The sequence below is a fragment of the Halyomorpha halys genome, unplaced genomic scaffold (assembly GCF_000696795.3).
Source record: "Halyomorpha halys isolate HHAL.00 unplaced genomic scaffold, Hhal_1.1 Scaffold390.1, whole genome shotgun sequence".
Classification (NCBI taxonomy): Eukaryota; Metazoa; Arthropoda; class Insecta; order Hemiptera; family Pentatomidae; genus Halyomorpha; species Halyomorpha halys.
This window is the reverse complement of record NW_027112043.1, coordinates 1257369-1313630: the sequence shown is the minus strand read 5'-3', so window position 1 is coordinate 1313630 and position 56262 is coordinate 1257369. Positions and strand designations below refer to the sequence as shown.

At 31.7% G+C, this 56262-nt stretch overlaps 3 protein-coding genes across 4 annotated transcripts; 2 read left to right on the top strand and 1 right to left on the bottom strand.

Annotated features, from left to right (window-relative positions):
• Positions 1–1697: 1697 nt before the first annotated feature.
• On the top strand, positions 1698–4641 carry Roc1a (Regulator of cullins 1a). Its single transcript, XM_014422816.3, has 4 exons — positions 1698–1881; positions 2077–2226; positions 2308–2393; positions 4374–4641. The coding sequence occupies exons 1-4, from the start codon at positions 1789–1791 to the stop codon at positions 4384–4386; spliced, it is 342 nt and encodes a 113-aa protein (XP_014278302.1). The 5' UTR covers positions 1698–1788; the 3' UTR covers positions 4387–4641.
• A 1145-nt stretch (positions 4642–5786) lies between these two features.
• LOC106682124 (proton channel OtopLc) lies at positions 5787–14983 on the bottom strand. Its single transcript, XM_014422815.3, has 12 exons — positions 14828–14983; positions 14589–14729; positions 14396–14515; positions 14191–14305; positions 13241–13457; positions 11700–11860; positions 9673–9817; positions 9459–9579; positions 9175–9382; positions 7564–7814; positions 7259–7481; positions 5787–6157 (listed from the first exon to the last, which is right to left on the bottom strand). Exons 2-12 carry the CDS (start codon positions 14699–14701, stop codon positions 5891–5893), a joined length of 1941 nt encoding a protein of 646 aa, XP_014278301.1. The 5' UTR covers positions 14702–14729; positions 14828–14983; the 3' UTR covers positions 5787–5890.
• A 2573-nt stretch (positions 14984–17556) lies between these two features.
• LOC106682150 (eukaryotic translation initiation factor 5B) lies at positions 17557–27798 on the top strand. 2 transcript variants are annotated; one of them, XM_014422853.2, is made up of 4 exons: positions 17557–17787; positions 20503–20621; positions 23500–23579; positions 26390–27798. In XM_014422853.2, exons 1-4 carry the CDS (start codon positions 17695–17697, stop codon positions 27778–27780), a joined length of 1683 nt encoding a protein of 560 aa, XP_014278339.1. In that variant the 5' UTR covers positions 17557–17694; the 3' UTR covers positions 27781–27798. The 2 variants fall into 2 exon arrangements, with proteins under 2 accessions (XP_014278339.1, XP_066906060.1); XM_067049959.1 differs by lacking the exon at positions 23500–23579 and having other exon boundaries at positions 17559–17787.
• Positions 27799–56262: the final 28464 nt, after the last annotated feature.

Below are 56262 nucleotides of genomic sequence, written 5' to 3'. Positions count from 1 at the left end.
TATTATTTTGTAACTATATATAAAAATAAAGAGGTTTGAAAATAAAAAAATGGGTTTGTTATGGAGTGGAGGGGAGGATAGGGTGGAGGTGCGCGAGTACACTCTCTCCTACACGCAAACTCATCTCAGATGTACTATACCAGTCAATCCAAATAACGTTTCCACACGCTTACGGTTGCGCAAATTTGCCACTGTTTGGCAAACGAATAGACACCTTAACAGCAGTAATTGGTAAGCGAAAAAAAAGAAAAGGTTTTTACGAGCTTATACAGAGTTTCTCGAACACAGATGTCACCTTGGTTTCATGCAATTTTCTCTGGGACATGCAGAAATATAAAATATAAATAGACGGGCAGTAATGAGAAAATTTGCAGTAACAAACTTTTTAATAAGTTATTGATTTTCCTGATTAATTTAAACCAATTAATAAACTATAAGTGTACTATGGACCTTTTATTTTTACAAGGTTTTCTCATACAAAGAATATATCCCGAGTACACAGATGAGAAGTTTAAACCGAAACTGATTTAATTACAAGGGGTTTTAGTCATAATTGATGGTTTTGAGACAATCAAAAGGAAATCTCATTGAAGGAAATGAATATTATTAACAGAAATGAGAAGAGCATGATATAAACTTTTGATAGATAAGACAGAAGGGTCGGCAAGGATTTCGGAGAACTTTGAGCGAGGATTGAGAAACCGCCCAATGTTTAGGAGACGATATGGAAGGAAAGACATTATTGACGAACAGTCCTGGATCACTACCACAAAAGGGGCTATCCCATAGAAGTAAATTCCCACCGTTTAGCCTCGACTAGCTACCGTATTATTTATTAGATTCTAACCTCCTACCTGATTACTGGATCTTTTATTACTCCTAAAGCAGTAAGCATAAAAATAGTTGCACAGCTTTGGAGAGGATATCAACTCCCCATGTGCTAGTTCTGAAAATTACCTGCAGTATGGTAACGACGTTTATTTTTTGAGTTACACTCTGTTTGAGGCCCCGATGGCCAATATGACCCACATTATTAACGAAAATGATTTTTCTTCTCGTCACAGACGGGAACTTAATACCCGAACTACGAAGCCTAGTGTACTGGTGACAGGAAATAGAAGACTTATCCCATCACAACACGAGAATTACACGAAGAAGGCAGAAACGCGCTGTTGAAAATGTTCCTGAGGAATCACTGGGCAGATTTAAAAACATTTTGGGGCCGTGTTTCTTTTTCACAAATTAACGTTAATTGATTAAATAATTTGAAGGAGACCTGGATTCAGTATGACTTGAAGCTTTTAAAATTATGCTTCGTATGTACACCCAAATATATGCTGAGTCATTAGTATCACAATTAAGTACAACTTCGATGGCATTAATTTCTTCAAATTTAAAAATTATAGAAGTTCATATACTTACGTAGATTCTCATAGGAGGAAGAAACAAAACCTTTGTTTATTAAATAGTAAGAATGGTTCATGAACTTACTGGTATTGGCATAATACATATCTTCTTGAACCTTTTTCTTTTCGATGATTTTTAACTGACTTGTTATTTTTATAAACATATAATTTTTCTAAAATTAAGTTGATAATTACCTTTTTTATTCGCTGTACGATAAAAAAGTTGTTTATGCTTGTTTATACATTAATCTAATTCAATTAATTGTTTAATATTTTACATCTTAACCTTAACGTATATTTTTATCTATTATCAGATTAAAAATCGGACACAAATTGTTTACACAATTTTCGATTTATTGTAACAGTCAAATCATCTTCAGAAATGGCTTCAGCAATGGACGTTGACGATGAGGAGAACGAGGTTCCAACCTCCAGCAGTGGAAAAGGTGAAAAAAAGAGGTTCGAAGTTAAAAAAGTAAGAATATTATTATTAACACTTCTTATTATCAGTTCAAAACTTTTCCTTTATCATATTTTCGGTAAAATGATTTAATTTCTTATCTTTTAGTCTTACCTTGAATGAATTATGGTTTTCATGTAGAGATGTTGTTACTAGTTAAATTTTGCTAATTCATTTTGTTTCTGATTATTTATTTGCGTTTACTTTCAGTGGAATGCTGTTGCCTTATGGGCCTGGGACATAGTTGTTGATAACTGCGCTATTTGTCGAAACCATATTATGGATTTGTGTATTGAATGCCAAGCAAACCAAGCCTCTGCTACAAGTGAGGAATGTACAGTAGCATGGGGAGTTTGCAATGTAATCATTAAATTTATTATCTTTAAATGTTATTTTTAATAAAAAGTACATTGTATATCTACATTATCTTTTGTTTTCTAGCATGCATTTCATTTTCATTGTATATCAAGGTGGTTGAAAACCAGGCAAGTTTGCCCATTAGACAATCGTGAATGGGAATTTCAAAAGTAAGTTGTTTTATTAAGTATTAAATTATATATAGCCATAAATCAAGAAATGTTAAATCAGCCCCTAAAATTCTGCTTATTTTAAAACAACTTGGGCATTTCCTTATTGTTCTTTTGATTTTGTTAGGGCTAATGACTTTCCTAGTTGATTTAGAATATTATATCTTTGTATACTTAAAGTTTTGATTTGCCTTTATCACTGTAACCATAGATGTGTTAGGTGATAATGTGAGTTGGATAATGACAAGAGAGATACAGTTGTTTGGTTTTGTTGTTGTTAGAGGATTAAAGGATATTTTAAAATATATTTATCATAAGAAATTCTATTTAGTGAAATATTTTTAATCCTTATAAATGTTATAAGTATATTTAGGTTAAAGATAATCCACCTGGTCCCTGTTTCATAATTAAAGCAAATAGTATTAGTTCATAAATACAGTTTACAAGCTTCAGCACTAATGCTTTATGATTAATGATGAATATATTCTTATTAATATACTAATTAATATCTTCTACTGGAAGAATTTTCTTTTAAACTAATTAGAAATGTTGAATGAATACTATTGTTGACTATTATTGTCACTTATTAAATTTTTTTTAATAATTAAACTATTACATTTTATAAATAAGGAGATAATTCCCTTCCTGAAAGGTTATCTTTAATTAAAATATATATGAAACAAGGAAGAGTCCTTATCATTCAACATTTCTAATTATTAATATATTATTATTAGAGATTATAGATATAAGAAAGAACAAGTGGGCACAGTACTAGTAATTTAGATTATACTAAGTACAAGATTAATGGTATTTCTTTGTACTTCATTATGAAACAGGGTCCAGCCTTTAGTTAAATAATCTTCTGTATAAGTTCTTTGTGACCTTTGTTACTGTTCAAAAGTTGACCTTGAGATTTTTGCAGTTTGGACTAAACTAAAAATGAATCATTAAGTGTGTATGATTTAAGTTAACGTATTAGCTTAAAAATTAACCTTTCATTTTTGTTTATGAAATTGTATGGAGCACTCCTTGAAGAAATATAGGGTCCATAATTAAACCTCTTGGATGTTGAGAAAAGAATGACAGCTCATTTATTTTGTGTAATAAGTTCTTTCTGTTTGTTATTAACACAAACAACAATTGATTCACTTTTACTCTCAACTATTTATTTCAAAAAGAGTAAACGTGGATTAATTGTTGTTTGTGTTAATAATAAAATAAACCACTCTCAAACAATCAGTATAATATAAGAGGAGAAGATGGTTGGGGGGTGTCGTCAAAATAAAATACAAATTAGTTGAAGTAACTTATTTAATTGTGCCAAAGTTTCGGCCAGAATTTCTAGACTTCAACAGGGCTAAGAACAGAACAAGATAGCAACCAATAAATACAAAAAATAAAATATAAACAGAATGAAATAAAGTAAATAATTGTACAGAATGGAATTAATAAAATAAAGTGATGAAAGAAGTGGAAAATAAAATGTATACATTGGTAATTGAATAAGTAGATAAAATAACATAATGAAGGGAATAAAATCAAATAATAAAATATAATTATTAATATAAAATTAATGAAATAAAATAAATATTTACTTAATTATGTTATTTTACCTACTTATTCAATTACCTATGTATACATTTTATTTTCCACTTCTTTACTTTTTTTTTTGTAGATGATAAAACGTTTTAGATCTACTTTTTAACTTACACTATACGTGGATAGGTGTTCACTATAGTAAATGTAAACTTAGACTGAGTTGTCTAATCAATCAACCATTGTCTAGATCTTTTTTTATAATAGTCTAGATTGTTGGGTTCACAATCCGAATATTTGTTGTATTACTTTTTTTTTTTTTGGAACATATTTATTGATTCAAGTTGTCAGGACTTTATTCATTCCTTGTTTTTTTAAAATGTGATCTTAGGTAACCTAGCCTAAATAAAATTTTTATTATTAATGCATTCTTATTTATTCTAGGTATGGGCATTAAAGAGGTCATTTATCTGAAGATCAAGTTATTTTCAGTATCATCAACAACACACAAGAAAAGGAATATTAAATTATAATGTATTACATTTAATCTACATAAAGTTCTTGATTTGATTGTAATTAAGTAAATCCATTTATCAATTTTCATTTTTTATTTTATGTGTATTTTGTCTTTTTAACAACTTTGTATTTTAAATTTAACGGCTTCAGCAAGATGGAAGATTTTATATATTACAAATAAACATTTCTTTCTACACTTGTTTAATATTAAAAATTCCTTCCTGTATTAATCAAACAGTTTACTAATTCTAAATTAGTACAAATCAGGCATAATGAGTTCTTCATGGTAAAGTAATACATCAAAACCTAAACAAATTTATTTTGAGACTTATGTCCTCTATTGAAAAGGACTTGTGTCTTTGAGGCTGAACCGTCAACCTTTTTTTAACTTATCAAAACAAGTTGTTCATAAATGTATGGTTTAGCTTGAAAGATACATAAATTAGTGATATTTCAGTGTTTTATATTTACACTGCAGTTTCTTAGTAGTAGTAGCCCTATTCGTTGGAGTGGAGGACCATCATGGATTTTTCTGCTGATCTCTTGTTAGTTGCCACGTTTTCATTTCTCTCCATTGTGGCCCGACTGGTTTATCTCCCTCATAACTAATCTCTTTCACGTCTTCCTGGGTCGCCCTTGCTCACCCTGAAGTGGGTATTTCTCTGTTACAATGTTGTGCTTCCCTAGGGTGTGGACATCCACTTCCATTTTATTTTATCGATTGGATCATCTATTGGCACGAGTTTAGTCTTCTGCCTTGATCCTGCATTGAAAATGATTTAGGGACATTAAATATGCCAAGTGTTTTCAAGCAGCTATGAACAAATACTTTTTATATATTTTGGTGATTACAGTTTTTTAATTATTCATTAAATAACAACATTATTATTTTTTATGATTTACTTATATTTTTAATCTTACTATTTAAATAAACTATTGGTGGTTCTTGTACACCATGGTTTGGAGACTCCTGGTTTATAAATACAAATAGAAGTAATTTTTCAATAATTCATTTACATACTCAATAGGATTTCTTAATAAACCTTAAGTTTTGTATAAAAATCAGCTTTTCTTTTCTTCAAGTTTATTATTTTATTTTGATTTAATTTTTTCTAATTTATTTAAAATCAGATTATTTTTTTTATCTTAAAAACATTTTTACTGCATTAAAATATTTTATTATTTGTTAGGGGTTACTTCTACTTCAAACTAATATAATTTTTTGTAGTAACTTGGTTAATTAGTGAAAATTAGAAGAATAATATGTGAAAAATTTGTTTCATTGAATGCAAAATAAAATGTTTAGTGTTTGCCATGAAATGGAAAAAAAAAAAAAAAAAATTATGACAATAATTGAGAATATCATTTATTTGTATATAACATAACAGTGACACTGAAGTGAGTTATGTAAAAAAAAAACTAATCATTTAAGGATATTTTTATTATTAAACTTTTATCTGTTCATTTTGAAGTCTCATTTTGTATGTGCCCTTCCATATCTCGCAGAGGCATACAGTAGAATGAAACCTATAGAATACTGCTAGGGGCATTGACAAATGGGTTATTATTGTCCAAGCCCAGACACCGTAAAATCTTAATTCTATCGGGTGGAAATCAGCCCGAGCATTTTCCAAGTGATTGATAGCCCACATTGCTAGGTTTGCTATTAGTAGGAATGTCACTAATTGTCTTGCTGGTTTTTTTCTTGCTGACTGAAAAAAAAAAATGAATAACATTAAAATTGTAAAAGTACCTAATAGTAACAATTTGTTTTGAATATTTTATGCCATTACTTTTATTTTATTATTAACTTTGTTACTGCTTGGTTCAATAGTAGGCATTACAGAACAATATAATTATGTTTGACGAGGATCATAGCTTTTTCTGTTAAAAACTCTGAAGGTTATGAGATATGAGTTGAGGCTTCAGGGTTCGAATAACAATAGAGCTATAAGGATTAGATCTTAAAGCATCAAGCCCTAGTGTGTGCATTTTTAGTTCCTACTAGATTGAGGAAATACTTTTCTCAGCTTAATGATTTCCTTTATAATTTGGATTTTTTGTACTAACATTAATTTTTTACTACAATTGCTGAATATGAAAAGGGTGTTCTTAGTATACAATTTATTTTTTTTTAGAAAACGGTTGGTTTTTATTGTTAAGGTGTCCATATAAAAGTTTCTACATGTTTATTCGCCTACAAATCCAATGTTTCAGCCATTATCAAGGATATCTTAATTATAATATCACAGCTTCAAATAAACTTGTTAAAAGTTTGCAAGCCATTCTGCCTTTGTCTAAAATATAAGTTAGTCCTTTTAACCTATTTTTATCCAATATTTTACTTATTCTAATTTTTTTTTTTATGCAATATCTATTACACTACTATCAATCACCTTTGTAATAATACATTCTTATTGCTGACTATGAAAAGGGTATTCTATTTCACATAGCTATTGACATTAAGAGCCCTTACATGAAATTGTGTATTTCCAACTCATTCTTTACTCATTTTGATAAACAAAAAATGGTTTAATTATGTAAAAGTAAAAGAAAATGCACTTAGGTGAGCCTATACCTTGAAGGTTTTCCCTAAAGTTGTACCTTTGTGGAAGGTATCATCAGGGACTTAACACAAGTTTTTGATAATTTATTTTAAGTGGACGTGAAGATTAAAAAAACTTCTTCAAAAATATTTCTTGAAAAAGTTTTTTCCTCCTGAAGTGATTTCATGTTCTAATGCTAGTTGTAGATAGCTTTTTAGTGTACTATAAATTGTTAATAAAAGAATTGTTTAAAGATAATATTCTTACAGTAGCTGTCATGCACCTTCTCCACCAAGCATCAATTATAAATAATGTTTGCATCGATGACTGAATGATTCCAAATACTGCTGTTATAAATATATTAGGCCTTGTGAAAATTTCTCTGGTGAATAAACCAGCGATTAGTGAAAACATGAAGTATATATAAAGCCCAGTTTGGGCCATTACAAGGAGTATAGTATCCAATTCTAAGTGGTTGTTTTTTTCATACCTAAAATCATTAATCATTATGGGTATTTTTATGTTATATAATGTATTAGTGGAACATTATCTTGCATAAGGTTTATTCTTACGGTAAGTATTTGATTTTATACATAGCGAAAATGGTCGCCAGGGTACTTATAACATACAGACTAAGTTCGCATAAATTAACTTGGAAAACTGCTGTTGTAGCATAGGATTCTTCTTTGATTAGAGCAAAGAACATGATGAGGCTGATTATTGTAAATACTAGAACTACGAAGCTAGCGAAGAGCCCTTTGTGAGCATTAGCACAATCAACAGTAAAATACTGTGAGGTGTTTGTTGTGACAGGCTTTAGTATCTGAAAAAGAAAATATTACAATTATAAATAATTCTGCTACTGTTAAAGGGATCAGAAATTAATAAACTGAATATATTTTTTGTTTGTACATGTATAAGTTGCTGAATGGGATATATTACATATCTATTCAGCATCTTAGTAATTAAAAAAAAATTTGGTGCAGTGTGTGCATCACATAAGTTTCTCTTATTCCTACATATGTCCTACTAGCCTTGATTAGTGGGCTCTTGTTGAAGTTATTTCAAGTTCTGTGATTTTCACGAAAAAAAAAAAATTTTTTTCTTTAAAAATATATATTAGTATATAAATATTAGTATTTAAGAGTATCTTGATGTGGGAATAATGAATATAAAAGAGTACAACAGTTCAACAAAAGATAATGAAGCCATAATGCAATTGGGAAAGATTGGGCGGTCTCGGTTTTTCCCCATTTGAATTGAATGTTTCTATTTTTCTCCTTTAGTTATTTATAAATTTCTTTAATATTTTGTATTTATCCATTGTTTATTATTTCCAACAACAAGAACTGTTAATTTTTTTCTAATATCCAAAATTAAAGGTAGAGGAAGATTTTTCAAACATTCAACATTTATGTCCTGTCTAACTATTTCAATTAGAAAATCTAGAAGAGCTTTTGCTTACAATCTTGGCAGTTAATGATAATAAAATCCTTATAATGTATTTTAATTAGACATCTGTAGTAATGTTTTTATTAATTGTGAAAGATGAACTACAAAAGAAATATTACAGTGGTTTACAATTTTTTATTGTTCCAGTGATAGCATAATATATATAGTTGTATTTTAGGATATAATATTTTTACAGTTAAGGTATGGAGGTACAATTTTGACTTCTATCATCCTTAGAATATGCATTATTTGCAGTGGGAGACAATGTATGTAAATCTACAAACAATCAGTCACAATAATTAACTGTTTTGCAATTAGAACAAATAAAATGTGGCCTGTTATTAAAACCCAAAATGCTATGAGTACTATCATTGATACCTTACATCTTATTTTAAGGTGGTTTTACCATCTTCTATTATGCCCGCAATCGATGTGGCAGCTTTATTACTTTAAAGGAATATAAAAGAATGAATTGATTGTTCACGTTTGAGATGTTTGTGATTTTGATGGAAATTAGGGATTTCCATCCAGTTTTTAGAAATTTAGGTCTTATAAAACTTTAACAAAGTTCCAATTATTTATATTTGTTGACTGTTTACAGATTCAAAGTTATCATAAAAACCTTTTAGACTAAAATTTGAATTATTATTTTTGATTTAGATTAAATATTTAATTAAAGGAGCTAGAAAAAAAATTTGAGATGTTATTTATTTTAGTTGGCATTAGTATACCTTGTTTCCATAAGTTGCATGTGTTTTATGTTTTTTGGTTTTTCCGCTAACATTCTTCCATAATGCATACAATATGACGGCACATATTAAACTGTATTCTATAGTACAAGGAAAAAGAAATGGTGCTGCATTTTGTAATAGTGATCCCATGATATTTGCTCTTCGGCATTTATATAATTCTTGTGGGCGATGAAGTCCTCTTTTAGTTCTGTAAATATTATATTTTAAATTAAAATTTATGAAAGTATATTATAAGTTTCTTTTTTTATAGTTTTATTACTTGCCTATTCAGTGCAACACTCAACCAACTTTCTGTATCATTGGTCAGAATCATAGAATCATCATTAAAGGCATTTCCTTTTAATAATTTGTTTATAGTCCAGAAATCAACCACTGTCCCGATGGCTGTACATATGCAAATATACAATGTCTATTTTGAAAAACAATGAAATATGAGTATGGATTTTCTATGAAGGACATATTTATGAATAATCTTACTGGTTGGTGCATGAGGGTTGAAAAATGTGACGATCTCATGTTTAGTTTCTTGAATTAACACATTTAACCATACACATAGATTAGTTGCAATCATGTGCATTAATCCAAATTTAGATGTAATTCTGTATTTCGATAAATTTTTTTGCTAAAACAAAGTTATGTGATTCATTAAAAAAAGTATAGTTTATTTACTTAATTTAATACTTTAGTGGAGCTTATGACAGTGTCACTAGGTTGTACATCCATTGCCTAGGTTGTACAAGGCAATGGAAGAAATAAAAATCTCTCTTGAATTGCTCCAGCTATGGATGATAGGATCAATGTGTCAAGTTAGAATGCAGGAAGACCAGTCAGAGATTTTCATGATCACAAGGGGTCTGAAACAAGATAGCCTGCCATGGCTGCTGTTCAACCTAACTCTAGAGAAGACGATAAGAGACTCTGGTGTGCAAAGAAAGGTGTGATTCTCTCCAAGCCATTCTAACCTGATGCAGATGATAGAAAAAGTAACCAGATCACAAAGGGACTTGGAAAGAGCCTTTCTAGCAATGGAGGCAGTAGGACAGAAAATAGTACTGCGAATCAACTAGGCAAAAACCAATTATATGTTTGCTAATCCTCAAAGGCTACCACCCACTGTTCTATTTGGAGGTTTTACCACCAGTGTTACACCACTGTTACATTTAAAAGTATAAATACAATACTTTCATTTATCTAGGGCTCTAGTTAGTACAGACAATAAGCTGAGCCCAGAGGAACAGAAGGAAATAAGAGTTCGATGCACAGGTATTTTTGGAAACAAAAGCTTAGCAGATCTTTGTGCTAGACAGAGAGAAATGGAGGCGATGGAGTCTTGTTGTGGTGAAGATCCATATCTGGAAGTAGTGCCTGTGATGATGTTACTTAATTTAATAAAGTATATAATTTATATTGCAGATTAAAAAAATTAAATCTGTACTGCTACAACCCATGAAGGGTTTGTAAGGAAGTACCGTCATTAGATCAACGGTTGAGCAAGGTTTAATTAATCTGATAAACACAATTTCATTTTATTCTTTGATTTAATAATGCATACAGTACCAAAATACAAATATGTTTGCTTTGTGCAGGAGTTAGTAATTTTTTTTTAATTTTGTCTTTATTTTTCAATTATATCAAAGAGTGTCAGATAAATGTTATTCAGAAAGTGAGAAAAAAATATATATTCATACTATTAATTCACACAAGTATTATGCTTTTATTCTATCCAGTTTTTCTGTATATATAATAAAATGTTTGTGAAATCAGTTATTTAGATGAGTAAGGCATACTGAAATAGTTGCTAATAAAATGCAGTTATACCGTTTGAAACTTTGCCCGACAGTTTCACCAAGATTTTTTTGTATTATATTCACTTGTTTCATAAACATGGTGAGTACATAACCAAGTGCATCTCATTAGCTGACTAACTTCAAAAATTTATGTAGAAAAATTAAAGGACAGAAATCATCTTCAATTTTTCGAGACAATTATCTTCAGTTTATAGGCTTTATATACTGACATATTGTTCTACTAAAACAGAATGTTTTAAACTGTTTAAAGAAAACCTATGATACTTCAGTATAAATGACATTAGTAGTTCTTCCTCTCTGTGGATTTAGTGTATTTTTTTCTGCACAAATTGATCTAAATAAGGCAACATATAGTTGTCAGTCAGAAAATAGCTTTTCTCTTAAGTAAACCCCAATATGGTTAAAAGTTCATCCCCACACTTTATTTATAGTGACTAAATGATACCTTACCAGGAAGACATTCTTTTAAATTATTTACAGTTTTCTTGATTAATCAATGTTTATGGTCACTGCTCCATTCATGTGGGTTGTAGCATTGTGTGTGTAAATTTTTGTTCTAAACCTACTAAAAATTTTCAAATTGGTCTGACAGTTCTTGAAATTAGTGCTTTGAAATAAACTAACTCTTCAACTTCATATCTATCTATAAATTATTAAGTAGAATGATTGTAGTGTCTAAAATAAATACCTTATTACCTTATCACTCATAAAGATGAACTGTAATTGTATTATTACGAATGCCATCCTAACTGCTGGAGTGACTGCCATCAGTACATTGCTGCAATTTACATTCCTAACAAGCTCAAAGTATTGACCAAATTCTAATCCAGAGTATATCATGCTCCCTATTCCAAAAGCTGTAATGGAAATAGTAATGAGATAGCTATAATTTTTTGGTGGATTGAGATTGATTGGCGAAAAAGATGAAAACTGAGAAACAGAATAACCAATGTCAACTCATACGACAGTTATGGGTAAATTTGAAATAAATAAAAATTACAATGAATAATACTATCAATGTTGTATAAGAAAAGTGAATCAGTGAACACTTCTTTGCTAAATTATTTATGATCAAAAAAGGAATTTTCACCTAATTTATAATAATGAATCTATAGTTGACCTTGGATTTATATGAAGGAGGAGAAGATGGTTGGGGGTGCAATTAGTGAAGAACACAAATATATAAAAACTTATTTATTAGGGCCAATGTTTCGGCCATGATTTCAAGCCCTGATCAAGAACTAAAAATTGAAATACAAATGAAAATTTAGTAAGCAGATATATGTACAAAATGAGAATTATTTAAAATTAAAGTTAAGAAAACACATACATTTTGAAGAAAAAGCTAAAACTAATTTTAAAAAAGTAATAATTTCTTAATTTACTAATTTTAATATTACTTTTTCTCATTCAGACTTTATCTTCTTATAATACTAAAAACTATACATTTTCTTTCTACACTATTTGTCTATATTGTTAGTTATTTTTTGATGATTCTGTTTTTACTTATTTGTGTTGTTCACTAACTGCACTTGCAACCCATCTTCTCCCCATTTATAATATTATTATGGATTGATTGAATTTCAAAACTTACAATTTAATTTAATTCAAATAAAAAAAATACATCTAAAAATTATGAATACATAAATTGAAAAAAACAAAAAAACAACTTAAATGTGGTGATTTCACAAGTTTGAATAAAACTTAATTCAGATTGTTTTGTATGATGTAACTCATATTGACTGTGCTCCTAGGCTCATAAATATTAAAATAATATTTTATGTTTACAATTAGACAATCCAATTAAATTGTATTAAATAGTAATGTAGTCATTGTTCATAGCTATATATTGATATATTTTATATTTGATAGTTTAAAAAAATATTAGTTAATATCTTTTTATTGAATTAATTTTGTGCAAATATAAAATAAGGAACTTACTTCTAGAATTTATTCCTAAATGTAGGTCAGTTTGTGTTCACTAGGATCCTACTTTATTATAGTTATAGATTGCGATAAAAAAGGTGGAACTAACATATATATTGAAAACAGAGTGGAGCATCGAGTACATAAGAAGGTTCAGAGTTTTGTAATTTCTTTAAAAGTATTGGTGAAGTAGGATTGTTTTTGAAATATATTAGTAACAAGCTAGAAATCTTTCAAAACCATTATCTGAATGCTTCAAACTATTTCAGAGATATTGGACATTATTTTTAAAACTATTTTTTTGTTATTACCAGCTGCTCCCATGCGTAAATAAAAACTTCCATATCTACTAGCAGTTGTTTGAGGCTCATTTTTATGCTTTGGTTCTTCAATGGACTGCTGCTTTTCAAACACTCTTTTCTTGATGGAATCTTGTAAATGAATATATCTTGAATTTTTTTTAATTATTGTTGAATAGATAAAAATTAGATAGATCAAGCTTCCCAGGTATAAATATAGGTAAAATGCCTGAAACAATATTTTTTACATTGGCTATTTTATTTTTATGATACAAAAGTAAAATTTATACATATAAAAAACCTAAATTTATCTTCCTAATTTTAAATTTTTCAGAGGCTTCTTTTCAGAAAATTTTCTTTAAAAACATAATGTGATCTAAGATATATTATTTTATGTAACAAAAATGTCTTAGCTTAGGGTTATAAAATTAATTAAGTTGTTTTTAAATTTCTTGGGTTATTATAATAATAAATGATGGATTTAAGTAAGAAAAAGTGAAAATATTTATTTTGATGAGAGGGCACCATATTAATAATATTAGTATTGCCTATTATTACAATGTTACTAAATATTACCAATATGTTAATAAATATTACCAAATAATTCTTCCATAGTATGAAAGGTGAGAAAAGAAAATGTACGATACTACTGTTCAAGAAATGGATATTTGCGACCTTAAAATATAATTACCTTAGAATTCTTAAATATTTACCTAATCCAAATTCAAAAAGACTGATTTAGGTAATTTTATTTTCAAAGATTGTTCTTAGTAATTTTATCAGGTAATAGATTTTAAATATTGAGGAGCTTTCCAACTGAACTTTTCGTTTCAGTAACAAAGCCATTATAAGATTGATAAGAATACCTTTCTGAATATTAACTTTTGTAAAGAATTTTTTATTAAAATGTTTTCATTTCGAGTATATCTGATATGACATAAATATATATAATTTTTCATCACCTCATACAATGTTGCTGGAACATGGGCTGAGAGGACTTCAGCTATTGGGAAAGACATACCAAGTACAACTAGAATGTTGCAGTACAATCCAGATATTGTCATGGTCATATTTTCACTAAAATTAAAATATTTTAGGGAAATCGCTTGTGTTTGAAATAATAATATGTTATAAAAAATGATATAAACAGTCACTTGTTTTACTTACTAACATGTCTGGGCCGTATCAGTTTTTGGAATTTGTAAACCTTTTGTAATAAATGGCATGGAGTGTGATCTTTCCCTCTTAGTTTTTACTGTACCAGCTAATGATGGGTTGGATCCGAGGCTTGATAAAAATCAAGAAAACTATATAAAATTTATCAGCAATATATATCTTAGTTATATATAATATTTTTTACCCAAATTTTGATTTCTTTCTGAATGGATTTTCTCGGCTTTTAGGCTTATCAAGCAGCGAAGCATTTGATGAGTCACTTTCCCTTTCTTTCTCACTTATTGTAGACAGTTCCATAATATTAGGATATTTTATGATTTATATTCTAAAATTAAATTTAGCTTTTAACTATTTGAGTTAAAACAGGTACTAATTGGAACCAAATTTTGTTTTTAAAACTAACTTTAAAAAAAAAAAACTTACCTGAGCAGCTAAGCTATTTAAAATTATACTGAGATTTTTTTGACAAAACAGATTTTTTCATTACTTCTTAAACAAAGTAGTTATCACTCCTCATAGAACTTTACATTAGTTCCATGTTCAAAACTGATCTGGTTAGGTGATCCATATCACAGTTCAAATTTCCTTGAAGACATGTAAAAATTGTTTGCAAACTCTATTTGCAAGTGAGAGTGTAAATTTCAATTAGAATGTCTACCTTGTTTTTTTCAAAAGGTTCAAATTTGGAGGAAACAAAAAACATATATATATATATATATAATTTAGCTTTTGTGCATGTGAAGAAAATAAATAGTTTCTACACATTATCATCTCTTGTTTATTTTTGTTATCATAGTATTTCATATCAAGAAGTTTGGTTGCTAGTCATTACTTGATGATCCCCCTGGAGGTGGTAAGAAATGTAAATGGAATGACCTTGGTTTTGTAAATATTGAATGGAAATAGAAATTGAATTGAGCAATGTCTACTGTTTAAAGTACGAAGGAAAATAATTAAATTATTTTGGCTATAGGCAAAACAAAACTATACTGTAATTAATTTCAGTGAATAAAATCTTTCACAAATAAACTAAAATTTGATTATCTATGAGCTATCAGAAATAGAAAATCACTTAGTAAATTCATTAGTTTTTTAGATCAATCATCTTGTGGGCTGGGAATACCACCTGACTACCAGGACATCTTTCTTTATTATAGTAAATATAGCAACAAGCTTTTAGATTCAGATAAATAAGTTATAAATGAATATTTTAAAACTTAAAACTATTTATTTATTGTTTGTTAAAATTGTATAATGTAATGATAAATTCATCATACAAATACCAAGTTTTTGTTTCTTCCTCTTGACATTTTGTTATTTCTATTTCTTTTAGAATTCTCGGAAATGTTTCTAAGAAATCAAAACTTAAATACATCATATATAACAATACTTATTATTATTATACTTATACTATATACAATACTTATTATAAATAATAAATTTATTATTATTATTATTTCACAATAATTTATTATTATATGTAACAATAATTAACATGATAGTCAAATGATTATGAATTTATTTTATCATCTTAAATTTCATAAACAAACATTCATTCCAATAAAAGGGGCCAAATTTAAACGAAGAAAGTCCCATTGTTTTCATATGGAAATCTGTTGTTTACTTATCGCTGGCCCCAAAGAAAAATGACGCAACTGTAAACTTTGTGAAATTGATTTTATTGTGTAAGAGCACTCAAAAGTTCCTTTTTATAGATTCATACAATTCAGACAATACAAGAATATGTTGTTTATTCGGCACAATAGTATTCAACAATTCGCGAAGGAATGAATTTTGTAAGTGCAATTAAGATTTACAAATATCTTGGACAATGGTTCCCTACCTTTTTTTGACGGCGGAACCCTTTTGATACTGGTAGGAAAATGGGGCTGGCCTTTTGATAGAAATAGATAAATGACGGAACCCCTAGATTTTCATTTGATACAAATTGGGGGTCAAATACCGTCTTATCAGCAAAAGCCAAGGAAGGCTTAGGAAGCTTACCCGAAACTCATGAAAAATCGAAGAAAATCTCAGATGGTAAGGTTCAAAACTGTGTTGAGTTGATGTAGAAATTCTGATAATCTCAGATGGTAAGGTTCAAACTCGCGTTGATTTGATGTTGCATGACCCTTACGTAAATATTTCGGAAGAGGCTTGAGGAGCCCCGGTTGGGAGCCACTGATCTAGTATATCCATTTTTGAGCACGCCAACACAATAAAGTTAATTTCACAAAATTTTACAGTTGCGTCCTCACTCATAGCGACATCACTTACGAATAATACATCTTACTAGATAATATTTTTATGTATCGCCAATTATAACGATACACATTTATGATTAATTAATATTATAGTTAAGCAATATTTACACATAGGCGATGAAAAAAAAAACTAAACCGTACGAACTTGATCGATCAAATGGTGAATCATTCCTATGAGAATGTACTGTAACAGGTAAATACGTAAAAAATATACCTACAGTGAAGTTTATATTCATAAATGAGAGTATGTCTAAAATAGACCTCAGTGTGAAAGAGATCAAGGTTGTTTTTAAAGGTACCCCTACAATTATATCGATTTACAAACTTAAAATTTTTTACGCGGTTAGTCTAAGTGATAATAAAACTAAAGATGGACGTTTAGATATCCGTGTGGGATAACACTGATGGATTACAGATCAAAATTAGAAATCCGATCATTCTAAATTTGAACTGATACGGATGCTTCATTCATGCCGTGCATTTCACTTATTTTTTGCAGGCTAATGTCAATGTATTGGTCAATCAAACTTTGTGTTCATTGCAAATCGAAAGAGAGATTGCACAAGATCCCCAACTATCCAATTTCGCATTTACAAGTATAGGTCAGACTGATTGTATAGGCATTTTCGTGGTTCATCTCATTTACATCAGTCTGGCTTTTAAATGATGACTGACAGTGTTGTGGTCCCTGTAAGGAGGATACAAGTTGCACCAATGCGAAACGATTTGTCAGACACGAACGAAGTGCTATTTGGAATGCTTTCAGATATTGAATAAAAAAGATTCATGTTTATATTACTACAAATCTCGTATCGATATTTTTCTAAACTTCCGAACGACTATAATATTTCTTTTGAATGTCTTAAATGGCCTGAGTATTGGGGCAACAGCTGTTATATACATTTACTAAATTGATGTTTTCAATGGGAATCGCTAAAATTTAACATCAATTATAACCTGAGGGATGTCAAAATTTTTTCAGTTATGAGAAGGGAAGGGGGGAGATTGGCTGCCGGTTGATGTTCAATGTCTTTGAGAAGTGTAAGGAGCAGGCAGGAATCATGTACCTACAGGCTCAACCGGGCCGCCCTCATAAGAATGGAGGAAGGCAGGAGAAAAGTAATCATTTGAGTCTCTTTTCTTTACTCTTGTTTTGAATAATCATTAAGAACCGTTCGTTATCTAACTGTATTTATAGTTTCTTATCTTTTTTTGAACAGTTGTCCGATACATATCTGTCCAATTTAGTGCCTTTTAACTTCACGATATTCATTTTACTTAAACATATAATTTAAATTTTTTGTTTGAGACTAGTTTGTCTATCAATTATAGTTAAAAATATCCATATAGTCCTAACATGTTTAGTTTCTTATAACTCTTACGTTTCTGCCATTCCGATCATTCTCAAGGATATCGTATTTAGAATATCACAGCTAAAACAAAGTTATTAAAAGATTGTAGGCTATTCTGACTTTGTCAAAATATATCTTAGCCTATCATTCTATATTTATCCACCATTTTACTTATTCTAATTTTATTAAATTTACACTATCTGTTACAACCTTATCAATCACTTTATCAACAATGAATTGTTTAACCTTGCTCCAACGTATATTGTTTAATGTCCCTAGGCGGTTGAACAATGTATTATTGATAATGATGTAGTAGATAGTGTAAATTAAATAAAATTAGAATACATAAAATAGTGGATAAAAATAGGTTGATAGAATAACATATATTTTGACAAAGGCAGAATAGCCTGCAACTTTTTGTCGATAAGATATTATTGGCCTTGAGAATGGCCGAAATGTAGATGCTAACTGTATGGATATTTTTAATTATCCTTTTTTATTTATAATTCATTTTAATTCAAGGGTAATCAACTTGTGGAGAAAAAAACAATTCATTCATTGGTGCCTTCTTAGATTCCCATATTGAGACAAATCACATATTGAGTATCCACCCACTTCTATTTTAGCCTGTGAATTATATTTCGTAGGTTTATTGATTAGTAAAGTAGATCATTTCTTTATAAAAGGAGGTTGGTCCGGGTGCAGTAAAATAAAAATTCAAATAGTGACGATTGTCTTCCTTTTATTATAAGACACGGTCAATCAGCGATCTTCCGTCATTTCTTTATGTTTTGGGACATGTCATAAGGAAATAATATGGGATATGTATTGCTAAATATTTAGACCATGTGGCTAACATAAGATTAGTACAAATCTTTGGTAATTAGTTATATGGAATACCACTTGTCTCACAATTTAAGAAAGATCGATTTAGTGCGCAGGTGCTAGTTAAAGCGGAAAAGGTCTCCCCAACTACCTCAGAGCCAGGGGTGGCATAAAACTACTCCCTTCAAACCCAAAGTGAAGCCAAAAAGTTCACGCCCACGAAGGCTAGGTTTTCATTGAAGTTAATAAAAATGTCTGCTATTGTAATATAGATTGAAACAGAAGGCTGCCAGTAATTGGCTCGTCTCTTCCCCTCATCCTCCGACCCGCCCATGGTTCATCAAAAGGCCCACCTTCTTGGCTTCTCTTTTCCTGTCAGCTTACCCCCTCCATTAAACTCTTTCCTTCAAGCTTTAGAGCCGAGGTTCATGTTGATGTGGTTGGTAGTACGATGAACTATCTGCATAAGCTTGTACGACAGATATCTATCACATGTAACCTGTGTTTAACGTCACTTATCATGGTTGTTAAGGAGAAATATGTGTTGCTATGGTTCTATGGTACGCGTCTAAAAATAACCTTCCACCTCAGTTTTGAAGTATATTGGTTGTTTTATCTGTTAAAAATCTAAAATTAAAAATGCAATGAACTATCATTGAAACTAAAACAATAAATACACATTCGCTGTGAGATAGCAATAGAGATAGCACTGCGTGGGCGACACTGATTAGAGAGAGATGCGAGAAGAACTGGATAAACTCTTAGTTATTACTAAGTTGTGAAGGAACTTTTTTTTATGATTGAAATTATTGTTCTAAGTCAATAAAGCAAGTTGTAATTAAGCAAATATAATACTGAGTTCTAAAGGTATTGTTCACTCTTCATCTCTCTTATTTTTCCATTTAAAAACTATTAGCTCCTTACATTCACTGTTCCAAAACCTAAAAATAAAGAAAACTATGCATCTTCTGTAACACAGCAAATGCTCATTTGTAGCACAATTAAAAAAAATAATAACAACTTAATTGAATCAATATTAGCGAAGATACGAAGATACAACAAACAATTTTTAAACTTTGAACCAGAATATACTCTTATACACTTATACATTAAGGAAATTCCAGAGTGGTCGGGTGAAGGTATCGAGCCTGGCAATGCTGAAATTTATTTAGAAAGATTTGAAGGGGTAGCTTGTCGTAGTGGATGGCACGACGAGGAAAGGAAGGAGGTACTCCTTTCAAAGATGAAAGGACCCGCGGAGGGATATCTACGGATTCATGGAACCGAGTTCCGGGCATGCAGAGATTGGAAGGAAGTGATGGACCTCTTCAAAGGTTCTCAAAGGGAAGGAACCTACTAGCGGACATGAGGACGCTATTAAAGCTGAAAAGAGAAGTGCTGGGCTACAACAGCCAACGAAGTCGCAATTAATGTATTATCATTAACTGTATTATTTGATAGTAATAACTTATATTAGGCCTCTTCGTAGATAAAATAAAGAGATTAAATTTGGAACGATTATATTATGAACGTTTTATTAAACAACTTTTCACTCTTGTGTTTTCTTTTTTTGGATACTACACCAGATTATATTAAATTGATTTTTAATCTATTATTGAATATGAAAACCAAAGTATAAACTAATTTATTTCTTAAGGCAACGACAAAAGGAGGATATTATGAAGACAGGGGACTCCGCGTAAAAGTGGGTAATAGGCACTATTCAAAACCAGATGTGAGCCAAAGCAATACAGAAAGCGAAGATGAAGAATCCAAGTAAGTTAAATTCATCTTCAGTTTTAATAGTTTAGCTAATATATGGACACTATTAATATCAATTATGCTATGGGTATTACTAAGTTATTGTAATAATAGTATTATAGATAGTACTAATATAATTAATACTATTAATTATTAGGAGCAGTCACATAACTCAGGTCGAATAAGCCCCGAGGCGATTAGCCAGAAGTCGCCCTTATTCAATTCATAAGGATTTTTCGAGTCAAATTATGTGCCTCTTCTTCAAAAAATGCTTTCTTGTATTTAGTATTGCTCTTTCTTGTACCATTTACTATGCTAGAATCAATTTGAACTGCTTACAAGCACGACTGGCGAGATATACTAAAATGCACAGAGGAGTTCACAGCACGCAGCAGACTTATATTACTCTCTCCCTGATTGTAGTATGTACTAGCCAACTGTATGTAAATACGAACTTGGATAGAGGGAGTGGCGCTTGGGTTCGTCCATGGCTCTCACTGCATGCCTGAGGGTGCGGCTCCAGTAGTCCAGGCAATTGGTAGTCCCCTTTATGCAATGGTTCTAATGAAATTAAGGTGATAATGACCCAAGTGGTTCATGACATATAGTATTAAAAAGTAAGCAGGAAGGAATCAATTGACGATGGAGGTTATTCACAAGACAGAAAATTTTGTGACAGTAGAATTTTTGGACTCAGGCGACATCAAAACATGCATTTCCATCGAAAATTCGAATTTGAAATTTTGCACGATCGCAATGCTTTTCTAACTATATAAAGTAGGAATTTTTTTTGTAGACATCTTTGCAATGTTCTTCCTTTTCCGATAATTAGGATCCATACTTTTTTTACAACACATATTTTATAATATGTATATAATCATATATATGAACAATAACAGTATGGGAAAAGAGGAAATGGAAGTTAAATGTAATTAATGGCGTGTAAATGTAAACAAGGCGTTGATTGTCGGGGGCCAACAGGTAGGACACATGTGCTATTAACGGCTTGTCAAAGAGGGTCCATAAATGTAACACTCATCAGGTAGAACACACAGGTACTTAATAGGTAGTATAGTCGCCAACCACAAGGGAAGGTGTGACACATGTCCAAACTACTGAACTGTGGATCCTTCCTTATTTCTGGTCACAAAAGATAAGTAAAGAAAAAATAAAGACATCTGGAACATCAAAAGAGAAGCCATCCGACGGGGATGTGAGAACGGTTCTACCCCTAGAAAGGACTGTAGCCTAAGGAAAGACGAGTATGAAAGTTGAAGGGGCCTAAGGACACCCGAAGGGAGATGAGACAGATACAGTCAGTCGGGGAGAGACACACAGACAGGCAGTTGGAGGTAGAATATGGCAACGGTCAGGAATACAGGGCGACCGAGGAAGGACCCTGAAGCGGGGTCCTACAGGAGTACAGAGGAGATAGCGAAGCCAAGAAAGTCGGACTTCGGACAACCAGGCGAGCACACTTCGAGCACGAATCGAAGAACTGCTGATACCACAAAAGCCACCAGACACATATGCTAAGTAAAATCATAAGGTTGTATTTTAAATGGCAATAACGATCAAAATTGATTGAAATTAGAGTAATTATAACCAAAAAAGATCTCAGCTGGGATTCTCAATTCATAGGATCCTAAATAAACATAATTCTATAGGTGTACCATGCTCTCTCATAGATCATTCATTATACCTCAATTGTAAATATAACTTAATGCAAACCAGGCTTCACTTTATAATTTAAAATCCGCGCATGCCACGTCATTATCATAAATCGGTAAACATAATACCGTTGGAAAATATATCTAATAATTAATTAGCATACTATAGCAAGGGGGTCTATGGTATCTAGTCCTTGGATTAAATTTATAGCATAGGTTTCTAGGAATTTGAAGTCGATTCCCATCAGGAATATACATAATATAAATATAAATACATACAGAATAAATAAAATGCAGTCGTGGAACCCCTAGCCACCCTTGACTGATAAATAATTATTAAAAGAATAGCTTCAGAACTCAATTTTGTTTACAGTCAAAACCCACAATTACTGTAACAGCCTGTACAATCAGAAAAGATAACACCTGAGTCGATGGTTTATAGTGAGGTGTGTTTAGTGGCAATATTGTACAAATTGCAATATTGTATATGCAATTGTGCAATATTGTATAAACACCATAAAAAATGTTGGGAAAAAAGTAATTCTAATTACATTTAACTCTAATTATTGATTGAAATTACTCTCACTCAACTAGTGATTTTTATTTCGGACCATTATTGTGATTACAGTGGTTCATCAAGTAGTTGGCATTACTAATCAAATTAGTAATGGCATTTCCTAGTTTCAAATTACAGTGATTGGAAAGTAAGTTTAATTGTAATTGCGTAACACTGACGATAGACTAGTGTTATTGTGAATACTCACTGAAGTATGAATGCGGGGTGTGTGCTCGGACCAGGGGCCAAATAATCCCACAGGCTTTATCGGACTCTGTATTTCTCAGTTTTATTTTTGCCAATAATGTTAATACAATAGCGATACAGGTTTATTATGAATACAAACTTTACAACAGTAATAACAAGAGTTAATATTTTATACCAACAATTTTTCATTTTACTCCCATCGTGCTCCCATTTGAGTTTATTCATTTTTCAATCTTCAAAAAAAATCTTAACGGACTAATTATTGAGCAACTACTAAAATGATTGAGCAGTCTTTTTTTTGTTTTTTTATTAAATCTTCCAAAAATTCCGTGGTTAAAAAATTTAATTCTGTCTGTTGAAATGAAAAGTAATATAGCCATTAACAAAGTTATGACACGGTTAGTCAAAGGGCTGCTTAAGTTATCCAGTCATATATGTAATGATTCGTTTTATTGTATAGATCTGAGGAAGTTACGACTGAATCAGAAAAGGGAGCCAAATTAAGGACGAGTGTAAAACACCAGAGAACAAGGAATAGAGGTAAGAAAGAAGTGGGGCATATGGATGAGTTATTAGCATTAGCTGGTGCAGTTGTTGCCGACTCATGGTGTGTCGGCTTTTGGGCACAAACCAAAGGTCGTTTGTGATGCATCATTTTTTTTTATTTCCTTCCTCGCAATTTCTGGCATACGGATTCTGCGGAAGTGGGGTAGTGCGCTAGGGTTACGCATGCCACTGCTACCAATAATTATCAATTTTATTTTACCACTGAAAATTTTTTAAATTTATTTATTGGGGTTCAACCGTGGTGCAGCCCAGCGCTCGGGTGCGCCTTTTAGATGGGGCTGCACCTAATTCGCCTGCATCCGTCCGGGTGCCTTCTCCAGCAAGCAGCCTGGTCCAGCCCTCCTAGGCTAAGGCGACTGTTTCTTCATCTTCATCTTCTTGTATTGGCGGCTCGCCGGTACTAGGCGGTTGTGCTCTTCCAAATGTAAAGTGCGTCGGGCTCACCTCCTCCTTCCGTCCGTAGATAAACTCCTTGAAAAGGGATAATTCTCCTTCTCCATCACAAGTGGGAAGTTCGACTCGGCTAGGGCGAATATCCCGGTTTTCTTCAAAAACCTGGCACGATGTCCTTCCATGGCGGTGCAATACAACACTACATGCTCTGCAGTTTCAGGGACTTCACGTGTAGGGCACCGGGGGTCGATGTTCGTCCCTATGATTTCCACCATGTCCCATCAGGATCTGCGAGACCCAGTAATCTGAGAGAACCCACCCCGCTCTCAGTCTTGAATGAACGGTAAGGAAAACTTCCTCAGAGTGGCGCCCTTCTGGCTCGCCAGCCATCGTCTTCTTCAATGGAACTCTCCCCCAGCATTTTCTTCTATAGGTTCGGGGTCTCGCCAATCTTCTCTGGGAGTCCCTCCGGTAGCGCTACCAACCCCAGCCTCTTTACTCCGTACTTGCTGAAATCCTCCTTGAGGATGAGGTCCAGAGTGCTCCGGACAGCACCTGCATCGCCTCATGCGACACCTTTCTGTAGGTTTTCGTGATCCTCAGCAGAGCCAATCTCTGTATGATGGCCAGTCTCCTCTTTTGATCCTGCGTGAGATCCGGGCTCCTCTTTTAATCCTGCGTACCTCAGAATACCCAGGACCACGCCTTTGTAAATGGTCATCGTAACAGGGTTCCTGATCCCCAGAACGCACCTCCTATCCTACTCAACCCAGTGAGTGATAGGGTCACCCTATCGCTTAAATACTCCAGGTGAGGAGTGGCTTCAAATCGTCTTCTTATCCTCACCCCGAGGTACGTCACTTCCTCACCCAGTCTAATCCTCTGTCCTTGGATACTTAGGATAATAGGATGAGCCCTATCAGTTGAGCCTCTTATAAGTATGGCCTGAGTCTTAGCCGCGGCCATACTCAAATTCCTCCTCCCACACCATTCTTCTACGAGACCTTCACACATTTCTGCTTCCATCTTCGTTCTCGGGCAGGATGACTACCAGGTTGTCGACATAGGGCGTGGCAAGGAACCCTCTTCTGTTCTCTAGTTGTCCCAGTAACCCGTAAAACACTAGTTTCCACAGGGCCGGACCGAGGACCGAACCCCGTGGGCATCCTCTTTCAATTTTTTCCTCTACCTCATTGTAGTAGTTACACCTAATTAAAAAATTGTGATGCATCCACACACTTGTGCTTCTTATGTTGTTTTATAGCAACTAACAGAATAATATTTGTGCTTTCCGTGTTTTAATAAATGAATGAATTTTCCCAATCTTCAGAATAAATAATTAACTCTAGTTTAAGATGGTATATTTTAAAATTATATTAATTGGGTTTAAATAGATGTATATTCCTTTAAATTTTGTCAATTAATTGTAACTAAATTTTTCCTTATTTGACTCAGCACAAATAAAAAAAAATAGATATATGGCTGGGTAATTAAATTAACTAGTAACTGATAATAAAATCTAGAACGGTGGTCCGACGTCCATATTGTTCTCCTCTATGAAGAACTGGCTTGTAGATACCATTGTTGGTTAGTATCTTTGTTTTGGAAACATTTGTAAGTGTTGGAGATTTGCCGAGCGATGCTCTAGATAGTAATGCATCGATATTGGTTTGCAATCAGAAATTGATTTGCATTAGTAATAATTTTGTCTGTGATTTGTGAAACATTGTATCGTATGAAATTTTCAATTAAAAATTCCGTTAGAATAAATGAACTAAATTATTTATTTCCTTGATATAAAATTATTTTATTAAGTTGGTTAAGTTTTATCTGATTTCTATGCCTCATGTTCTCCCTTGGTACATTTTCAAGATTAGGAATTGCGATCATACATTCAGAAGGAATTCAATAATATTTTAATCTAATTGTGTAAATAATTTTATTTGGCTCATAAATAATCATGCCGATACGGTATTTCATTTAGCACTCAAGAGCCCATTCCGCAATTGCATATTGACGTTATGAAATCTTAAAAAGTTCGGAAAGGTTGGAACGGAAGGAAACCGTAAGAGATTTCGTTCCAATGGCTGTTGTATCGTTCTCCTAAGGTATCGTTCTCCTAAGGTCTCGTTCTCCTAAGGTCTCGTTCTCCTAAGGTCTCGTTCTCCTAAGGTATCGTTCTCCTAAGGTCTCGTTCTCCTAAGGTCTCGTTTCGTGGCAAACCGTTCCGACGGTTGAACCAGTTTTCAAACTATACCGCCTGGAACGCCGTTCTTCAAACGACTGTCAGAAACATCTTTTTCGCAGAGAGTTCATTGTTAGGAAAAAGTATTATTATTTATGTTATTATTTCCTACCCACTTTTGATAAAAGTTTTTCTTCTTTTGCAGATAACACTTCAATGAGATCTTTTACACCAAGGACAAAGGGAGAATTTTCAACCAATAAGAAGTTACAGGCAGGTAGCAGAAGGAAACCCAGCAGGGTAAGCTATAGAGAGACTGATGAGGACAACCAACTGAATGCTAAAAGAATTTCAACTGAATTTTCTCGCAGAAGGAAGAGTAAAGTGAACAGAGGGCTAGTGACGACACAGACCGTACAGAGGGTCACAACACCTCCTTTGGGGACTCAAGTTAAATTAGGACAACGCAGGAAAAATAATTCCAATTCCAGTAGCATTTCCTCGGATCAGCAGTTGGTAGGAACAACAGCTTCACCAGTTAAGAGTAACAGAGTAAAAAATCATGGGAGTGTTACCTGGGCTGCTTCACCTCCGAAACCACATGTACCAAGAGATCGCAGGCGAAGAAGAGAAGAAGATGTAAAAATGTCTTTAGCTAATTTACTGGGATCAATAATGTTGGAACCTTGTCATGCTGATGAAACGGCACCAAAACCAGACTCTGCTCTTCATAGGCGAAGCGAAAATCGAACTCCACCACTGACTCCCAAACAGCCTCCTGACGAATCATCAATTAAACCACAAAAAAAGAATGACGAGGATTATGATTACATAAAGGGTTTAAAAAAAATTTCAGATGTTGATATGTCAAGAGAACCATCCCTTGAAGCAACGCTATCTCGTGAGTCTGTTAGGAAAAAGCGAAAAACAGGAAGCGGGAAGGCGTCTACCAGGAAGAGAAGTGGGTCGATGAAAGGGAATAGTGGGAGCAGGAGAACAAATTTTTACCTCAAGCCCCTCACCTCCACAGCAACCGTGAGCTCTGACCAAGAGGAGGTCATCTCCAAATGGAGGAAGAGGTTAGAAACCAGTTCTCCGCCTCCACAGGCTTTCAAGGTCATTGCTTCCCCGATCGCTTCGTCCTCTCTAAGGGATTCTCACATCTACAGGGCACAAAGTACCCCGGGTAACGAATCATTAGAGGATTCGATAGCCGTGAGTTATCTCATACCGAATAAAGATTCTCCAGGCAGCCTCGAATATCTCGAATATCAAAAATTGTTGAGACCCATGACTGAAAAACGTTCCAACGAAGTTTTATCTCCAAACGAAGAAATTGTTGTAAGGATAGAATTGGAGAAGACCAGAAGGCAGATTCAGTATCTTGAAGCATTAGCTCGCGATAAGCTGGACAGGCTTGAAGCGATTCGTTGGAAGAAGAAAAGAGCTTTAGAAGAGGAGGTAGTCTTGAATGATAAACTCGAAAAACTCTTGTGTAAGATTCAAGAACTTAAAGAAAGTGATTCTTTCGCTAGGCTATTTGACAAGCAAACTCAAGTTTTTATGACAAAGAGAACTCGACCAAACATTAAATGATGAGGTTTATCATTTGGACTCGAAATTTTTATTATTTTAAAGTTGACATATATGCTTTTTGAATACCAAATGAACCTTGGTTGTTGTTCAGAAATATAAATCGGGAAGAATCAATGGACAGACTCATAACGTGGTACTCGGTAGATATTTCAGATTATGAAAATTTTATTGCGAAGAGTATACTTTGGTAATTGTGAAGCGGCAATACTCAACTATGATCTAATTCAACTGTACCCCATATCTTGAATGATAGAGTAATCCCCTGCTAAAGTTTTCTAAATGTACCGAGAAATTTTATTTCAATAAAAAGATTTAGAAAACTTTTCATAATATTGGGCTAACTACATCAAAATGTGAGCTTTTCTTTCAGCTATTTATTTTCCTCCTTTTGAATTCTATTTCGCATTCAAACCGCGCTAAGATTTTACGGTTCGTAAAGTAGACGTTATTTCACCAAGTATTAAATAGTCACATTTTTAACGGGAAGAGCCACATTTTAAATCAATGAGCATTCGGGTTTTATAAGCCTTGTTAAAAGCGGATTTATTACAAATTTAGTAATGGTGTTTAAATAAATTTTCAAATCGTGAGGGAACATATGTTTTTTAAAAATTTGAAATTGAGTTATAAGACATGGTTATGTTGTCGCCTCGTGGTTGAGCCTGCATTACCGCTGTAGAAGGTGGAGGTTAAACAGTGCTTCTTCATTATCAGTTTATAAACTTACACCGCACCGTAGGAAGCTTTTACCCTGGACGCTAAGTTATTAGCCTGTCGGTAAGAAGTTTCATTAAATCTAAACTTCGGACCGGAATCTCATTACCCTCGGCTACAGTACTCCAATTACCTCTCACTACCTATATTAGTCCAACATCTTTAATCTAAAACAAATAAAAAAAATGAAAGTAAATATTTTGTTTTTTTAACATGGGTTCCTATTCCATTTTATTATTTATTACAAGACACATATTGTACATGAGTGCACACTACGTATGATTCCGAAGATATTTCCATGAACTTCAAGATTATACGAAATTTTAATTAGGTCCATTTGTGATGTAAATAATGTTTCTGTTCCTGACGGCTGGATCCTTGAATGTGGTGGAATAGCTGAAAAAATCTGCGTAGTACATAGCTTCCTAAACATTTTTACTCGGTAGCTACATAACCAATAATAACTTGAGGTATATAAATTTTATCTTTTTAGTAATTTGATTTGTCGATTTATCATTAAAAAAATTAAAGGAGCCGTGTTTGAAAAATCCAGGTCAAGAAAAATATTTTATCAAAAGTAATGGCATTCAAAAAAATTAATGAGGTGTAGATAGTTGACCGTAGATTAATGCTTGGAGAAGTTTGTCGGGGGGTGCGGTCAGCAAAGAACAACATAAATAAACAAAACCATATTTATTTATTTTATGCCGACGTTTCGACCTGAGTTTCAGGTCTTCATCAGGGGTTGTGGCGTAGAAGGCAGGTTTGTAACTGAGTTTTTACTCACAGACTTAGTTTACAGACAGAAAAATATGTTACGCAAGCTTGTGTATACGAAAGTTGTGGACGAATTCTGCTAAAATCGGTATGGGACCAACCAGATACCAACCCTCACAGTCCCTGAAAATGACATCAAAATAGATCGAACGGTTCTATTGATTATTCGATAGTAAAATCATTAATAAAAAAATCATGGTTAAGTTAACATGTATTTTGTAATATATATCCTAATACAAAACACCTTTACTTGGAAGAAGAAAGTTGACCTATGAAGTAGATTTTTAAAAGGTAGTCCGGGTAGCGGTCAATAAAGGTACAAATTAGTAAAAATATCTACAAATGATAACCTACGTTTCATCCCATTTTGCTAGGCATCTTCATGGCTAAAACAAGATACAAGCAATGTAAGAATTGCCAAGAAAAGTAGAATAAATAAACAAAGAGAGTAAACAATTATACAATAAATTTTTGGAAAAAAAAAGAAAGAGACAACCTAAACCTAACAAATTAAGTTAAGAAAATACAAATATAAATGATAAGAGAACTATTTGATAATAGGCACAGTCATGTGTGACAGAATTGTAAATGCAGAACAATAGTAATGAGTAATTAAACAATACTTATTAGAAATAGTAATATTTAACAAATATGGTAAAGAGTAGGTGTAAATGATAAACAGATAGGTAAAGTGAATGTTGTAAAGGTAAAGTACAGTAACAAGTAATAATAATAAAAATAATAATAATAATAATAAATCTGTTATCTATTATTTTTATTACTTATTATTATATTATTACTTTAATACTTTACATTAGTCTCCGTTTTACTTTTTATATAAGGGGAACTGGCGTGTCCTTACTTGGTATTTGATTATTACTTTTTTGGGGGCTGAAGAGGAAGTTTTAGTGTGTGTACTTATTTCTTAGCATCGAACAAGTTATTGGGCTTTGACTGATAGACAGCCAAGGTAGTCTAGTATACTCGTATGACACAAACGTTTTCCGTCAGATAATTTTCGTAAACAAAAAGAGATTTGTTGGATATTCTATTGATTTATTCTTTAGAATTTTATCGGTTTGAATGTTGGACTTTCCAATACATTTCTTTTTTGATAATTTAGACTGATGGAAGGCCTAAAATACCACTTCTTTGTATAATCCAATAATGCTGAACTATTTTTTTTTTAATTCCCAGAAAAAATCGTCATCGATCATCAAATCAAATAATAATGAACAGTATATTCACCTTTCAGATTTAACTAATACAACTCCATAAGTGAAATATTCAAGCAATACTTCATGATTTCGATAGCTACTTTTATATATACCTTATAGTGCCCATAGATATCCTGCAGCACTGTTTCTCCACGTGTAGAAGGCTAATATTGACTGGGGGTTTCCTAGGCTGAGTGTAAATATTGTACTTGGGTATCAATATATTTAAAAAAATAAATAAAATCTGTACCACTACAATCCATGAAATACAAAGAGGTGATTTGGTCAGAATCACGCTCAACCGACAGATTTTTACCAAATTAAGGGTACCCAATTTATGAGACTGGGTGGACCCCAGGAGCTCAAGAACCAACAGGGTTGACTCACGGCTACAGTGTAAATAAAAACAATTTTCAGTCCAGCCGGATTCCCGAGTTCGGACTCTCCAGACTCGGAAGGCCGACTGTTTCCATACTATACAGTATCACTGGCCTTACTACGATACTGCAGTGTCTTATTTTTGCATTGGAGGACAAATGTTTTATTGTAGACGTTTCTGGTGGCGAAGTTCAGTCTTTCCAGTTTGGTTTTATTCGACCAAAACTTTTTTTTTTTTATTTATTGATATTTACAACTGTATAAAAAAATACAACAAGTAAATTTAATCATAATGACATAATGATATGATACAGGATGTAGAGAAACTACCCAGTGGTAGAACTCTAAAAGCAGTTTACAATATAAGGTCACGAGGCTATCTTCTTTTCAGGCGCCTCGGAGGATTGCCAGGAATGGAAGAGGAAGCAAGGTTAGAAACTAGTGGGTTTTGGTGGTTAGGGAGCGATCAAAACTTGAATTATATCATGAAGGCAACTTCCCACGGAAATAATGTAGTTTATTATAAATGATGTTGAATATAACATATTTACCTATAAATCAAACATTATTATTTTTTTTTTTATGTGACCGTATTAGTTTTTGCATTATTTATACCACTTTCTCTACAAACTATTGTTATTTATTATCTAGAATATACTATTTTATCATTCTTAAAAAAACTATTATGATGCCTAAATAGTTGTATGTAATTTGGAGTCTATAATGGACTTGCATGTTACCCTGGCCCTCATGATGAATGAAACTTCAACTTCAGGATTGTTGATGTATATTTTCTTCCTTACATGTTTTCTAAAGATGGAGCACGATACCGAAACGTTTAAATTAATGTAAATTTATTATTTATAAGTATAAAATAAAACAAAGGATTTTATGAACCATTGCTGGATTAAAGTGTCATTTCAAGTCTTCAATTAGGATAACTAAACAAATGTAGTTTATAACTAGATCAGAGATTCGAAAAGTGTACATGGAATAAGGAATTGAGATAATGAGATTCCGGTAAATTATAAAGAAAAAAAAGAAGAGATAAATTGAGATAGGGGACGTAGAGAGGAAGCTATCCTGTTATATATTTTCCATTGGCTAAAGAAGGGGCGGGCTCTAAAGAAAATTGAGTTTCTAGGAACGGTCCTGGTAATTGGTATTTTACAGGAGCTCCTCCTTCTTGACCCTAACGCCTCCTGATATTTTTTGTAGCTTCCTCGGCTACCATGTCCCCTTGATCGGATCTGATGGGCTTTTAGCTCCTCCATGCCATTATATAGGCTCTATTGGGCTTCTTTCTCTGTCATTCCTGTCTGTTGAAGCGATGGATTTCAACCAATTTGTATTTCTTTGATACTAATTAATGTTATTTGACTAACAAGAGCAGCCTGTAGACGTGAAATCACCGATTCCATAAAACATTTTTCGGTAATACAAGGCCGAAAAATATTAGACATGTGTTCTGTAGGTTCATAATTTAAGGTTCTCGTCAATGCGCCCTAGGATGTTATGAAAGATGTTTCCCCTACACACAAAACACACACACTAGGTGTTTTGGACTTATGACACTTCAAAACGTGTATTTTGGACTCACGACACCTCAAAAAATGTATTTTTGTCGACAACTCCAATTCAAAATAATGCTCGATCGCAATACTTCCCTTCACTATATATTCCATATGTAGATATGAGAAAGTAAAATGTAAAACATGTACAGTACTAAATGTATCATCATTTATATTTTTTTAATTCTCTCGCTAAATATAATTGAAACTCCCTTCATGATATAATTCAAGTTTTGATCGCTCCCTAACCACCCAAACCCACTAGTTTCTAACCTTGCTTCCTCTTCCATTCCTGAAAATCCTCCGAGGCCCCTGAAAAGAAGATGGCCACGAGACCAGCTAATGTAAAATGTCATTAGAGTGCTACCAGTGGGTAGTTGCTCTACACGCCTGTAACACTCCATTTTAACTAAGACCATATTTACTAAATGTATTATGTAATATACAGTTGTAAATTTCAATAAAGTTATTTAAAAAAATATATATATATTTTTTTTAATTAAATGTATTATTACAGAAGTCTTTAGAGAATCAATTATGAATGAAAGCCCCTTTCATGGCATAAATCTCTGATAGTTAGTATTTTTTTTTAAATGAACGCGAGGATTTTAAAAACATCAAGTTATATTATCGATTATTATTTAATCCTTTCCCGATAATATAGTATTTAATAAAAATTATTTATTTAAAATAAATAGTTATAGTATTAGTATGGATGTATTTTTTCATATAGGAGGGTATGAAAAAAAAAAAAAAAAAAAAAAAAAAAAAAAAAAAAAAATAGTATTAGTATTTAACCTAACCTTATAATGCCAAAAGGCAATCCAAGGTATCCTTAACACCCAGCTATACATATAGCATACCTCCAATATGTATGTACCAAATATTCAATAACATCATTACAGGAGGGTATGAAAAAAAAAAAAAAATAGTATTTTAGTTCAACGATCAATATTGCACTAGAAATTGTTATCAAACTAGATTCTGGAAACTTCCATTTGGTTTGATTTACTTCTAAAACTTAATGGCATTTTAGATAAGCTATAAGGAAAAGTGAGCGGTTTGCTGTTGGGGCTAAGGAATGGATGGAACGCTTTGTAGCCTCATTCCACGAGTCATGAAAAGGTTTGCCTTTCTTTGATAAAGTACTATCTTTTTTCTTTGTGAAATATGAAAATATTATTTTAAAATATTTGTTAACTCGTAATTCTAATGAAGAACTACGTAATATATAATAATAATCATTTTGTTATACGTGTTAGTATCCTAGAATATATTTCGTGTTAAATAATAAACATTTTGTAGGACGAACAATGAAATAACATTCATTGCAAAAATAAGCTCAACCTAACCATCATGAATGACTTTCTAATCCAGTTCTTTAATATTTTCTAAATAAAACAATAAAGGTGCCTAAGTAACAGGTGTTGCTCATTTTATTTTTTATTCTTGTGTTTTTTAACTGCTATTTATTCCTTTCCTTTTCCATATAGGTTGCCTGTGAATTGTGAAGAGCACATTAGAGTGGATGTCAAATACAAACCAGCTGTTATTGTTTCATTCGTGTCGATAATGTAATGGCAATCCCCTAAATGGATTAATCTACGTTAAATTTTCAACGGTATCATTTTGATACCGTGCGCGAACCCCTCCCGTTGTGCCAGAGGCTCTCTGAAGCTTCCAAGAGGTTTGTATAGTCGATCTGAAATTAAAAAAAAAAAAATCAGTTTTATAAATAATTTATAAATTTATTTTTTATTCGTTACCATATCCAATTTGATCAATATAATTTGTTGAAATAGAGTGTATAATTGATTACATCTTATAAAAATTTCTTCGGAATGTCACTTAACTAAATTCTATTTTGAATATTTCTGAAAAATGTTCTTATCTGCTTGATCTTGTGTTTATATATGTATTCTTATAGGACGGTAGTATATCTCTTTTTTTAATTCTTCTTCTCTTTCTTTCGTACATTTCCTCTCCTTCTTTACTTACCTCCAAGTTGTCACAAGCCTCCCTGCCTTCAATGGAGCTTTATGAGCATTTTCACTATCTAAACAGTGAAAAAATCAAAAGTAAAGTATAAATATTAACGCTACGGACAAATATGGTATCATACATAGTTTTAAATATGGGTAAAATATGCCTGTTTCGTGCGTATCTGGGAAAAAGCATCTTCAGTTTAATATCTGTACTTCTTTTTAGAAGATGATATTTTTTAAATTAACTTAAAATGAGTCGAATAAAGTAAATAAATATTAATAATAAATGAAGTTAATAGATTTTTTTTCTTATGAATAACCAAAATTTTAAATAGATTGGTCTGTAATTTCTTGGTCCATCTTCCTTAATAAACGTTTTCTGAAGTTAACTTAATAAAGTTAGTGTGGTGAAATGGTTTTCATGGGTACGAAGTAGCATTCTTTAGTCACACTATAAAAAATCTCTAGGTTACTCGTTTACTACCACTGCTACTGATACCCAACCTCCATAGTGCACGAATGTTACTTTCACTAACAAACGTGATTGGTCTGCGCTGGGTAGTTGTTATTGCATGGTGAAACGTACGGACAAACATCATTCTCCCCCCCCCCATCTCTCGTTCTCTCTTTGTTTTGTCGTCTATCATTTTTTATCATCTTTCCTTTCTTCTTTTTCTTTTATCTCACCTTAATCATTTTCTTAAAATAATAGCCACCAAAGGAATCGTCAATATCGTATCCATCTTTTTATCCAAGTTATATCTTAAAGTGTTCAAATAAAGACAGGTCACAGAACTTACGCTTATTTACCAATATTTAACCTAAAACGCTATGACGTCAGTTTATCACAAGGATCGGTGTCGTCGTGATATCTTGATAACGGTCTGAACCGACCTTAATTAAGGAAATTTCGTTTTCTCTTCCTTTTTTTTTTTTTTTTTTTCCAAAGAGAGCTTTTTTTTTCTGCCAACGCTTGGCATCAAAGCGAGGGATCCCCTTGGCAAATGGAAGTCTTGATCCCTTATTTCCCTCATTCTGTTGCCGCTTTATCAGAACCTTCTTAAAGATAAAACGACAACTTAGACCGGACTTTAATCAACTTTTCAGTTTGGTTTAGGAATTGAGATGGGAGAGGAAAACAAATAAGAAAGTTTTAAGGGCTGAATCTTCCACCGCTTGGGATCCCTGCCACCACCCTTGTCTTATTCTCTTCCCATTGTTTATTGCCACTTACAATCTTTTCCTTCATTGTTTAATATTTCTCTGAACTTCGGTGGTTACACAATTGGAATATTTCTTTTAATATTGAAGAACATTTGATGTTGAGCAGAAAGGTCTAATCTGCGTTTTATCGATTTTTTCCCTAAGATCTGTAAAACAATTATCGCTAAGCTTTTCATTTTACCATCGCTGAAAGCTATCCTTAAGTTGTATTTTACCTGTATAAAAATGAGAATAAAAAGACAGTATGAACGAATATTATAATTAGATAATTTTTAAAAGATTGAAACAAAGTGTTCCATAAGCTTACTTGATCATACAGTCATCCCACGTTCAAGAGTATTCTCCAATCTTCACAGGTTACTTCAAGTGTCGATCAAGTGGTACATCGTTGTTGACAAAGTTCTGAAATTAAGCAACAGTTGTATTGTCATTCACCAATAATAATGATAAACAGAATCATATTAAAATCGTCTGTCATATAAACTTTTTAAATTGTGTTACTCCATTTCTGCATATATCTGTATATTCTGGTAGGCCATTTATGGATTAATATGGAAATGGATTTCCACAGCCAGATTGTTAGCAATTTGTAAATGTAATAAATAAATAAAAGAAAAAGATTTGCTTGTTTTTCTGGGATAAATTTATAAATCAGAAAAATGAGGCGTTCGGTCGTAAAACATAGTAACTGAAATTTTTTATTAATCGAAGTTTTTGGCATCAACGACTTTTTAAAACAAAATCGTGAATAAATCTTTAAGAAATTTGTTTTCCTAAGAGATTAATGTAATTAACACATTACAAAATTTATAAATTAATGTAAATAACACATTACAAAAGACTGATCTACATGACTGTACTAAGGCCAATCTGGACATATGGAGTTGAGCTTTGGGGCTCTACTAAGCCTTCGGATTCCTCTCGTATCCAATCCTTACAATCCAAAATCCTTCGAAAAATCCTCAATGCTCCTTACATTGTCAATAAAATCATACATAAAGACCTTAATGTTCCCTATGTAACCGATCTAGCCCGAACCAGATATCACTCCTTCCATTATAAACTCTCTAACCACTTAAACCCTCTTCCATTCCTGACAATCCTCCGAGGCGCCTGAAAAGAAGATGGCCACGAGACCAGCTAATGAAAAATGTCATTAGAGTGCTACCAATGGGTCGTTTCTCTACACGCCTGTAACACTCCAATTTAACTTAGATCAGATTTACTAAATATATATATTATAATGTACAGTTGTAAATAGCAATAAATAAATATTAAAAAAAAAAAAAAAAGGTAAAAGTTTTCATTTTGTCAGGTACCATGTTTTAACCAAGCTTCCAAAAATATGGCACAATTAAATAAGTTTTTATCTGTTTCCTACATAAAAATGGAGAAAAAACAAGTAAAACTGTTCTATTTCTCAATTTTTTTTCTTTCGATGTTGCATCCCTTTTCTCAATACAATCGCAATAGAAACACGTGAGCAGAAGAGCAGTCACATGATCAGCCCGTCCTGTCATTCGCAAGTAGTTACTGGTCACGTTCTAATAAATAACCAACTGCTGATAAAAATTAGCACACTACTTGCTAAACGGTCTGGCAACTGGTGCAACCAAGGAAGCTAAGTTATTTAGAAATCAAAATATAAAATAAAATTTTCACACTAAACATTTTTTATCAAGTACAAAAAAAATTAAAATCTCTACCGTTACGACCCATGAAGCGTACTTTTTTTATCAAGTATATTCATAAATTAAAATTCCAACATATGATTGGTCCATGCTATTCAGCGGTTTGAGGAATGCCAGTAGATTTCTAAAATAACCTTGGTGGATTAGTGCTATGATGGGTAGTAGCACAGACATTAGTCATCAATCAAATACTGTTCAAAACCGGTTAAAGCAGAAAGTTCAAGTATAATGGTTTCTATTAGCTTTCTTTATGTTTTAATGGGTGGTGGACACAGGTCTGAAGTTATCCAACAAAATTTTACTATAAGAGAAATTATGAACAGTTCTAAAATTCATAAATTTTTTGTTCTGTTTGTAAAAAAAATTATATAACTTGTAATGTAAGCTTGGAAGCAAAAGGTATTTCTATTAAAATAAAGATGCAAAAGTTATCTATAATCAATGTTTATATAATTTACTTATGAAAATTTATTAATGTATTTATAAACGTGGTTTACCATGAGTAGGTCAATTGCAAATGCATAATAGGATGTTGAAAAAGTGCTTGAGGCGAAAAGTTCTAATGTTTATAGTGGCTTACTGTGTGTTATTTGTAAACACGAATCTGAAGTTGTCCAACATGTTTTTTTTTCTCGGGAAATATGAAAAATTATTAAAAAAACATTAAAATAATATATATGTATATATTTTATTTTATTATTTACATAGTGAGCTAGCCTTGGCATCAGAAAGATAAACGATCGACAGCAATAGAATTCCGTCACTTGTTCTCATTATTGTTTTGGAAAATAATTGAGTCATTAATGCTTGAAAAGTGCAAAAAACCGCTAAATAGAGGGAGTGATACTTTGAACAATCATGTGTCAGCTTCTTCCAACTGCTGTTTTGTACCAAAAATCGATATTTGAACCTCAGGATCTTCAGAGGATCATCAGCCTACCTTCACATAGCAGTTCCAAGCCCCATCTCATTCACATCTACAGTACAATATAAAGGGAACTACTATTCGTAACTTTAACTTTGTAGGATTAGTCGTTTTTGAGTTACGCCGGTCAATATGTCGGAGTGTGAGATGTTAATTATACGTTAACTCCAGAGGCCATTTGTAGCCGATGGAGTTAAGGCGTCACATTAGCCATCCTGAATCTGCAGCAGCGTTGGTTCAATTCTGGCCTAGGGGGGAGAGGGAGTTAAATTTTATTTTGCAGCGGTCCGACGGAATGAAAACTAAATAGACCTCTCATTCTTGCCAGGCCATAACCTCCCCCCACCATTATGTCAGAAATAGCCAGGTAGGGATAAAAAGAAAAAAAAAGACAGGTACTTAAGAATATGACCGGTTATTAAGGACATTTGACCCTCCCTAAACCAAATATAAAAGAAATCAAATTTCATATCGTGTTTTAAAAAATCATCCACAAAGACCTAAATGTTCCATTTGTAACCGATCTAGCCCGAACCAGATATCAATCCTTCCATTACAAACTCCCTAACCACTCAAACCCATTAGTTTCTAATCTTGCTTTCTCTTTTATTCCGGACAATCCTCCGAGGCGTCTGAAAAGAAGATGGCCTCGAGACCTTATATTGTAAAAATGTTTTTAGAGTGCTATAGTTTCTCTACATGCTTGTACCATTCCCTTATGATTCCTCAAGTTTACTTGATGTATTTATGTACAGTTGTAAATATCAATAAATAAAATAAAAAAATAAAATATCGTGTTTTACGGAAACAATAATTAACTAAATACAGCAAGTATTCAAAATGATTTTGTTAACGGGATGTCATTGTAAGGCGCCTGAGAATGTTGCGGACGATCAGTGGACTATGTCGAGCTGATTGAAGATTGTTACGGCGTCGAAGCCCATCTTAGCCTGGAATTTCCAATCAACCCACTGAGGGTAAGAAACTTGAATGAGGATTTGGAAACGTAAGAGAGACTAATATGTGTATTTTGTATTAGTGTTTCTGGTAATGCACTATAGGGAAAACAAACACACTTATTTACGTTACTTGAAGAGTTGTTAGTTTTTACTTTGAAATGATGGATGAATGTCCAAGGTCAGGTATATTGTACTATCATTTGAAAGCTAATTTTATGTTTACGACCAGCTACGGTAGCGAGTAGAAACATCCTAAAACTAAAGAGGAAAAATATAAGGTCATAAATAAGCTCCTTATGGGGCACTATGCTTGTGAAAGAGGCAACCTCTCATAAAAGTTTTTAAAAATTGGATGACTGAAAACCTCATTTTCCACTATTTTGAGATTTTTTAGTAAGATATTTAAGTAAACGAAGCATCTTACTGATAATTAAACTTTTCTATTGTAGTTTACTTATATAGAGGGACTCCTAACGAGAATGTCTAAACATTACATGACTGAAAACCTCATTTTCGCCATTTTGGTACTTGAGAATATTTAAATACTTTAAAATTTTTATATTATATATGAGTTTGGTACATACTAGAGGAAATATTAATCAATTAGAAGTTGTTTATTATTCAAAAATGGGAGTGAAAAATATTTTCCAGCGGCTAATCTGTGCTAAAGTAATCATCTAAACTTACCGTCATGCCATGCTATAAAACAATTTAAATAATTTGAGAAAATCTAATGAGAAGGCAAGCATATTGCCTTCCCTCACATACTCCTATCCCTCACATTACGTTTTAATAATCAAAATGGCCAGGTTCCAATACTGAGTCTATTATTTATTATTAATTTATTTAATTTTATTATTTATTTAATATTATTATTAACTATTTTATAATTTAAACCTAGACGTACTCTGACTTAACAATGTATTGGTTAGTTCCTCTCTAGCTCTGGTTACTTCTTCTATAATTATATTTTTAATCTACTTAATTTGTGCCTCTTTCTACATTAACATAATTTAGATTAGAGATTAAGTGTTGACTGAAAGTAGGCAAACCTGAGTTGATGTTTAACTATATTAACTTTGGAAAACATCCAACGAAGTAACATTCAGCCTACAAGTGATTCGTGTACAAGGAATTGTTGCTATAAATCTATATTATATTGAGAGAACTCAGAAGGTATTTAATTTTTTGAAGGTTTGGAAAAAATTAAGAAGAAATAAAAATTTTTAATAACTACTGTCACTGTACTGACTGTGGTTTCGAGGTTTAAAAAAAAATACCGATACCCTTCCATAAAATGGTTTAATTGCCATTGAGTTTTGGTCCATTTTCTGCTAGTAATTTAGCAGCGGTGACTAGAAATCCTCTCCATGTTCCCTAATTGATTTCATTTCATTCGATGCCAAGTTTTATCTCTCATCAAAACTAAAATGAAACTGGTGTCAGTGAACAATTTTAATTTGTATAATCATTACTTACTCACACTTCAAAATGAACTTTACATTGTTGTAGAGATGGTTTCTTAGTTTACACAACTTCACCGTTTATAATTATTTCTGAGTAAGTGGCTTATCATATAGCAATGTTATTATTATGTAATTATAAATCGTTTTCGAGGGTGCATTTTATATTTGTTTCATATCTCCTAGAATAGTGGTTCACTAACTTTTTTTGTCACACCACCCTTCTCGGGCAAAAAAAATTTCGGAGCGGTTGAATATCTAGTAAATGCTAGAATTCATTGTATATTTGCTATTTTAATTAATAAAGACATTTTATTTTATATATTTTGAGAAAAAGGCATTCCGCTGCGGCACCCCTGGTGTACGCTTGGGGGACCCCAGGATGCCGTGACACCCAGTTTGGGAACCACTGTCCTAGACCAGTTTTAAGATTTTGGAAGTTAGAAGAATTTTGAGAGTTGGATGTTAGGAGGAGCAGAAACGAGAAAGAAAAATAGGAATGAATGAAACATTTGTATTTGTTGTACAGACCGAAATGGATTGTAAAAGGAAACTGTAGGGGGGAAAGAAATTGTTTATTATATCTTATTATTGTATCTCTTTTTTTCTGATTATACCATGTATGTGTAATTTATATATGTCCGATTACGGATTGATTAGTATGCTGTGTGAGATAGCAACCTTATGTATTTAGGCAGGATAGATAAATAAAGTATTTCTCTCTCTCTACATATACTTTTTTTTTTTACTAAAGTGTGGATCGACCTTATAACTTTAGTGAATGATAATGTCTTTAAGTCCTATATGGGATTGTATTTTCATAGTATCCACAACATAGACATTAGTGAATTTCGTGGTTAGTAGATATTACTCAGATTTATATAGCCGGACGGAGATTGGTTCAAGGAGGAAACCTGTTTTAGTTGAAAGTCTTAGGTCTAATTCAATATTATTTTGTGATATAATAACAAGTCAGAATTGTGATACAGTTTAGTAATCAATTGTGGCAGTACAAATGTTACATATTACATGTCGGTATTTTATTTAATTAAATCATTTTTATAATATCCTATGTATTGGACTATCAACATAATAAATTAAGTTTTATACTAAGTTCGTTGGCTGAATATGCCACAACTATTCTCAAATATCTGCAAAGTACATGCTTCACAGAAATGTTTATTATAGTAATACAATAAACGGGTGCAATGATCACACAACTTTCCGTTCCACTTTAGTGGAGATTGGTGGGTAGGTTGATGTTATCGCAGTTAAGTGATAATAAAATAAAATCTAAAGACCTAGGAAAATTAATTTTCCTTTCGCTTTTGTATTATTTATGTTTATCATATCTTAGGGTTTTTCGAACTTTGGAATAACGAATATAAATTTTATTCCTGCCAAGAAAAGCAGTAAAGAACAGCAAATCGATAAAAGATAACGAAGCTGTAATGCAATCAGGAAAGATCTTGGGTATTCCCGTTCAAATCGGATATCTATATATATATATATTTTCTCCTTTAGTTATTCGTAAAATTTTTGACATTTTGTATTTAGTTTATTATTAACTATGATAACTGTTAATTTTGTTTTCAAATAAACAGAATTTAAGGTACTTGAAAGGAAGAATTTTTTAAAAAATTCGTCATTTAAGCCCTATCAGACTATTTCAGTGAGGCAAAGGCCTATCTCATAGAGATCACTGAGGGGACCCCAATTAGTGTAACCTCAAAATCGAAATTTTGCACGATTGTAATACTCCATATATTCCATCTATAGTTAGGTGCTTCCCATTTACTGCAAATATATATGTTATATGACCCCCTGCTGCAAACCCCGCTATTGGCTAGAAGGTAGGTGAGAAATATTGAAATATAGATAAGTGAAAATAATGTATCCAATAGTATTAAACAAAAGCAGTGGAGATAGAAAAAAAATCCCCGTATTTTGAAAAGAACTGTAACCATGCGTTCTCTGCCTGAATTAGATGATGAAATAAAGTTACTTTTTTTTGTCTTCTTACTTGCTTATTTTTTTTAGCGGTTATAATTAATATCTAAAATATAAATGGAAATACGGCAATGACCTAGCGAGTATATAACACCCGATTGATAAGTAGGAGTTTGTTTTGGGACGGAAGTTATTGTTTACTGGTTAATTAAAAAGTCCAAACCGGGAATAAATTGAAATATTATCGCTGAGGGCTCAGCCAGAGAGAGCCATTGTGGGAGATCCGTTGGTGCAGAACCGGGCGGTGGGAGCTCCCGATAACCACACACCTGCCTCTCTCTCGATAATATATAAATGGACGTTTTGTATCTCTTCGTTCTTCCTCTCCTCTCGATCAGTCATTAGGGCGAGCCATAGCTCCTCTTGTGCTAGCAGTAACTATATTTTTTTGACAAGTTACAATAGTTACTGGCCGCTGTGTTTTGTAGATTATTATTTCTGACATATGGGATCGTTCATAGCCTGTTTGTTTTTAGTATTGTAGTAGGAACTGACCGGTATTGTTTGAAAAACACAATGCAAGTAAAAACGGAGAGCTTTGGTTGTAAAGATGAAATGTGTTTTTATGTAATACGAGGACCAATCATAAGAATTCAAGTAGAGGATAGTAATAACTAGGGATAGGATTTTTATGTTTTCACATATTTTTACCTGACCATGATATCTTCGATTCCTTACTAACTAAAGATGTTTCAAGACATTTCTGGCCAAAAGAAGCCATTTTTATTTCACATATTTTTAAATATTTGGCCTTTTTTACATATTTTGTTGTAAATCACATATTTTCTGAAATATGTGTTATTTTTAACATATTTTTCGGTATTTTGTCCTGAATCACGAATTTCATTAAATTATTTCTTCATTTGTAAATACATTATTCGCAGCAACTACGTAAAATTCGAGAGAACGTAAGAAACTTAAAGGTGAAATTTATCATTATCATAAATAGTGCGTAAAAATTCTATATCTTCATCTTTGAACACAAATTAAAAGCGATGGCAATAATAAATTTTCACACAGAATTACATCGAGAATTTCTCAGAATCAATTACAAAGAAATAAGAAAAGGTCTTATTCCTGTAGCATTTCCCTAGAATTTGTTTGTTTACTCCTCAATCCATTTCTCTGTTTCCCCCCTTCCCATGGTCCTTTCTTATCTTAGTCTTGTTTCACACCCCTAGTTTAATTACAATTACTAATGTCTTGTTATTGAACAGCTGTTTTCACTAAGTACATTTTTTTTGTAGATATTTTAACATAATTTATATTGTTGAATAATACATAATTTATAAATACATATTATTTACATATTTTTTTTAAATATTTGACAATTTATTAGCACATATTTATGTACATATTTCGGATTTTTTAGCACATAAAAATCCTATCCCTAGTAATAACTATAATAATAAACCCATTAATAATGACAAACATAGAGTTATAATATATCGCGGAAACGTTTGAACGTAAAAAAGATAAACTCAGACAAAAATAAATAGAAATTTATCAGTCTTATTAGATACAAAATAATTACTAACATGTAATAATCAACAAACATAATTCCCTTGTTTTTATTTTTCATATTAACTAAATAAAGTCTTTATTTAATTTGTTCTTAACCGTAAGTTTGTTATCCTATTTGTTATATTTTCCACTCTCTCATATTTCATATATCTCTTTTTCAGTGACCAGTCACCAATATTGAAGTTTAATTATTATTATAAAAGTTTAATTTAAAGTTATAGTCCAACATTACCACTACCAGTACACACACATAAAATGAATAAATAATAAGAAAACGAAGTTATGAATAAATAAATTAAAATGAAATAATTTATAATTGGTGTTACCGGAATATCATGATTTTTAACTAATATTCAAAAAAGTTTATGATGAAATTTGGAAGTAATTATTGTTAGGATATTGGTTGTGCAAGGGTGTGATTTATTTAAAAATAAAAAATTGATTTATTTACAATAAAAATCCCTACATTTATGGATATTAATAACTCAACTGAAACAAAAAGAAACTTACCTATTTTTTCACCCGACTCTTCTGCTAGAAAGGATCCATTATAGTATAATACAAGAGCCGGGGTAAAAATTAAGTATAATTACTAGTCAAAATTGTTGAGTCTGGCAAGTATAGATAGAGGAAATAAAAAATGGCGTCTGTTTCAACTTTTGTCTTCTTAGGAGTAGTAGTATTTATGATATTTTCCAAAATAAATCCAAAAAAAAGGTTAATTTCTAGTTGTTTGGATAATATTTTTGAAAATGTCATAAAAACTACTACTCCTACGAAGATAAAGGTCATAAACTACTTAATAGTAAATTCACCTTGCTTTAATTTGAGTACTAATGTACATCTGTACGTCAAATGGTTTTTTAAAAGAGTTTTCTCAAAATGCATTCACTAACTACTGACCAGTGCATTCTTTAACAAATGTTGCAATTTAAAAAGTTATATCTCAAGAACTATTGAATGCAAATTAGGGTTCAGATTTTAGAAAATTTACTCTACTTTAAATGATGTTCTCTTAAGTTTTCTAGAATTGTTGGTAATTTTAAAATAGAGCTCCAAATGAAAATATTTTTAACGTTTTGAAACAGCCTCTATGTTTTATTCCACCTACCGATACTTGGTTGGCTAATCAATTTTGACTAGCAATTATATATTAAAGTAATAAAAAACTGGGGTGAAATCAATTGTCTTTTCTCTCCTCGGGCTCTTGTACTATTTATTACTTTTGGATGTTTAGGGTATAAAATAGAAGAATGTTATTTAACATGTTTATTCTCATTTTTTCTTAACTGATCGATATTTTTCTTGAAAAAATGAGCTAGAAAAAACTACAGAGATGTCAATCATCATCTATAACTTTCCGCCAAATATAAGAACCGTACCGTTTTTCTAATTTCGTCAGTGAACCAATAGCGGGTTTAGTGCCCGATTCTGGTGAGCACCCAGTAGCTGATTGGCTGTTAATAAACTTACTTGCTGGTATGCTGGTATATTGGTAATCTCCGCGCAATCACTCTACGACCAGTAGCACCTTCCCACCGATTTGGAGTTGGCCACGTTCCATCAATGCAAGGCGTATTATTTTCTTCAGGTCACTGAATACATCAAATTCCTTTGACCACTTTCATTTAAACATTACAAAACATAGTTCCCTTGATATATTCCGAAAATGGCTCAATTTGTGAGCAATTTGGGATTAGTCTAAAAAATGGTTTATAATTTCATCAAATACAATTAATTATATTCCCAAAACCGCTCAAAGCTAGAGAAACTGTAAGATATCAAAATAGTTATTTTAATTTCAACTAAGTCCATCCACTATTTCCGTTTACGCTTGGAAAAACATATTTTCTTCAGGTCACTGAATACATCAAATTCCTTTGACCACTTTCATTTAAATATTACAAAACATAGTTCCCTTGATATATTTCAAAAAGACTCAATTTGTGAGAAATTTGGGATTAGTCTAAAAAATGGTTTATAATTTCATCAAATACAATCAATTGTATTCCCAAAACCGCTCAAAGCTAGAGAAACGGTAAAATATCAAAATAGTTGTTTTAATTTCAACTAAGTCCATCTAATATTTTCGTTTACGCTTGGAACAACATATTTTCCTTAGAAACTTATATTTCTAAAATAGCTCGTTTGATTTAACTCAGAATTTGAGAAGGTTTTGCGATTAGTGTAAATACGGTCTATTATAAATTTTACCAGATTTCATCTACTATTTTTGTTTTGCTATGCGATAATGTAATTTCTTAGATACGAAAAATCATTAATTTAGACATGGTTATTATGCACCTGATTTCAAAGGGATAATTTCAAGAAAATTCAATTTTCGAAAAAATCATTAATGTACAACAGGCTATAAAACTAAAAATAGCAAAATACTAAGGAAGATTTTTTGTCTGGCCTATGAGCTGCTAGGATGGTTTTACCAGTAAAAAATAAATCTGAAACAACATGTATAAAATATTTTCCATTACCAGGGAGAAATATCTATATATAAAATGCCAATAGCTTGTAGTTCTGTACATTTAAACATTGTAAAGCATTTATTTATGAAACCTTCTTCTTCTCTTCTTTCTCATCCTCGTACAATAGTCGGGAAGACAAAAAGGCTGTTATCTCATCCCAATTTTCGATTACTTTAATGAAAGCTAGGTATAATTACTAGTCAAAATTGATGAGTCTGCCAAGTATAGGTAGGGGGAATAAAAAATGGAATAAAAAATATCTTAAAAACTACCAACAACACTATAAACCTAAGAGCACATTATTTAAAGAAGAGTAAATTTGCTGAAATATTAGCCTTAAAAGAGCTATTTATGTCCAATAGTTCTCGAGATATAGCATTTTAAAAATTTCTTAAAAATCTACTAAAAGATTAGTAGTTTTGAGAAATCTATATCTCAGGAACTATGTAACGTGCAGATGTCTATTAGCACTCAAATTAAAGCTAGTATAATGGACTATAGAGAAGTTTATGACCTTTACCTTCGTAGGAAAAGTAGTTTTCATGATATTAAAATAAATTGATTTATAGTTGTTCGGACCATAAGTTTGATTTATAAAAAACTTCATTTCAGAAACCATTAGACGTACAGATTCCTGTCATCACTTAAATTAAAGCTAGGTAAATTTACTATAAAATAGTCAATAATGTTTATCTTTGTAGGACTGGTAGTTTTTACGATATTTGACAAAATAAACTCACAAAATGTTAATTTCTAGTTGTTCGTATAGAATGCTTGATTTTTGAAAAAATATATCTCTAGATCCATAAGACGCACATATGTCTGCCAACACTCAAAATAAAGGAAATTTAACTTACAATAAAGTAGTTTATGACACTTATCTTCATAGGAGTAGTAGTTTTTATGATATACACATTTGAATATAAATTTGGCAAATAAAAATTTGGCCGAACAACTATAAATCAATTTATATTAGCAAATTTCATGAAAACTATTACTTCTACTTTATAGCTCATTAAACTAGCTTTAAATTAGCTAATAGACATCTCTACGTCAAATGGTTTTTGAGATATAGATTTTTCAAAATAAATTCACTAGTACTTCAAACTACTGATCTTTCAGAACGTCCCATACAACATTTTTATGAAATGTTGCTTTTTAAAAACCTATATCTCGAGAACTATTTAACGTAAATAACTCTTTTAGGGCTCATATTTTAGCAAATTTGCTCATATTTAAATGAGGTTCTCTTAGGTTTTCTAGTGTTATTCCTACTTTTTAAGATACAGAGCTCTGAATGAAAAATTAAATTTTATTATAGCTTTCAAACAGCCGCCATTTTTTTTATTCCCCCTACCTTTACTTGGCAGACTCATCAATTTTGACTAGTAATTATACATAGTTTTCATTAAAGTAATCAAAAATTAGGGTGAGATAACTGCCTTTTTTCTCCTCTTGGGCTCTTGTACTACCATTAAGTGCCTTTCAGCCTTGAGGAGCCTCTAACTACTTGGTCCACACATCTCGGTCACTGGAAAACATCTTCATCTGAGCTAGCGTTTTTCTTCTTTCCAGACCTAGTCGTTGGTTATGTTTCATATAGCTCCTTTTAGGTCTGCCTCGAGGTTTCCTACCAGTCAGCCTCGCCTTCATACATTTTCTTGGCACTCTGTTTTCCCCATTCTACAGACGTTTCATAACATCGGAGCTGTCGGTGTTCAATCACAGATTTTACTGAGGGGTTCTGAAGTTCTTCTCCTATTTTTCAATCCTTATCCTATCTCTCCTAGTTTTGCTCAATATTCTTCGCAAAAATCGTATTTCAGAAGCCGTAATCCTGCTCATGTGTTGTTTTGTTTATGCAGCTAGGATTATCTATACAGATGGCATCACTGCACCAATAAATTAAGGGGGCTTTATCCTCGATTAAAATTTAATAAAGAATAAACAGCTAACGTCTAGTTAAGGCGGTAAATCAGGATTAGGCTATCTACCATCCAACATATAAATATTTAACATTATCTTCTAATAAATAAAATTTTAAATACCAGCTATTTTATACAAAAAGAAAAAAATCTCTCATTAAAGTCTTATTTTTACCTCAGTTTTGCTAGAAAACAGATGAAATATGATTTAATCAATTATTTAAAATTACGCATCGATGCCATTAGTCTTTTATTTTATTATTATAATATACTTAGACATTTTACTTTTACTTATGTTATTTTCTTTTTATTCATTTATGCAGATATTTTGGCTCGGTTTTTTTATTTTTTCTGGTATAGTAACTTTATATCACTATTACTTATTGCCCATTATTGTGCCAGGTTTTGTATTAATCTACTGATAAATTGAATAAATTTGATTAAAAAAAAATTCTTTAAATTAATTAAAAAATCTGTGGAGATAGAAACAAAAAAAGCTAAAACTCCCCAAAATTTCTTCTTAAACCAACTCAAAGCACTAAACATTTCAACTCGAAAAGCTTTAAAGCCACAAAAAAAAAAAAAAAAAAAAAAAAATTGGAAATTAAAGGATTTCAACTTAACTCTTATGAAATACCTCAATATAACACTTCTGGCATAAAAACAATTCTTAATTTTGGATTTCACCTCATTTGACCGTAAGAATGGCTGAAGGTGTTCAAAAGTAACGGGGAAAAATGTTTAAAAAGCTGTATGAGTCATTGAAAGCAGCAGTGGTGTAAGTCATTCTATTTCCATGTTACTTTGTTGCCATTTAAATTATGAATTAATTAATACGTGCTTTACCTCAAAATGATTTAAAATGGTTGGACATGCCTGTTACTGACAAGTTTTAACATATAAAGATCACCTTTACAGACTGCCACAAACTAAAGTGTTGAATATCTCAAAACTTAAGTTTGGACTGACACTAATTTTGAACTAAACGGCTCATATATCAGACGTGTAAAACTTTCAACACGTGTTCTAGAGGTAATGAAATGTTTGCACAACGTAATCCCTACCTTCAATACAGAGAAACGTGCTATTATTTTCGGAAGTAATAAAACAATAATGATCTATGAATATTTTTGCAATATGACTAGCAGAATTTTAGTTATGGCGAGTAACAGAAGAATAAAAATGTTAACAATATTTTTAAAAAATGTTTAAAGATGATATTTAATTTAAGCATCTACCTCAGAACATAGCAACTAAATTATATTTTACTTTGAAGTAAATTAAACTTCATTTTTCAAATTTATTTTATATGTATTACGCTAGTTAAAAAAATGAAAAATATAATAAACACAAATTCTTCCTTCAAGTCAATTTAATTTATCAATAAAACCGTTGAAAATAATGAAAAAACATACAATATGTTAATTTAATGATAAAAATTTGTAATTTATCTTATTTATACTATACCGGACAAATTTTATACAACAAAATAATACTGGTATAGTTTATGAATAAAACCAACATCACTGCACTTGAATGATGAAAGTCATAGCAGTGTTAAATATAGCTGAATCTCAGAGTGTAAGATTTATTTTTAAACTGAAGCAACTTGGAAGAAGTTTAAGAACGGTGTAACTTTTGATTTATGGATGAAGTACGGAGCAGGTGTTGAAGAGGAACTGCATGCACCAAACTTAGCAAAAGTTCTAATTTTAACGGTACTTGATAAAGATCGCGTCTTCTTTAGAAATATATGCTAAAAATATTCAGATTTCTATATAACTTATTTATTTCAAGTCAAACTGTTCAGTCCGGGGATAATATGAATCTATATTTTATTTTATTTATCTATAAAATACATGCTTCCAGGGAATAACTCTATACAAATAGAACCTATATCCAAATATAACATATATTATATTATTAAATTTATCACTATAAGCATTAATTTTTTTTCGATGAAATCTAAGTTGTCGAAAATAATTGTCATATAAATTGAGAACAAATCGGCAATAACTACATAAAATGCACAACAACATTAAAACTAAAATTATCAACAACAATAAAAGTGGTATTATTAATATTCAATTGTTAAAACTTCATCAAGTTAATTAAATATTAAGTCGAAATTAAGTTATAAAACCTATTATGCCATCTATAACAGAAGTATTTATTAATCTAGTTACACAACCATATAATTCGACCAATCCCGAAATGAAGTATTACATCTTCATCGTACCATCAACACTTTGTGGTTTCAATATGTCAATTACATAACATTTTCAATTCCTTGGAAAATTTGTATACTCACATTATCATGGTTATTATTAATTATTAAGCTTTGAAGCCTCAGAGAGAAAATTTCATCAAACTCGATGCCTCGGAAAATACTTCTTTAGTATAGCCACCTTTTGCCATATCCTTCAAGTCTTTAAGTTATATTTCTCAATTATATTTAAGTATTTTTATCCACTCTCATACCCTAGGTAGAACCATTTCAGTGATCAATTGATATCTCCAGCTCTGTGGATGTGAAGCCTCTTGAACTCAACAGCAAGGTAAGTAAAACTTGTAAATTTTATTAATGTTCACCGATGTTTGCTCACTTTGCAGCATATCCAGGGATACCTTGAATAAAGAGAGAAAATGTAAATAAAAAATCAGTTTTTTAAATGCTTTTAGTTCACAGAAGTTTTAAGTCGATAATGTACCGAAATTTTGGGATCATTTGTATAGCATTTAAATATGACATTGGAAAGTTACGGATAAGTGATTTATTTAGAAGGTATCATAGGAACTACTGGGTAGTTTCTCTAAATGCTGTACCATATCATTATCATTATGTCATTATGATCAAATTTACTTGTTGTATTTTATATACAGTTGTAAATATCAATAAAAAAAAAAATTTAACTGTTCAGTAAAATGATAATTACAGAAGTTGGATCTGCTAAATAGTTCTTGAAGTAAAAAAAATCACTTTAGCGTTATCAATACTACAAAAAAAACTTTCTTCTTAGTACGCTAAAATGGTACTAACGCAAGCCACTGTCTTCTACAACAGATTGTTCAACGGCTGGGTTATCTAAACATCAAAGTGAACCAGATTCGCATAAAATCAATATGAAAAAAGCAAAACTCCCGAAGACTCTCCGAGTGGCCGATCCCATTACTCCCCCTCAAACTCACTAGCTTGTTTAGGCATGAATCTTCATCGTCACCTCGAGCTCACTCCCCACGACTACCGAAAGGTGAGTACGGCCAGAAGACGATCTTACCGCCTTACCAGCTCTCTCACTCCAGGTATATAAGAGATCCTGAAATCGGGACTACTCGACGGTGCACCGATGGTCACATAACAGGAAGTGAGTTCTTCAGGGATTTCAAGATCCGATGCTCAGGAACATTGTGCGAATGGCGGCGTTGAAGAAGTCTCCGAATCTTCTCACACTGGGTCTTCTTACTGTCCCAGAATACATCAGGCGGGGGCATATCAAACTCTTAGTTTCTCTCCAAGTTCAGACCAATTCTCTCTTTCAGACAATGACCCAGCGCCACCTCCACTGCGCTGGCAGAAAGTAATGGGAACGATCAATAATGTAAATAGGATAGTTCAGACTGTGTGAGACTTATTTAGTTTTAAGTTTAAAAAAACTCAAGATATAAAGTGTGCCTCAACACTTTTAAAAATTATGCTACAACCCATCTATCATATCCATCTATAACTCCTTCTCAAAACGTCCTTATAATGGAGCTACGCATTAGAAAAAGCGTACAGAAGAAACAATGTGTAAATTCTCTTCAACTTGTCACATTTTTCTGTCTTTAGGGGATAGGAAAAAAAACAAAACTCAAACCCAGGTTTCTGATTGTGGAGTTTGATAAGAATTTTAAAGAGGTAGAAGTACAGAGAGCCGATAGGGATTTCCCTCTGTCAACGGGGACAATGGCAGGACCGCCTGAGGAAGGAAAGCGGATAACTTCTCTGACACACGTCCGCAGGCAGAGTTTTAGCCAACGAAAAAAAAAAATATGAGATACACAATTTCATATTTTGCCCGAGACTAAGACTTCCAATTCGCTTAGTTTTTAAGGCCTCGTAAGAAGAATCAGAGTAAAAAATGCGCGGAAGCGCTTCGATCACCAAAACATTATTAATATATTTTGTTATGTAAATTTTAGTAGAATTTTATATATAAGTTTTATTTAATTTTAAATTTGACATTATTTGCTTTTTAATCCATAATGACGATAACAATTAGAAATTAAACATGTTTACTAAAAACTAAGGATAATATAAAGAAAAAAAATTCAATTGTTAACGGTTGAAGAAAAAAATCTCGCTGTTTACATCGAAAAAGCTCCTGCAAAAAAAAAAACTGTTTTTCTTGGAGTTTTGGTTATTATTTGATACATAATAATTTAGAAGGGTTAACTTCTTACATTCATAATCAGGATGGTATTACATCAGAATTCATAATCATTAAAATTATCTATTACCTATATACTTACTGGAATACTTATGGGGCTCTATTTCTCACCCTAGGTTGCCAAGCTTACGCCTCAACACTCTCATCCTCGACGCCCTTGTCTTAACATTTATAGCTTTGCAGCTTTGAATCTCAATAGACGACAAAAAGGTAGTCTGTAACATGTAACCTATCGTTATATAAGGAATTATATTAAATAAACCTGGGATGTTACAGCAACTTTCACGATAAAATCGACTGGCCGTTTTACAATCTTACTGAAAATGACTCAAAAGATTTTGGCTAAATTCGGTATATCTGTATTTACACTGTACAATCGAAATATAATTAATATAAGCTAGATCTTATCCTCATTGAAGTAGTTGATCAGGGCTTCAATGTCGAATTTTCAAAATTCTTTCATAATTCTATTGAATATTTGATATGTAATTGATAATTCAAATATCTATAATTTTTTTATCAGAAATAATTAACTATTTTGCATCTTTAAGCAATGCATAATGTATAATTATGAACTATGAATGTAGTTAATTGTTAACTAAAGGAAAAAGAGCAGTTTAGACTGGACAGCCTTCTGTTTCTAGCCTTCTTCAGGGCAAAGAACAGAACAAGATAACAACCACAGTAAGTATAGAAAATAAAAAAGAAAGTATTAACAGAATAACATAAGATGAATAATTTTACAAAATAGAATTAATAAAATGAAGCGATGAGAGAAGTGGGAAATAAAATGTATACATAGGTAATAGAAAAAGTGGGTAAAACAACATAATTGTCGGTTTTTAAATCGACAAGAACAACTAACAATTCACAAATAGTTAATTTATTAAAAAAGTAATTTTCACATTTTTATTTTATTATTATTATTTTTTATTTATTTATATATATTTTTTGTTTATTAATTTATTTATTTTTTAATTCATTTTATCTTTTCCGCCCACTTTTTAACGTATTTTTTCACTTCTTAAACTTTTTCTTACACATTTGTCGTCCCCCTCTTATATACGTTTTCTCTTTTTATTTTCTATACTTACTGTGGTTGTTAGATTGTTCTGTTCTTAGCCCTGAAGAAGGCTAGAAACTCTAGCCGAAACGTTGGCACAATTAAATAGGTTCCACCAACTTATTTGTGTTTCACATTAATAAATATGTTTATTTCATAAATTATATTGATTGAATTTTTTGTTAAACTTACAGTATAATTAGTAAATACAGTAGCTAGACTATTTAATTAACGTCATGTTGAAATACTTAATTTTGAGAACTTTTCGCTACTATTCATGAGAATGGATGGTGAATGTAAGACCAAGTTTGCGGTTAAATGGTTTTTATTGCGGTAAAAGGGGAAGGGGAGAGAGCGGGTGATGAGTAAGGTAAAACTGGGGAATGGACTAGCTAACGATGTTATCCACCAGGCTGGTTATAAATAGATTGATAATTTATTTACTAGAGTTCTCCCTAATGAACTTATTAGTCTTAACTGACTGGAGGAAACGCAATTAGTATATGCGGCATAGGTGTTTCTCTCCGGGCTTCCTTGTGTATCCTGCCTCAGCGCAAAATAGTCCCGCATTGTCCAATGTAATTAAGGAAATGGATATTTTATCAGAGAGCTCAGTATGTGAAACATATTTCAGGGAGGTTCTTTATTAATGGTTCATTTAAAAGGACATTGCTTACAATACATTAAAAAAAAAAAATAAGATTTTTCAGAAATATGGAATAACCATTTAAGAAATATATTCAATTATAATTGTAAATTGATTATTATATTTGTACCCTGTCGGGGGTCTAATTCTTAATATATCATCCTTTCAATGTTGGAAAAGTAATTATCTGGCATCTCCTTAATACAAATTAATAGACTTCAATAGAAGTGTAAGGGAGATAATCCAGAGATTATCCGAGTTGAAACAATTACTTTAAAATGTCAATTAAAGAAGATGGTCTCGAGATCTTTTCCTCTAGAAATGTTATTGGAGTTCTATAATGGGTAGATTCTCCACATATTTGAATCATGTCACTATGTCACCTACAGCAAATTTACTTGTTGTATATATTTTTATACAGTTGTAAATAACAATAAATAAATTATAAAAAAAATTCAATTAACCGCTGCTAAAAGGAGACACGTACCAATGAAAATTCAACTCTAATAAAGCAGAGGGTCTTCAGTAGGTTTGGAGCAAATAAATCATTAATTCTAAAGTAACTGATTTATTTTCTTCTTGTATAATGTGTTTAGTATTTTTACGCTTACTATTTTGTTTTATGTATATATTCATTCTTTTTTTTATTTTTTTTCCTAAAAGTAATTCATTTCTTATTATTATAATTGTGATAGTTAGTAATAAAATTATAATTTTACATACACAAAATTTTTCTTTTCTAAATTTTGTGTATGTAAAATTATAATTTTATTACTGTGAATAATTAAAATAAATACTTTAATTATTCACAGTAATAAAATTATAATTTTACATACACAAAATTTTTCTTTTCTAAATTTTGTGTATGTAAAATTATAATTTTATTACTGTGAATAATTAAAATAAATACTTTAATTATTCACAGTAATAAAATTATAATTTTAATAGCGATATTATTATAACTGATTTATGCAAGCACATTCAATACATCTACATTCAAATCCAGTTAATACAACTTCTACTACTCTTATTATACAACTTTCTAAATTATCCCTCAAATAATATTCCTTTGATTGCGATACGGTAGTACATGGTGGTGAAATTATTTATAATATAATGTCCTTTTCTTAAAAATGAAGGCAACTCTTATAAAAGACGGAGAGGATATTGGCTCACCCTTTATCTAAGGTGCAAGAAGCCGGTATGAAGGAGGGAACTCTTCTATATACTGTAACCTATAATCCGATCAGCCAGAGATTACTTCCCAGTGGAAATAATGAAACCGGCTCTTGCTGTTTTAGTAATAGTTTTCGGGTCTATTTAATGTCTCTTCGTATAGCTTGTCTTTTCCAATTATTTTTTCACATATATCTTTATCATTTATATTATAATCTGTAATCTCAATAATTTTATAACCTTTTTTTAATGAGCTTTATTGAATGCGGTTTGAGGTTTAATACGTTTCATTTGCTATTTTTAATATAATATTTATTTATATTA

What these genes read in the sequence shown, in the direction of transcription:
- Roc1a (XM_014422816.3), top strand. Translation starts at nt 1,789, where the DNA reads ATGGCTTCAGCAATGGACGTTGACGATGAGGAGAACGAGGTTCCAACC. An exon ending in AGAGGTTCGAAGTTAAAAAA is followed by an intron (nt 1,882 to 2,076) that starts GTAAGAATATTA and finishes GTTTACTTTCAG; the next exon opens with TGGAATGCTGTTGCCTTATG. An exon ending in TAGCATGGGGAGTTTGCAAT is followed by an intron (nt 2,227 to 2,307) that starts GTAATCATTAAA and finishes TTTGTTTTCTAG; the next exon opens with CATGCATTTCATTTTCATTG.
- LOC106682150 (XM_014422853.2), top strand. Translation starts at nt 17,695, where the DNA reads ATGTCTTTGAGAAGTGTAAGGAGCAGGCAGGAATCATGTACCTACAGG. An exon ending in TGGAGGAAGGCAGGAGAAAA is followed by an intron (nt 17,788 to 20,502) that starts GTAATCATTTGA and finishes TTATTTCTTAAG; the next exon opens with GCAACGACAAAAGGAGGATA. An exon ending in CCAGAGAACAAGGAATAGAG is followed by an intron (nt 23,580 to 26,389) that starts GTAAGAAAGAAG and finishes CTTCTTTTGCAG; the next exon opens with ATAACACTTCAATGAGATCT.
- LOC106682124 (XM_014422815.3), bottom strand. Translation starts at nt 14,701, where the DNA reads ATGGAACTGTCTACAATAAGTGAGAAAGAAAGGGAAAGTGACTCATCA. An exon ending in TCATCTTTATGAGTGATAAG is followed by an intron (nt 9,818 to 11,699) that starts GTAATAAGGTAT and finishes ACTTTGTTTTAG; the next exon opens with CAAAAAAATTTATCGAAATA. An exon ending in GAAGGTGCATGACAGCTACT is followed by an intron (nt 6,158 to 7,258) that starts GTAAGAATATTA and finishes TTTTTTTTTCAG; the next exon opens with TCAGCAAGAAAAAAACCAGC.